A 71,537-nucleotide genomic window follows, 5' to 3' on the forward strand; every position below is an offset into this window, starting at 1 on the left:
AGAGGCTGGATTAATCCAGGGGTTAGTGTGTAGTACAGTCCCTGAGATTGTGGGACAGGCCGTTTCTATCCAGGGGTTAAGGTCTGGAATACAGTGTCTAAGAGTGTGGGACAGGCCGGATTAATGCAGGGTTAGGGTCTGGAATACAGTGTCTGAGAGTGTAGGATAGGCTGGATTAATCCAGGGGTTAGTGTGTGGCATACAGTCCCTGAGATTGTGGGACAGGCCGTTTCTATCCAGGGGTTAAGGTCTGGAATACAGCGTCTGAGAGTGTGAAATCGGCCAGATTAATCCAGGGGTTAGGGTCTGGCACAAAGTGCCTGAGAGTGTGGGATCGGCTGGATTAATACAGCGGTTAGGGTCTGGAAAAAAGTGCCTGAGAGTATGGGAGGCCGGATTAAACCAGGGGTTAGTGTCTGGGACAAAGTGTCTGACAGTGTGGGGTAGGCTGGGTCAATTCAATGGTTAGGGTCTGGAACACAGCGTCTGAGAGTGTGGGATAGGCCGGATTAATCCAGAGGCAAGGGTCTGCAAAACAGTGCCTAGGAGTGTGGGATAGGACGGATTAATCCAGGATTTAGGGTCTGGAACACAGGGCGTGAGAGCGTGGGGGAGGCTGGATTAATCCTGGGTTTAGGGTCTCGATCACAGTGTCTGAGAGTGTGTAATAGGCCGGATTAATACGTAGGTTACGGTCTGGAACAAAGTGTCTGAGAGTGTGGGGTAGGCTGGAAAAATCCAGGGGTTAGGGTCTGGAACACAGTGTCTGAGCGTGAGGGATAGGCAGTAAAAATCCAGGGGTTAGGGTCTGGAACACAGAGACTTCGAATGTGAGATAGGCCGTATTAATCCAGGGTTTAGGATCTGGAATAAAGTGGGTTTAGGGTCTCGAACACAGTGCCTGAGAATCTGGGTTAGACCGGATTGATCCAGTGATTAGGGTCTGGCACACAGTGTCTGAGAGTGTGTGATCGGTCGGATTAATTCATGGGTTAGTGTCTGGAACGCAGTGTCTGAGAGTGTGAGATAGGCCGGGTAAATCCAGGGGTTAGGGTCTGGAACACAGTGTCTGAGAGTGTGGGACATGCCGGATTAATTCAGGGGTTAGGGTCTGGAATAAAGTGCCGGAGAGTTTGGGATAGGCTGGATTAATCCAGGGGCTAGTGTCTGGAATACAGTGTCTGAGAGTATGGGATAATCCGGATTAATCTAGGGGTTTGTGTCTGGAATACAGTGTCTGAGAGTGTCGGATAGGTTGGATTAATCCAGGGGTTAGGGTCTGGAATACAGTGTCTGAGAGTATGGAATAATCCGGATTAATCTAGGGGTTTGTGTCTGGAATACAGTGTCTGAGAGTATCGGATAGGTTGGATTAATCCAGGGGTTAGTGTGTGGAATACAGTGTCTGAGAGTGTGGGATAGGCCGGATTAATCCAGGGGTTAGTGTGTGGAATACAGTGTCTGAGAGTGTGGGTAGGCTGGAAAAATCCAGGGGTTAGCGTCTGGAACACAGAGACTTCGAATGTGAGATAGACCGTATTAATCCAGGGGTTAGAATCTGGAACAAAGTGGGTTTAGGGTCTCGAACACAGTGCCTGAGAATCTGGGTTAGACCGGATTGATCCAGTGATTAGTGCCTGGGACACAGTGTCTGAGAGTGTGTGATCGGTCGGATTAATCCAGGGGTTAGGGTCTGGAATACAGGGTATGAGAGTGTGGGATAGGCCAGATTAATCTAGGGGTTAGTGCCTGGAACACAGTGTCTGAGAGATTGGGATAGGCCGGATTACTCCAGGGGTTAGGTTCTAGAACACAGTGTCTGAGAGTGTGGGATAGGCCGGATTAATCCAGGGGGTAGGGTCTTGGACACAGTGTCAGAGAATGTGGTGTATGCCAGATTAATCCAGGGGTGAGTGTCTGGAATACAGTGTCTGAGAGTGTGGGATAGGCCGGATTAATCCAGGGGTTAGGTTCTGGAAAAAAGTGCCTGAGAGTGGGAGAAAGGCCGGATTAAACCAGGGGTTAGTGTCTGGGACAAAGTGTCTGAGAGTGTGGGGTAGACCCGTTTAATCCAGGGGTTAGGGTCTCGGACAAAGTGCCTGAGAGTGTGGGATAGGCCGGATTAATCCAGGGTTTAGGGTCAGGTGCAAAGTGCCGGAAAGTGCGGGGAAGGCCGATTCAATCCCGGGGTTAGGTTCTGGCTCAAAGTGCGTGAGGGTTTGGGATAGGCCGGATTAATCCAGGGGTTAGGATCTGGAATGCAGTGTCTGAGAGTGTGGTATAGGCCGGATTAATCCAGGGGTTAGGGTCTGGAACACAGTTTCTGAGATTGTGGGAGAGGCCGGATTAATCCAGGGGTTAGGATCTGGAACAAAGTGCCTGAGAGTGTGGGGATGCCGGAATAATCCAGGATTTAGGGTCTGGAACTCAGTGTCTGAGAGTGTGGAATAGGCCGAGTCAATCCAATGGTCAGTCTCTAGAACACAGTGTCTGAGTGTGGGGAGGACGGTTCAATGCAGGGCTTAGGTTCTGGAAAAATGTGCCTGAGAGTGTGGGAAAGGTCAGATTAATCCAGGGGTTAGGTCTGGAACACAGTGTCTGTGAGTGTGGGAAAGGCTGGATTAATCCAGGGGTTAGGGTCTGGAACAAAGTGCCGGAGAGTGTGGGATAGGCCGGATAAATCCAGGGGTTAGGGTCTGGAACACAGTGCCTGAGAGTGTAGGATAGGTTGGATTAATCCAGGGGTTAGTGTGTGGAATACAGTGTCTGAGAGTGTGGGATAGGCCAGATTAATCCAGGGGTTAGTGTCTGGAAAACAGTGTCTGACAGTGTGGGGAGGCCGGATTAATCCAGGGTTTAGGGTCTGGAACACAATGTCTGAGAGTGTGGCATAGGCCGGATTAGTACGTAGGTTACGGTCTGGAACAAACTGTCTGAGAGTGTGGGGTAGGCTGGAAAAATCCAGGGGTTAGCGTCTGGAACACAGAGACTTCGAATGTGAGATAGACCGTATTAATCCAGGGGTTAGAATCTGGAACACAGCATTTGAGGGTGTGGAATAGGCTGGATTAATGCAGGAGTTCGGGTCTGGAACACAGTGTCTGAGAGTGTAGGATAGGCCAGGTCAATCCAGGGGTTAGGTTCTGGAACAAAGTGCCTGAGAGTGTGGGTTAGGCCGGATTAATCCAGGGGTTAGGGCCTGGAACACAGTGCCTGAGAGTGTGGGATGGGCCGGGTCAATCCAGGGGTTCGGGTCTGTAACACAGTGTCCGAGAGCATGGGAAAGGCCAGATTAATCCAGGGGTTAGGTCTGGAACACAGTGTCTGAGAGTGTGAGAAAGGCCGGATTAATCCAGGGGTTAGGATCTGGAACAGTGCCTGAGAGTGTAGGATTGGCTGGATTAATCCAAGGGTTAGTGTATGGAATACAGTCCCTGAGATTGTGGGACAGGCTGTTTCTATCCAGCGGTTAAGGTCTGGAATACAGTGTCTGAGAGTGTGGGAGAGGCCGGATTAATCCAGGGGTTAGGGTCTGGAACACAGTTTCTGAGATTGTGGGAGAGGCCGGATTAATCCAGGGGTTAGGTCTGGAACAAAGGGCCTGAGAGTGTGGTATAGGACGGATTAATCCGGGGGTTAGGGTCTGGCACAAAGTGTCTGAGAGTGTGGGATAGGCCGGATTAATCCGGGGGTTAGGGTCTGGCACAAAGTGTCGGTGAGTGTGGGATAGGCTGGATTAATCCAGGGGTTAGTGTCTGGAACACAGTGTCTGAGAGTGTGGGAGAGGCCGGATTAATCCAGGGGTTAGGGTCTGGAACACAGTGTCTGAGAGTGTGGGAAAGGCCGGATTAATCCAGGGGTTAGGATCTGGGACACAGTTTCTGAGAGTGTGGGAAAGGCCAGATTAATCCAGGGGTTAGGGTCTGGAACACAGTGTCTGAGAGTGTGGGAAAGGCCGGATTAATCCAGGGGTTAGGATCTGGGACACAATTTCTGAGAGTGTGGAATTGGTCGGATTAATCCAGTTGTTAAGGTCTGGGACACAGCATTTGAGAGTGTGGGATAGACTGGATTAATGCAGGGGTTAGGGCCTGGAACACAGTGTCTGAGAGTGTGGGATAGGCCGGATTAATCCAGGGGTTAAGGTCTGGGACACAGCATTTGAGAGTGTGCGATAGACTGGATTAATGCAGGAGTTAGTGTCTGGAACACAGTGTCTGAGAGTGTAGGATAGTCCGGATTAATCCAGCAGTGTGGGTCTGGAATACAGTGTCTGCAGGAGAAGGATAGGCCAGATTAATCCAGGGGTTAGGGTCTGGTACAAAGTGCCAGAAAATATGGGGAAGGCCGATTCAATCCCGGGGTTAGTGTCTGGAACAAGGTAGCTGGGAGTGTGGGATAGGCCGGATTAATGCAGGCATTAGGGCCTGGAACACATGGTGTCTGAGAGTGTGGGATAGGCCGGAATAATCCAGGGGTTAGGGTCTGAAACAAAGTGCATGAGAGTGTGGGATAGGCCGGATTAAACCAGGGGCTAGGCTCTGGAACATGTGATAGGGTTAGGGTGAGGGTTAGGCATAGCTGGGGCCCATACGTGGGCCTGTCTCTTTGTTGGCTACGTCGAGCAGTTGATCTTCCGTAATTACACCGGCACCACTCCCCACCTCTTCCTCCGCTACATTGATGACTGCATTGGCGCCACCTCGTGCTCCCGTGAGGAGGTTGAGCAATTCATCAACTTCACCAACACATTCCACCCTGACCTTAAATTTACCTGGACCATCTCTGACACCTCCCTCCCCTTCCTGGACCTCTCCATCTCCACTAATGACGACCGACTTGACACTGACATTTTTTACAAACCCACCGACTCCCATAGCTACCTGGATTACACCTCTTCCCACCCTACCTCTTGCAAAAATGCCATCCCGTATTCCCAATTCCTCCGCCTCCGCCGTATCTGCTCCCAGGAGGACCAGTTCCACCATAGGACACACCAGATGGCCTCCTTCTTTAGAGACCGCAATTTCCCTGCCCACGTGGTTAAAGATGCCCTTCAACGCATCTCATCCACATCCCGCACCTCCACCCTCAGACCACACCCCTCCAACTGTAACAAGGACAGAATGCCCCTGGTGCTCACCTTCCACCCTACAAACCTTCGCATAAACCAAATCATCCGCCGACATTTCTGCCCCTCCAAAAAGACCCCACCACCAGGGATATATTTCCCTCCCGACCCCTTTATGCCTTCCGCAAAGACCGTTCCCTCCGTGACTACCTGGTCAGGTCCACACACCCCTACGACCCACCCTCCCATTCTGGCACTTTCCCCTGCCACCGCAGGAACTGTAAAACCTGTGCCCACACCTCCTCCCTCACCTCTATCCAAGGCCCTAAAGGAGCCTTCCACATCCATCAATGTTTCACCTGCACATCCACCAATATCATTTATTGTATCCGTTGCTCCCGATGTGGTCTCCTCTACATTGGGGAGACTGGGCGCCTCCGAGCAGAGCGCTTTAGGGAACATCTCCGAGACACCCGCACCAATCAACCAAACCGCCCCGTGGCCCAACATTTCAACTCCCCCTCCCATTCTGCCGAGGACATGGAGGTCCTGGGCCTCCTTCACCGCCGCTCCCTCACCACCAGACGCCTGGAGGAAGAACGCCTCATCTTCCGCCTCGGAACACTTCAACCCCAGGGCATCAATGTGGACTTCAACAGTTTCCTCATTTCCCCTTCCCCCACCTCATCCTAGTTTCAAACTTCCAGCTCAGTAACTGTCCCCATGACTTGTCCGGACTTGTCCGACCTGCCTATCTCCTTTTCCACCTATCCACTCCACCCTCTCCTCCCTGACCTGTCACCTTCATCCCCTCCCCCACTCACCCATTGTACTCTATGCTACTTTCTGCCCACCCACACCCTCCTCTAGCTTATCTCTCCATGCTTCAGGCTCACTGCCTTTATTCCTGATGAAGGGCTTTTGCCCGAAACGTCGATTGCGAAGCAACTTGGATGCTGCCTGAACTGCTGTGCTCTTCCAGCACCAATAATTCGGAACTTGGAATTTAAATGCTATTAATGCTCAGTATAATTCTATGCTATTAAACTGCCTGTCGCTCTCTGTAGTTACAGCAGTCTAAACAAACTATCAAGGCTGGGTTGGAGACCCCCCCAAATCAACTCCATCATTCTATTAGGGCCTTGTGGAAGAGGCAGAGGATGAATCACCAGTTTTTCACAAAATAATCCCCTTTCCCCACTCAAAGGTTCGATGGTTGGACACTCACTAGTTTTGTTGTTTGTTGTACCTGTTACATCTGTCCAGCTCGGCCTGTCTTGGTTTGTTGCTTTTTCTGATGTTTAGGTGATTATTCTTTGTTTATGGAATATGGAAGGTGGCTGTTGTTCTTTCTTGATGTGTTAAAAGATAAGGCTGGCCAGCAGTAACAATCCTTCCACACTTGGTTAAGCAATGATGCCACAGCCAGGATTTATCAGACTAATCTCCCAAGCTAAAAACTGTGAGATGGTGTGTGTGTGAGAGAGAGGAAAAAGAGCTGTACAGCTGGTCGAAAGTTTAACCCTTTGTGATTCGGTTTGAATGCACACTTGGTGATTGAATGTTTGTACTTTGTTCCCTGGAGCTTGAGAACCGGGACTGTTTTGAATCTAATTTCTATTATGGAAATTTAACATGATTTCTTTTAAGGTTAAGGATTTTTCAGTGATTATGAAATAAAATATTAGCTCCTGTTCTTTTTACAGGTCATGCCTGCCTTACTGTCAGTTTCTAACTAATCTCTGTTATCCTTACATGAAAGCCAACCTTATTAGATTTCAAATCAGCTTTATACGGAGGAAAACAACATTATAACTTTTTTTGTTTCAGACTCATTTGTTTCCACTTAATGTTAAGACTGATGTGTTTCATTGGTGATTATGATGTGCCAGCCATAGATTTAGTCAGGAAGTCCACTCCCTCAATACAGTTGAAGTTTCAGTTCAACATTAGATTGCGATAAATCATCAAAAGAAAATCCCAAGGTTAATATCTGTGTCCTTGCATGTGGCCATTATGCATACATTAGAAGTTTTTTTTAATTTGATTAAACAAATGCGTTCAACGCAGCTCCAGTTATTTCACGACCTATAGCATTATAATGGAGCAATGACCAGTCAGGACTACTTAAGGAACTTAATTTTGGATTTAAATGAAGGGACTAAAACTAGGTAATTATAGTGGATTTCAAAGTTGCGAACTGTATGTATTTTACATTTTAAATATTAAATACTGAATAAATGAATTTTATATATATATAAATTAAATAAGAAAATAAAATGTTGTATAATACTTAGGTATATATATTGTAAAAATAATATTCATTTATATATTAAACAGAGGAGATCTGATCTCAAAGCTAGACAATGAGAACTAAGCTCTGGTGATCCTCCAATATCCACAAAAATAACTGAAAACTTATTTTCCATAATCTTCTTCAGCTGGATCCCCACTCAGTAATACATAAAGTCTGCTTGGTACCACTCCAATCAGTGCTCTCTTCAGAAATTCAAACTGAATTCTATCCATATCATTAGGTGTCTCGAACGGATGAAAAAGAACTACTGCCTGACTTAAACAGGTATTGCTGTCACCCAGCATTCCAACCTTTGGGAAATAGGGACAGGCAAACATATCGAGGAATAGGATGGTATACCAACTACTTTCTTTTGTAGCATCACTGCCACGTTGCCATGGAGCTGGCAAGCTCCATAATGTCACAACCATGTGATACAGTGACCAGGACAAGTGAATGAGACAAATCACCGATTTAGTTATTCTCCTCTTGCAATTTTTGATTAGCTGAAAATTCAAATCTTAAAACTAGCTTTCAGATTATGACAATTAAGATTCAAAAATGTATAGTTAGGAACAGGCTTTAAAGTTAGACAAGCATAAATTGGTAAATTGGTTAAATGAGGTTAAAATGAAAATCGAGGCAAGGAGATCAACTACAGAAGGGAAGAGAATGATGTAATAAGAAGGATAAAACAGCAGAGTACAGTTTTAAAAATTTTTAGTCACTTGTTGGGTTTCCACACTGAATTCAGATAACAATTATTTTTATTATCATAAATATTATTAATTATATATAATATTATTTATATTATTAATGTTTATAATAAATCAATTGTATTAACCTGAATCAAAATTAATTGGCAGGATCCCTTCACACATTGTCAGTAACCTGTCAGTTTGATTCATGTTTAATTTAAAACATGACTGCATTAATACTTTGTTAATTTAAAATGAAAAGCTACATTACTGGCCAGTTGAAGAAATTCTGCATATGATTGGGGGATATATAATATATATATTATACACATATATATAGAACAGATGAAACTCCCAAAAGCTGGGGAAGTGACTGTGAATGGGTGTATACATGTAAGAGAAATTCTGAATGACATTAAAAAACAATGTAAGGCCACTCAAGTTGAGGAATATATAAACAAGGTTAAAGCAACAATACTGTCAAATAAAATAAACTTACGCACGGGACTCCAAGTAGAATCCATTTCTGACATACTGACCCTTTTCGAGGATTGGGATTTGGTTGCTGTATACCTGCTGAGCCCTGTGGCTATGAGGTTGGCACTGTTGCCTCACAGTGCTAGGGTCCTGGGTTTAATGCCAGCCTTGGATGGCTGTCTGTATGGAGTCGGCACATTCTCCCCGTGTCTGCGTGGGTTTTCTCCGGGTGCTCCGGTTTCTTCCCACAGTCCAAAGATGTGCATGTCAGGTGAATTGGCCATGCTAACCTGCCCGTAGTGTTTGGTGCATTAGTCAGAGGGATATGGGTCTAGGTGGTTTATTCCTCATAGGATCGGTGTGGACTTGTTGGGCCTGTTTCCACACTGTAGGGAATTGAATTGTCACCTGATTGTCCCCAGCCTTAATTTAAAGTATCCACTTGTTGAAACTTTTCCTTCTTTTGAAAACCAAGCACCTAGTCTTAATAATCAATATCATGGGGATGAGTGACTTGTACCATCCTAAACTGGGTCCCATCTCAGGGACTACAGTAATGTTAATGAAGGAGCATGGGGCTGGAAAGGAGGGCGGGGCGGAAAGGAGAAGGGGGGTGGAGAGGAGGGGTTTGGAAAGGAGAGGGCTGGAGAGGACGGGGTGGTGGAGAGGAGAAGGGGGTGGAGAGGAGAAGGGGGTGGAGAGGAGAAGGGGGTGGAGAGGAGAAGGGGATGTGGAGAGGAGAAGGGGGTGGAGAGGAGAAGGGGGTGGAGAGGAGAAGGGGGGTGGAGAGGAGGGGGGGGGTGGAGAGGAGAAGGGGGTGGAGAGGAGAAGGGGATGTGGAGAGGAGAAGGGGATGTGGAGAGGAGAAGGGGGTGGAGAGGAGAAGGGGGTGGAGAGGAGAAGGGGGTGCAGAGGAGAAGGGGGGTGGAGAGGAGAAGGGGGTGGAGAGGAGAAGGGGATGTGGAGAGGAGAAGGGGGTGGAGAGGAGAAGGGGGTGGAGAGGAGAAGGGGGTGGAGAGGAGAAGGGGGTGGAGAGGAGAAGGGGGTGGAGAGGAGAAGGGGGTGGAGAGGAGAAGGGGGTGGAGAGGAGAAGGGGGGTGGAGAGGAGAAGGGGGGTGGAGAGGAGAAGGGGGTGGAAAGGAGAAGGGGGTGGAGAGGAGAAGGGGGTGGAGAGGAGAAGGGGGTGGAAAGGAGAAGGGGGTGGAGAGGAGAAGGGGTGGAGAGGAGAAGGGGGTGGAGAGGAGAAGGGGGTGGAGAGGAGAAGGGGGTGGAGAGGACGGGGGGTGTGGAGAGGAGAAGGGGGTGGAGAGGAGAAGGGGGTGGAGAGGAGAAGGGGGTGGAGAGGACGGGGGGTGTGGAGAGGAGAAGGGGGTGGAGAGGAGAAGGGGGGTGGAGAGGAGAAGGGGGGTGGAGAGGAGAAGGGGGGTGGAGAGGAGAAGGGGGGTGGAGAGGAGAAGGGGGTGGAGAGGAGAAGGGGGTGGAGAGGAGAAGGGGGTGGAGAGGAGAAGGGGGTGGAGAGGAGAAGGTGGTGGAGAGGAGGGGGGGTGGAGAGGAGAAGGGGGTGGAGAGGAGAAGGGGGTGGAGAGGAGAAGGTGGTGGAGAGGAGGGGGGGTGGAGAGGAGAAGGGGGTGGAGAGGAGGGGGGGGTGGAGAGGAGAAGGGGGTGGAGAGGAGAAGGGGGTGGAGAGGAGAAGGGGGTGGAGAGGAGAAGGGGGTGGAGAGGAGAAGGGGGTGGAGAGGAGAAGGGGGTGGAGAGGAGAAGGGGGGTGGAGAGGAGAAGGGGGTGGAGAGGAGAAGGGTGGAGAGGAGGAGGGGGGTGGAGAGGAGAAGGGGGTGGAGAGGAGAAGGGTGGAGAGGAGGAGGGGGGTGGAGAGGAGAAGGGGGGTGGAGAGGAGAAGGGGGTGGAGAGGAGAAGGGGGTGGAGAGGAGAAGGGGGTGGAGGGAGGGGGGGGTAGAGAGGAGAAGGGGGTGGAGAGGAGAAGGGGGTGGAGAGGAGAAGGGGGTGGAGAGGAGAAGGGGGTGGAGAGGAGAGGGGGTGGAGAGGAGGGGGGGGTGGAGAGGGGGGGGTAGAGAGGAGAGGGGGTGGAGAGGTGAAGGGGGTGGAGAGGAGAAGGGGGTGGAGAGGAGAAGGGGGTGGTGTGGAGGGGGGGGGGGGTGAGGAGAAGGGGGTGCAGAGGGAAGGGGGTGGAGGGAGAGGGGGTGGTGAGGAGAAGGGGGGTGGAGAGGAGAAGGGGGTGGTGAGGAGAAGGGGGGTGGAGTGGAGGGGGGGGTAGAGAGGAGAGGGGTTGGAGAGGAGAAGGGGGTGGAGAGGAGAAGGGGGTGGAGAGGAGAAGGGGGGTGGAGAGGAGAGGGGGGTGGAGTGGAGGGGGGGGGGGTGTGGTGAGGGGGATGGAGAGGAGAAGGGGGGTGGAGAGGAGAAGGGGGGTGGAGAGGAGAAGGGGGTGGAGAGGAGTAGGGGGTGGAGTGGAGAAGGGGGTGGAGAGGAGAGGGGGTGGAGAGGAGAGGGGGGGTGGAGAGGAGCGGGGGGTGGAGAGGGAAGGGGGTGGAGAGGAGTAGGGGGGTGGAGTGGAGAAGGGGGGGTGTGAGGAGAAGGGGGGTGGAGAGGAGAAGGGGGGTGGAGTGGAGAGGGGGTGGAGAGGTGAAGGGGGGTGGAGAGGAGAAGGGGGATGGAGAGGAGAAGGAGGTGGAGTGGGTGGGGGGATGGAATGGAGGGGGGGTGGAAAGGAGGGGGTTGGAAGGAGTGGGGGGATGGAAGGTGGGGGGGGGTTGGAAGGGGGGGGTGATGGAAAGGAGGGGGGGATGGAAAGGAGGGGGGGAAGGAGCGGGTTGTGTAAAGGAGAATGGGGCAGGAAAGGTGAATAGGGGGTGGAAAGGAGGAGGGGCAGGAAAAGGGGGGGAATGGAAAGGAGGGAGGCAGGAAAGGAGGGTGCGTGAAAAGGAGGGGGCGTGGTAAGGAGGAGGGTGGAAGGGGGAGTGGAAAGGAGGGGGAAGGGGGAAGGAGAGAGTGGGGAAGAATAGAGGGAAAAGGAGGGAGTGGAGACGGAGAGGAGGGAAGGAGGGGGAAGGAGAGAGGGAGAAGGAGGGAGGCGGAAGGAGAGGTGAAATGACAGAGGGGAGAAGGAGAGAGGAGAAGAAGAAGAAGAGAGGGGAGGAGAGAGAGGGAAGTTGGGAGGGGACAAGGAGAATGGGGAAGAGATGGGGAAGGAAAGAGGGGAAGGAGAGGGGGAAGGAATGGGGAAGGAGAGAGTGGGGAAGGAGGTGGGAACGAGTGAGGAGGGAAGGGGGAATGAGTGAGGGGAGAAGGAGAGATGGGGAAAGAAGAGAGGGGGAAGGAGAGAGTGGGGAAGGATAGAGGGGGAAGGAGGGAGGTGAGACGGAGAAGGGGAAGGAGGGGGGAAGGAGAGAGGGAGAAGGAGGAAAGGAAAGAAGAGGAGAAATGACAGAGGGGAGAAGGAGAGAAGGGAGAAGAGAGGGGAGGAGAGAAGGGAAGTAGGGAGGGGAGGAGGAGAAAGGGGAAGAAATGGGGAAGGAAAGAGAGGGGAAGGAAAGGGGAAAGGAAGGGGGTAGGAGAGAGAGGAGAAGGAGAGAGGGGGGAAGGAGGGGGGATGGAGAGAGGAGAAGGAGAGAGGGGAAGGAAGGGTGAAGGAGAGCAGAGAACGAAGGGGGAAGGGAAGGGCGGAGAAAGAGAGGGGAAGGAAGGGGGTAGGGGAGAGGGAAGGGGCAAGGAGAGAGGGGAGAAGGAGAGAGGGGAGAATGAGAGGGGCAAAGGAGCAGGGGAAGGAGAGATGGGAGAAGAAGAGGGTGGAAGGAGGGGAGAAGGAGAGAGGGACAAGGAGGGAGGGGGAAGGAGAGGAGAAAGGAGTGTGTGGAGAAGGGAGGGAAGGAGGTGGTGACAGAAGGGGAAGGAGAGAGGGGTGAAGGAGAGAGGGGAAAAGGAGAGAGGGGAAGGAGGAGGGAAGGAAGGGGGAGGAGGGAGGGGAGAAGGAGAGAGGGGAAGGAGGGAGGGGAGAAGGATGAAGGGGAGAAGGAGGGAGGGGAGAAGGACGGACGGGAGAAGGAGGGAGGGGAGAAGGAAGGGGGAAAGAGGGAGGGGAAGGAAGAGAGAAGGGGAGAGGGGAGAAAGAGAGCGGGGAAGGTAGTGGGAAGGAGAGAGGGGAGAAGGAGAGAAGGGGAAGGAGTGGGGGAAGGAGAGAGAGGAGGACGAGAGGTAGAAGGAAGGGGGAAGGAGAGGGGGATGGAGAGAGGGGAGAAACAGAGCGGGGAAGGAAGGGGTAGGAGAGAGGGGAGAAGGAAAGGGGAAGGAGAGGGGGATGAGGAGGGGAGAAAAAGGGAGGGGAAGGAGAGAGGGGAAAAGGAGAGAGGGGAGAAAGATAGGGGATCAAGAGAGGAGGGAAGGATAGGGGGACGGATAGAGGGGGAAGGAGGGTGGAAGGATAGAGGGGGAAGGAGAGAGTGGGGGAAGGAGAGGAGGGAAGGAGAGAGGGTAGACGGAGAGGGGGGAAGGAGGGGAGAAGGAGAGAGGGAGAAGGAGGGAGGGGGAAGAAGAGGTGAAATGACAGAGGGGAGAAGGAGAGAGGGGAGAAGAGTGGGGAGGAGAGAGAGGGAAGTAGGGAGGGGAGAAAGAGAAAGGGGAAGAAACGGGGAAGGAAAGAGAGGGAAGGAGAGGGGGAAGGAGAGAGGGAGAAGGAAGGGAGTAGGAGAGAGGGGAGAAGGAGAGGGGAAAAGGAGAGGGGGGAAGGAAGGCGGAAGGAGAGAGGGGAGAAGGAGTGAGGGTGGAAGGAGGGGCGAAGGAGAGAGGGGAAAGAGCGAGGGGAAGGAAGGGTGAAGGAGAGAGCAGGGAACGAAGGGGGAAGGGGAGAGGGGGAGAAAGAGAGGGGAAGGAAGGGGGTAGGATAGAGGGAAGGGGCAAGGAGAGATGGGAGAAGGAGAGGGGGATGGAGAGGGGAGGAGGAGAGAGAGGGGAAGGAGGAGGGAAGGAAGGGGGAGGGGGGAGAGGAGAAGGAGAGAGGGGAAGGAGAGAGGGGAGAAGACGCGAGGAGAGAAGGAGGTACGGGAGAAGGAGGGAGGGGAGAAGGAGGGGGGTAGGAGAGAGGGGAAGGAAGGGGGAAGGAGAGAGGGTCAAGAAAGGGGGAAGGAGAGAGGGGAGAAACAGAGCAGGGAAGGTAGGGGGAATGAGAGAGGAGAGAAAGACAGAAGAAGGGAGGAGGAGTGGGGGAAGGAGAGAGGGGAGGAGGAGGGGTAGAAGGAAGGGGGAAGGAGAGGGGGAGAAGGAGAGGGTAGAAGGAAGGGGGAAGGAGAGGGGGAGAAGGAGAGAGGGGAAATGAGAGCAGGGATAAGGAGAAAGTGGAAGGAAGGGGGAAGGAGAGAGTGGAAGGAAGGGGGAAGGAGAGGGGGGAAGGAGAGAGGGGAGAAGGAGAGCGGGGGGAAGAAATGGGGACGGAGAAAGGGGAGAGAGGGGGGAAGTAGGGAGGGGAGAAGGAGAAAGGGGAAGAAACAGGGAACGAAAGGGGGGGAAGGGGGAAGGAAGGGGGAAGGAGTGAGGGGAGAAGGAGAGAGGGGAAGGAAGGGGGAAGGAGAGAGGGGGACAAGGAGAAAGGGGGGAAGGAAAGGGGGTGAGGAGAGGGCAAGGAATGGGAAGGAGAGTGGGGTGAAGGAGAGAGGGAAAGGAAGGGGGAAGGAGAGAGATGGGAGAAGGAGAGAGGGGGGAAGGAAGGGGGAAGGAGAGAAGGGAGGAGAGCGGGGGAAGGAGGGGGGAGAAGGAGAGAGGGGAATGAAGGGGGGTAGGAGAGACTGGGGGGGAACAAGAGAGGGGGAAGGAGGAAGGAGTGAGGGGAGAAGGAGAGATGGGGAAAGGAGAGAGGGGGATGGAGGTGGGAAGGAGAGAGGGACAAGGAGGGGGGGGAAGAGAGGGGAAGGAGAGAGTGGAGAAGGATAGAGGGGGAAGGAGGGCGGGGAGACTGTGAGTGGGGAAGGATAGAGGGGGAAGGAGGGAGGGGAGACAGAGTGGGGGAAGGAGGGGGGAAGGAGAGAGGGGGAAGGAGGGCAGGGGGAAGAAGAGGCGAATGACAGAGGGGAGAATGAGAGAGGGGAGAAGAGTGGGGAGGAGAGAAAGGGAAGTTAGGAGGGGAGAAGGAGAAAGGGGAAGAAACAGGGAAGGAAAGGGGAAGGGGGGAAGGAAGGTGGAAGGAGAGAGGGGAGAAGGAGAGAGGGGAAGGAACGGGGGAAGGAGGGGGAAGAAGGAGAGGGGGGAATGAGAGAGGGGAGAAGGAGAGGGGGGAGGAAGGGTGAATGAGAGAGGGGAGAAGGAGGCGAGTGGGGAAGAAGAGAGTGTAAGGAAGGGGGAAGGAGAGAGCAGAGAAGGAGAGGGGGGAAGGTGAGAGGGGGTAGGGGGGAAGAGGAGGGGGGAGAATGAGAGAGGGGAAGGACGGGGTAGGAGAGAGGGGAGAAGGAGAGAGGGGAAGGAGAGAGGGAACAAGGAGTGGGGAAGAAGAGAGTGGAAGGAAGGGGGAAGGAGAGAGGGGAAAGAAAGCGGGAAGGGTAGAGGGGAGAAGGAGAGAAGGGAGGGGGTTAGGAGTGGGGGAAAGAGAGGGAGGAGGAAGAGGGGTAGAAGGAATGGGGGAAAGAGAGGGGGAGAAGGAGAGAGGGGAGAAGGAGAGAGGGGACAAAAAAGTGGGAAGGGGAGAGGGGGAGAATGAGAGAGGGGAAGGAAGGGGGTAGGAAAGGGAGGGGGGAAGGAACGGGGAAGGAGAGAGGGAGAAGGATTGGGGAGAAGAAGAGAGGGGAAGGAGAGAGGGGAGAAGGAGAGATGTGAAGGAAGAGGGAAGGAGAAAGGGGAGAAACAGAGCGGGGAAGGAGAGAGGGGAGAAGGAGAGAGGGGAGAAGGAGGGGTAGAAGGAAGGGGGAAGGAAAGGGGAGAAGGAGAGAGGGGGGAAGGAGAGAAGGGTGAAGGAGAGAGGGTAAGGAATGTGGAAGAAGAGAGGGGAGAAGGTGAGGGGGAGAAGGAGACAGGTGGGGATGAAGAGCAGGGATGGAAGGGAGGAGAAAGGGGAGAAGGAGAGGGGGGAAAAGAGAGGGTGGGAAGGAGTGAGGAGAAGGAAGCGGGAACGAGAGTGGAGAAGGAGAGAGGGGTGAACGAGGGGGGAAGGAAGGGTAAGGAGAGAGTGGGAAGTAGGGTGGGGAGAAGGAGAAAGGGGAAGAAACAGGGAAGGAAAGAGGAGGAATGGGGGAAGGAATGGGAAGGAGAGAGGGGAGAAGGAGAGAGGGGAAGAAAGGAGTAAGGAGAGGGGGAAGGAGAGAGGGGAGAAGGAGAGGGGGAAGGAGAGAGGATGAAAGGAGGGGAGGAGTGAGGGGAAAAGGAGATATTGGGAAAGGAGAGAGGGGGAAGGAGAGAGTGGGGAAGGATCGAGGGGGAAGGAGAGAGGGGAGAAGGGGAGAGGGTAGACAAAGACGGGGGAAGGAGGGGGTAAGGAGAGAGGGAGAAGGAGGAGGGGGAAGGAGAGGGGAAAGGAAAGAGGGGAGAAGGAGAGGGGGAAGGAGAGAGTGAGAAGTAGGGAGGGGAGAGGGAGAAAAGGGACGAAACAGGGAAGGAAAGAGGGGGAAGGGGAAGGAAGGGAGAAGGAGAGAGGGGAGAATGAGAGAGGGGAATGAAGGGGGTAGGAGAGAAGGGAGAAGGAGAGGAGGGAAGGAAGGGGAGAGAGAGAATGGAGAAGCAGAGTGGAGGGAAGGAAGGGGGAAGGAGAGAGGGGAGAAGGAGAGAGGGGACACAGAGAGGGAGAAGGAGGGGGGAAGGAAAGAATGAGAAGGAGGGAGGGGGAAGGATAGCGGAAAGGAGAGGGGCAGAAGGAGAGAGAGGAGAAAGACAGCGGGGAAGGTAGGGAGAAGGAGAGAATGAGAGAATGATGGGGGTAGGAGTAGGGGAAGAAGGGAGGGGAGGAGGAGGGGTAGAAGGAAGGGGAAAGGAGAGGGGGAGAAGGAGAGCAGGGATAAGGAGAAAGTGGAAGGAAGGGGGAAGGAGAAAGCGGGAGGAAAGGGGAAGGACAGGGAGGAGAGGGGGGAAGGAGTGAGGGGAGAAGGAGAGTGGGGGGAAGGAATGGGGACAGAGAGAGGGGAGAAGGAGAGAGGGGGGTGGAAGCGGGAAGGAGAGAGGGGGATGTCGGGAGGGGAGAAGGAGAAAGGGAATGAAACAGGGGGAAGGGGGGAAGGAAGGGGAAAGGATAGAGGGGAGAAGGAGAGAGGGGAAGGAAGGGGGAAGGAGAGAGGGGGGCAAGGAGAGAGGGGAGAAGGAAAGGGGTGAGGAGGGGGTAAGGAATGGGAGAAGGAAGAGGGGAGAAGGAGAGAGGGGAAGGAAGGGGGAAAGAGAGAGGGAGAAGGAGAGAGGTGGGAAGGAAGGGGAAAGGAGACAGGGGAGGAGAGCGGGGGGAAGGAGAGAGGGGAGAAGGAGAGAGGGGAATGAAGGGGGGCGGAGAGAGGGGTGAAGGAGAGCGGGGGGAAGGAATGGGGACAGAGAGGGGGAGAAAGAGAGAGGGGGGAGGAATGGGGAAAGATAGAGGGGGAAGTAGGGAGGGGAGAAGGAGAAAGGGGAAGAAACAGGGAAGGAAAGGGGGAAAGGGGGAAGGAGAGAGGTGAGAAGGAGAGAGGGGAAGTAAGGGGGAAGGAGAGAGGGGGGCAAGGAAAGAGGGGGAAGAAAGGGGGTGAGGAGAGGGTAAGGAATGGGGAAGGAGAGAGGGGAGAAGGAGAGAGGGGAAGGAAGGGGGAAGGAGAGAGGGAGACTGAGAGAGGGAAAGGAAAGGGCAAGGAGAGGGGGGAAGGAGAGAGGGGGGAAGTAGCGACGGGAGAAAGATAGAGGGGAAGGAGGAGGGAAGGAAGGGGGGAGGAGGGAGGGGAGAAAGAGAGATGGGAAGGAGTGAGGGGAGATGGAGAGAGGGGAATGAAGGGGGAAGGAGAGAGGGAGAAGGAGAGAGGGGATGGAAAGACGGAGAAGGAGGGAGGGGGAAGGAGAGGGGAAAGGTGAGGGGGAGAAGGTGAGGGGAAGGAGAGGGGGAGAAGGTGAGGGGGAAGGAGAGGGGGAGAAGGAGAGTGAGGATGGAGAGGGGGAGAAGGAGAGAGGGGAAGGAACGAGGGAAGGAGAGGGGAGAAGGAGAGGAGGGATGGAGAGAGGGAGAAGGAGAGAGGGGAGAAGGAGAGAGAGGACACACAGAGAGGGAGAAGGAGGGGGGAAGGAAAGACAGAGAAGGAGGGAGGGGGAAGGAGAGCGGAAAGGAGAGAGGGGAGAAAGAGAGCGGGAAAGGTAGGGAGAAGGAGAGAATGAGAGAAGGAAGGGGGGTAGGAGTAGGGGAAGGAGAGAGGGGAGGAGAAGGGGTAGAAGTAAGGGGGAAGGAGAGGAGGGAGAAGGAGAGAGAGGAGAAGGAGAGCGGGGATAAGGAGAAAGTGGAAGGAAGGGGCAAGGAGAGAGTGGAGGAACGGGGAAGGATAGGGAGGAGAGGGGGAAGGAGAGAGGGGAGAAGGAGAGTGGGGGGAAGGAATGGGGACAGAGAGAGGGGAGGAGAGAGGGGGGTGGAAGGGGGAAGGAGAGAGTGGGATGTAGGGAGGGGAGAAGCAGAAAGGGGAAGAAACAAGGGGGAAGGGGGGAAGGAAAGGGAAAGGAGAGAGGGGAGAAGGAGAGAGGCGAAGGAAGGGGAAAGGAGAGAGGGGAGTGGAGAAGGAATGGGGTTGAGGAGAGGGTAAGGAATGGGAGAAGGAGAGAGGGGAGAAGGAGAGAGGGTAAGGAAGGGGGAAAGAGAGAAGGGAGAAGGAGAGAGGGGGCAAGGAAGGGGTAAGGAGAGAGGGGAGGAGAGCGGGGGAAGGAGAGAGGGGAGAAGGAGAAAGTGGAAGGAAGGGGGAAGGAGAGAAGGGGGGTAGGAGTGGGCGAAGGAGAGGGGGGGAGGAGGGGTAGAAGGATGGGGGAAGGAGAGGGGGGAGAGTTTGAGAGGGAAAAGGAGAGCGGGGATAAGGAGAAAGTGGAAGGAAGGGGCAAGGAGAGATTGGAAGGAAGGGGGAAGGAGAGGGAGGAGTGGGGAGAAGGAGAGAGGGGAGAAGGAGAGCGGGGGAAGGAATGGGGACAGAGAGAGGGGAGAAAGAGAGCGGGGGAGGAAGAGGGAAGGATAGAGGGGGAAGTAGGGAGGGGAGAAGGAGAGAGGGGAGAAGGAGAGTGGGGGGAAGGAATGGGGACAGAGAGAGGGGAGAAAGAGAGAGGGGGAGGAATGGGGAAGGATAGAGGGGGAAGTAGGCAGCGGAGAAGGAGAAAGGGGAAGAAACAGGGGGAAGGGGGGAAGGAAGGGGGAAGGAGAGAGGGGGCAAGGAGAGAGGGGAGAAGGAAAGGGGGTGAGGAGAGGTAAGGAATGGGAGAAGGAGAGAGGGGAGAAGGAGAGAGGGGAAGGAAGGGGGAACGAGAGAGGGAGACTGAGAGAGGGAAAGGAAGGGGCAAGGAGAGGGGGGAAGGAGAGAGGGGGCAGTAGCGACGGGAGAAGGATAGAGGGGAAGGAGGAGGGAAGGAAGAGGGGAGGAGGGAGGGTAGAAGGAGAGTGGGGAAGGAGTGAGTGGAGAAGGAGAGAGGGGAATGAAGGGGGAAGGAGAGAGGAGAAGGAAGGGGCATGGAGAGAGGGGAGAAGGAGAGAGGGGATTCGGAGAGGGGGAAGGAAAGACCGAGAAGGAGGGAGGGGGAAGGAGAGGGGAAAGGAGAGGGGGAGAAGGAGAGTGAGGATGGAGAGGGGGGTGAAGGAGAGAGGGGAAGGAACGAGGAAGGAGAGGGGAGAAGGAGAGGAGGGATGGAGAGAGGGGAGAAGGAGAGAGGGGAGAAGGAGAGAGAGGACACAGAGAGGGAGAAGGAGGGGGGAAGGAAAGACAGAGAAGGAGGGAGGGGGAAGGAGAGGGGAAAGGTGAGGGGGAGAAAGTGAGGGGGAAGGAGAGGGGGAGAAGGAGAGGGAGGATGGAGAGAGGGGAGAAGGAGAGAGGGGAAGGAGAGAGGGGAGAAGGAGAGAGGGGAAGGAACGGGGAAGGAGTGGGGAGAAGGAGAGGAGGGAAGGAGAGAGGGGAGAAGGAGAGAGGGGAAGGAACAGGGGAAGTAGAGGGGGAGAAGGAGAGAGGGGAAGGAAGGGTGAAGGAGAGAGGGGAAAAGGAGACGAGTGGGGAAGAAGAGAGTGGAAGGAAGGGGGAAGGAGAGAGCAGAGAAGGAGAGAGGGGGAAGGTGAGAGGGGGTGGGGTGAAGAGATGGGGGAGAATGAGAAAGGGGAAGGAAGGGGGTAGGAGAGAGGGGAGAAGGAGGGGGGAAGGAACGGGGATGGAGAGAGGGGAGAAGGAGGGAGGGGAAGGAGAGAGGGGAGAAGGAGGGAGGAAGGAGAGAGTGGAAGGAAGGGGGAAGGAGAGAGGGGAAAGAAAGCGGGAAGGGTAGAGGGGAGAAGGAGAGATGGGAGGGGGTTAGGAGTGGGGGAAAGGGAGAGCGGAGGAGGAGGGGTAGAAGGAAGGGGGCAAGGAGAGGGGGAGAAGGAGAGAGGGGAGAAGGAGAGCGGGAATAAGAAGAAAATGGAAGGAAGGGGGAAGGAGAGAGGGGACAAGAAGTGGGAAGGGGAGAGGGGGAGAATGAGAGAGGGGAAGGAAGGGGGTAGGAGAGGGGGAGAAGGATAGGGGAGAAGGAAGGGGGTAGGAGAGGGGGAGAAGGATAGGGGAGAAGGAGAGATGGGAAGGAAGAGGGAAGGAGAGAGGGAAGAAACAGAAAGGGGAAGGAGAGAGGGGAGAAGGAGAGAGGGGAGAAGGAGAGAAGGGGGGGTGGAGTGGGAGGAGGAGAGGGGGAGAAGGAGAGAGGATAGAAAGAGTGGGGGAAGGAAGGGGAAGAGGAGAGGGGAGAAGGAGAGATGGGAGAAGGAGGGGTAGAAGGAAGGGGGAAGGAGAGGGGGAGAAGGAGAGAGGGGGAAGGAGTGAAGGGTGAAGGAGAGAGGGTAAGGAATGTGGAAGAAGAGAAGGGAGAAGGTGAGGGGGAGAAGGAGACAGGTGGGGAAGAAGAGCAGGGATGGAAGGGGAGGAGAAAGGGGAGAAGGAGAGGGGGAAAAGAGACGGTGGGAATGAGTGAGGGGAAGGAAGCAGGAAGAAGAGTGGATAAGGAGAGAGGGGGGAACGAGGGGGGAAGGAAGGGGGAAGAAGCGTGGGAGAAGGAGAGAGGGGGGTAAGGAGAGAGGGGGAAGGAGAGGGGGCAAGGAGAGAGTGGGAAGTAGGGTGGGGAGAAGGAGAAAGGGGAAGAAACAGGGAAGGAAAGAGGAGGAATGGGGGAAGGAATGGGGAAGGAGAGAGGGGAGAAGGAGAGAGGGGAAGGGAGGATGAAGGAGAGAGGGGAGAAGGAGACGGGTGGGGAAGAAGAGAGGGGAAGGAAGGGAGTAAGAGAGAGGGGAGAAGGAGAGGGGAAAGGAGAGAGGGGGAAAGGAGGGAAGGAGTGAGGGGAAAAGGAGATATTGGGAAAGGAGAGAGGGGGAAGGAGAGAGTGGGGAAGGATCGAGGGGGAAGGAGAGAGAGGAGAAGGGGAGAGGGTAGACAAAGAGGGGGAAGGAGGGGGTAAGGAGAGAGGGAGAAGGAGGGAGGGGGAAGGAGAGGGGAAAGGAGTGAGGGGAGAAGTAGAGGGGGAAGGAGAAAGGGGGAATTGGGGAGTGGAGAGTGAGAAAAGGGACGAAACAGGGAAGGAAAGAGGGGGAAGGGGGAAGGAAAGGGGAAGGAGAGAGGGGAGAAGGAGAGAGGGGAAGGCAGGTGGTTGGAGAGAGGGGAGAAGGAGAGAGAGGGAAGGAGAGGAGGAAAGGATGGGGAGAGAGAGAATGGAGAAGGAGAGTGGAGGGAAGGAAGGGGGAAGAAGGGAGGGGAGAAGGAGAGAGGGGACACAGAGAGGGAGAAGGAGGCGGGAAGCAAAGACAGAGAAGGAGGGAGGGGGAAGGAAAGCGGAAAGGAGAGGTGCAGAAGGAGAGAGGGGAGAAGGAGAGGGGGAACGAGAGAGGGGAGAAGGAGTGGGGGAAGGAGACAGGAGAGAAGGAGAGGGGGAAGGAGAGAGTGGAAGGAAGGGGGAAGGAGAGGGGGAAGGACAGAGGGGAGAAGGAGAGAGGGGATGGAAGGATGAAGGAGAGAGGGGAGAAGGAGACGGGTGGGGAAGAAGAGAGGGGAAGGAAGGGGGAAGGAGAGAGGGGAGAAGGAGAGAGGGGGAAGGAGAGGAGGGAAGGAGAGAGGGGAGAAGGAGAGGGGGCACAGAGAAGGAGAAGGGGGGAAGGAAAGACGGAGAAGGAGGGAGGGGGAAGGAGAGTGGAAAGGAGAGGGGCAGAAGGAGAGAGGGGAGGAGAGGGGGAACGTGAGAGGGGAGAAGGAGCGGGTGAAGGAGAGAGGAGAGAAGGACAGAGAGGAAGGATGGGCGAAGGAGATAGGGGAAAAGGAGAGAGGGGAAGGAAGGGGGAAGGAGAGGGGGAAGAAGAGAGGGGAGAAGGAAAGAGGGGAAGGGAGGATGAAGGAGAGAGGGGAGAAGGAGACAGGTGGGGAAGAAGAGAGGGGAAGGAAGGGTGAAGGAGAGAGGGGAGAAGGACAGGGGGAAGGAGAGAGGGGGGAAGGAGAGAAGGGATGGAAGGATGAAGGAGAGAGGGGAGAAGGAGATGGGTGGGGAAGAAGAGAGGGGAAGGAAGGGGGAAGGCGAGAGGGGAGAAGGAGAGGGGAAAAGGAGATATTGGGAAAGGAGAGGGGGGGAAGGAAAGAGTGGGGAAGGATCGAGGGGAAGGAGAGAGGGGGTAGGAGAGGGGGAAGGAGAGAGGGGGAAGTAGGGAGGGGAGCGGGAGAAAAGGGACGAAACAGGGAAGGAGAGAGGGGTGAAGGAGAGAGGGGGAAGGAGAGGAGGGAAGGAAGGGGAGAGAGAGAGAGAATGGAGAAGCAGAGTGGAGGGAAGGAAGGGGGAAGGAGAGAGGGGAGAAGGAGAGAGCGGACACAGAGAGGGAGAAGGAGGGGGGAAGGAAAGACAGAGAAGGAGGGAGGGGGAAGGAGAGCGGAAAGGAGAGGTGCAGAAGGAGAGAGGGGAGAAGGAGAGGGGGAACGAGAGAGGGGAGAAGGAGTGGGGGATGGAAGGATGAAGGTGAGAGGGGAGAAGGAGACTGGTGGGGAAAAGGAGAGGGGAAGGAAGGGGGAAGGAGAGAGGGGAGAAGGAGAGAGGGGGGAAGGAGAGGAGGGAAGGAAGGGGAGAGAGAGAATGGAGAAGGAGAGTGGAGGGAAGGAAGGGGGAAGAAGGGGGGGAGAAGGAGAGAGGGGCACAGAGAAGGAGATGGAGGGGGGAAGGAAAGACAGAGAAGGAGGGAGGGGGAAGGAGAGCGGAAAGGAGAGGGGCAGAAGGTGAGAAGGGAGAAGGAGAGAGGGGAAGGAAGGGGGAAGGAGAGAGGGGAGAAGGAGAGAGGGGGAAGGAGACAGTGGAAGGAAGGGGGAAGGAGAGGGGGAAGGACAGAAGGGAGAAGTAGAGAGGGGATGGAAGGATGAAGGAGAGAGAGGAGAAGGAGACGGGTTGGGGAAGGAGAGAGGGGAGAAGGAGAGAGGGGGAAGGAGAGGAGGGAAGGAAGGGGAGAGAGAGAATGGAGAAGGAGAGTGGAGGGAAGGAAAGGGGAAGGAGAGAGGGGAGAAGGAGAGAGGGGACACAGAGAGGGAGAAGGAGGGGGAAGGAAATACGGAGAAGGAGGGAGGGGGAAGGAGAGTGGAAAGGAGAGGGGCAGAAGGAGAGGGTGAACGAGAGAGGAGAGAAGGACAGAGGGGAAGGAACGGGGAAGGAGAAAGGGGAGAGGGAGTGAGGGGGAAGGAGAGAGTGGAAGGGAGGGGGAAGGACAGATGGGAAAAGGAGAGAGGGGATGGAAGGATGAAGGAGAGAGGGGAGAAGGAGACGGGTGGGGAAGAAGAGAGGGGAAAGAAGGGGGAAGCAGAGAGGGGAGAAGGAGAGTGGGAACGAGAGAGGGGGGAAGTAAGGGGGAACGAGAGAGTGGAAAAGGAGAGAGGGGGAAAGGAGAGAGGGGAAGAACGGAGTAAGGAGAGAGGGGAGGAGAGAGGGGAAGGAAGGGGGAAGGAAGGGGGAAGGAGAGAGGGGAGAACGAGAGAGGTGAAGGGAGGATGAAGGAGAGAGGGGAGAAGGAGACTGGTGGGGAAGAAGAGAGGGGAAGGAAGGGGGAAGGAGAGAGGGGAGAAGGAGAGGGGGAAGGAGAGAGGGGGAAAGGAGGGAAGGGGAGAGGGGAAAAGGAGAGATTGGGAAAGGAGAGAGAAGGAAGGAGTGAGTGGGGAAGGATCGAGGGGGAAGGAGAGAGGGGGAGGAGAGAGGGTAGACAAAGAGGGGGGAAGGAGGGGGTAAGGAGAGAGGGAGAAGTAGGGAGGGGGAAGGAGAGGGCAAAGGAAAGAGGGGAGAAGGAGAGGGGGAAGGAGAGAGCGAGAAGTAGGGAGGGGAGAGGGAGAAAAGGGACGAAACAGGGAAGGAAAGAGGGGGAAGGGGGAAGGAAGCGGGAAGGAGAGAGGGGAGAAGGAGAGAGGGGAAGAAAGGGGGTAGGAGAGAGGCGAGAAGGAGAGAGGGTGGAAGGAGGGGAGGGAAGGAAGGGGAGAGAGAGAGAATGGAGAAGGAGAGTGGGGGTAGGAAGGGGGAAGGAGAGAGGGGACACAGAGAGGGAGAAGGAGAGGGGAAGGAAAGACGGAGAAGGAGGGAGGGGGAAGGAGAGCGGAAAGGAGAGGGGCAGAAGGAGAGAGGGGAGAAAGGAGAGGGGGAACGAGAGAGGGGAGAAGGAGTGGGGGAAGGACAGAGGAGAGAAGGAGAGAGGGGAAGGAAGGGGGAAGGAGATAGGGGAGAAGGAGAGAGGGGATGGAATGATGGAGGAGAGAGGGGAGAAGGAGATGGGTGGGGAAGAAGAGAGGGGAAGGAAGGGGGAAGGAGAGTGGGGAGAAGGAGAGAGGGGGGGAAGGAGAGGAGGGAAGGAAGGGGAGAGAGAGAATGGAGAAGGAGAGTGGAGGGAAGGGGGAAGGAGAGAGGGGAGAAGGAGAGAGGGGACACAGAGAGGGAGAAGGAAGGGGGGAAGGAAAGACCGAGAAGGAGGGAGGGAGAAGGAGAGTGGAAAGGAGAGGGGCAGAAGGAGAGAGGGGAGAAGGAGAGGGGAAATGAGAGAGGGGAGAAGGAGAGGGTGAAGGAGAGAGGAGAGAAGGACAGAGAGGAAGGAAGGGGGAAGGAGATATGGGAAAAGGAGAGAGGGGAAGGAGAGGGTGAAGGAGAGAGGAGAGAAGGACAGAGAGGAAGGAAGGGGGAAGGAGATATGGGAAAAGGAGAGAGGGGAAGGAAGGGGGAAGGAGAGAGGGGGAAGGAGAGAGTGGAAGAAAGGGGGAAGGAGAGGGGGAAGGTGAGAGGGGAGTAGGAGAGAGGGGAAGGGAGGATGGAGGCGAGAGGGGAGAAGGAGACGGGTAGGGAAGAAGAGAGGGGAAGGAAGGGTAAAGGAGAGAGGGGAGAAGGAGAGGGGGAAGGAGAGAGGGGGAAAGGAGGGAAGGGGAGAGGGGAAAAGGAGAGATTGGGAAAGGAGAGGGCGGGAAGGAACGAGTGGGGAAGGATCGAGGGGGAAGGAGAGGGTGGGAAGGAGAGAGGGTAGACAAAGAGGGGGGAAGGAGGTAGTAAAGAGAGAGGGAGAAGGAGGGAGGAGGAAGGAGAGGGGAAAGGAGAGAGGGGAGAAGGAAGAGGGGGGAAGGAGAGGAGGGAAGGAAGGGGAGAGCGAGAGAATGGAGAAGGAGAGTGGAGGGAAGGAAGGGGAAGGAGAGAAGGGAGAAGGAGAGAGGGGACACAGAGAGGGAGAAGGAGGGGGGAAGGAAAGACGGAGAAGGAGGGAGGGGGAAGGATAGCGGAAAGGAGAGGGGCAGAAGGAGAGAGGGGAGAAGGAGAGGGGGAACGTGAGAGGGGAGAAGGAGTGGGGGTAGGAGAGAGGGGAGAAGGAGAGAGGGGGAAGGAGAGAGGGGGAAAGGAGGGAAGGGGAGAGGGGAAAAGGAGAGATTGGGAAAGGAGAGAGGGGGAAGGAGTGAGTGGGGAATGATCGAGACGGAAGGAGAGAGGGGGAGGAGAGAGGGTAGACAAAAAGGGGGGATGGAGATGGTAAGGAGAGAGGGAGAAGTAGAGAGGGGGAAGGAGAGGGGAAAGGAGAGAGGGGAGAAGGACAGGGGGAAGGAGAGAGGGAGAAGTAGGGTGGGGAGAGGGAGAAAAGGGACGAAACAGGGAAGGAAAGAGGGGGAAGGGGGAAGGAAGGGGGAAGGAGAGGGGGGAAGGAAGGGGAGAGAGAGAGAATGGAGAAGTAGAGTGGAGGGTAGGAAGTGGGAAGGAGAGAGGGGACACAGAGAGGGAGAAGGAGGGGGGAAGGAAAGACAGAGAAGGAGGGAGGGGGAAGGAGAACGGAAAGCAGAGGGGCAGAAGGAGAGAGGGGAGAAGGAGAGTGGGAACGAGAGAGGGGAGAAGGAGTGGGGGAAGGACAGAGGAGAGAAGGACAGAGGGGAAGGAAGGGGGAAGGAGATAGGGGAGAAGGAGAGAGGGGATGGAAGGGGGAAGGAGAGAGGGGAGAAGGAGACGGGTGGGGAAGAAGAGAGCGGAAGGAAGGGGGAAGGAGAGAGGGGAGAAGGAGAGAGGGGGAAGGAGAGGAGGGAAGGAAGGGGAGAGAGAGAATGGAGAAGGAGAGTGGAGGGAAGGAAGGGGGATGGAGAGAGGGGAGAAGGAGACGGGTGGGGAAGAAGAGAGGGGAAGGAAGGGGGAAGGAGAGAGGGGAGAAGGAGAGGGGGGAAGGAGAGGAGGGAAGGAAGGGGAGAGAGAGAATGAAGAAGGAGAGTGGAGGGAAGGAAGGGGGAAGGAGAGAGGGGAGAAGGAGAGAGGGGACACAGAGAGGGAGAAGGAGGGGGGAAAGAAAGTCGGAGAAGGAGTGAGGGGGAAGGAGAGCGGAAAGGAGAGGGGCAGAAGGAGAGAGGGGAGAAGGAGAGGGGGAACGTGAGAGGGGAGAAGGAGGGGGAAAGGAGATAGGGGAGAAGGAGAGCGGGGAAGGAAGAGGGAAGGAGAGAGTGGAGAAGGAGAGAGGGGGAAGGAGAGAGTGGAAGGAAGGGGGAAGGAGAGGGGGAAGGATAGAGGGGTGAAGGAGAGAGGGAATGGAAGGATGAAGGAAAGAGGGGAGTACGAGACGGGTGGGGAAGAAGAGAGGGGAAGGAGAGGGGGAAGGAGAGAGGGGGGAAGGAAGGGGGAACGAGAGAGTGGAGAAGGAGAGAGAGGGGAAGAAGAGAGGGGAAGGATGGGGGAAGGAGAGAGGGGAGAAGGAGAGAGGGCAAGGAACGGGGAAGGAGAGAGGGGAGAAGGAAGGGGAAAGTAGAGAGCCGAGAAGGACAGAGAGGAGAAGGAGAGGGACGAAGGAGCGGGGGAAGGAGCGAGGGAAGAAGGAGAAAGGGGAGGTCAGAGAGAGGACAAAGAGAGTGGGGAAGGAGAGAGATGAAAAGAGGGGGAAAGGAGTGAGTGGGAATAAGGGTGGAAGGAGAGAGGGGGGTAGGAGAGAGTGGGGGGAACAAGAGAGGGGGAAGGGAGAAGGAGTGAGGGGAAAAGGAGAGGGGAATGGGGAGTGGGAAGTACAGAGGGGAAGAGGAGAGAGAGGAGAAGGAGAGATTGGAGAAGGAGAGGGAGGAAGGAGAGAGGGGGAAGGAGAGACGGGAGAAGGATAGAGGGGAATGAGGAGGGAAGGAAGGGGGGAGGAGGGAGGGGAGAAGGAGAGAGGGGAAGGAGGGCGGGGAGAAGGAAGGAGGCGAGAATGAGGGACGGGAGAAGGAGGGAGGGGAGAAGGAGGTTGAAGGAGAGAGGGGGCAAGAAAGGGGAGAGGGGGAGAATGTGAGAGGGGAAGGAAGGGGAAAGGAGAGAGGGGAGAAAGAGAGCGGGGAAGGTAGGGGGAAGGAGAGAAGGAGAGAAGGGTGGGGGAGTAGGAGTGGGGGTAGGAGTGAGGGAAGGAGGAGGGGTAGAAGGAAGGGGGAAGGAGAGGGGGAGAAGGAGAGAGGGGAGAAGGAGAGCGGGGATAAGGAGAAAGTGGAAGGAAGGGGGAAGGAGAGAGTGGAAGGAAGGGGGAAGGGGAGAGAGGAGAGGGAGGAAGGAGAGAGGGAGAAGGAGAGCGGGGGGAAGGAATGGGGAAGGAGAGAGGGGAGAAAGAGAGAGGGGAAGGAAGGGTGTAGGAGAGGGGGAGAAGGAGAGCGGGGGGAAGGAGAGAGGGGACATGGAGAGGGGGACGGAGGGGGTGGAAGGAAAGACAGAGAAGGAGAGAGGGGGAAGGAGAGGGGAAAGGAGAGAGTGCGAGGGAGGGTGGAAGGAGAGTGGGGGGAAGGAGAGAGTGGGGAAGGAGGGAAGGAGTGAGGGGAGAAGGAGAGATGGTGAAAGGAGACGTGGAGGAGAGAGGTGGAAGGAGAGAGTGGGGATGGATAGAGGGGGAAGGAGAGAGGGGGGAAGGGGAGAGGGGGTAAGTAGAGAGGAAAGGAAGGGGGAAGGAGAGGGTGGAAGGAAGGGAGAAGGAGAGAGGGGAGAAGGAGAGCGGGGAAGGTAGGGGGAAGGAGAGAAGGAGAGAAGGGTGGGGGAGTAGGAGTGGGGGTAGGAGTGAGGGAAGGAGGAGGGGTAGAAGGAAGGGGGAAGGAGAAGGGGAGAAGGAGAGAGGGGAGAAGGAGAGCGGGGATAAGGAGAATGTGGAAGGAAGGGGGAAGGAGAGAGTGGAAGGAAGGGGGAAGGGGAGAGAGGAGAGGGAGGAAGGAGAGAGGGAGAAGGAGAGCGGGGGGAAGGAATGGGGAAGGAGAGAGGGGAGAAAGAGAGAGGGGAAGGAAGGGTGTAGGAGAGGGGGAGAAGGAGAGCGGGGGGAAGGAGAGAGGGGACATGGAGAGGGGGACGGAGGGGGTGGAAGGAAAGACAGAGAAGGAGAGGGGGGAAGGAGAGGGGAAAGGAGAGAGTGCGAGGGAGGGTGGAAGGAGAGTGGGGGGAAGGAGAGAATGGGGAAGGAGGGAAGGAGTGAGGGGAGAAGGAGAGATGGTGAAAGGAGACGTGGAGGAGAGAGGTGGAAGGAGAGAGTGGGGATGGATAGAGGGGGAAGGAGAGAGGGGGGAAGGGGAGAGGGGGCAAGTAGAGAGGAAAGGAAGGGGGAAGGAGAGGGTGGAAGGAAGGGAGAAGGAGAGAGGGGAGAAGGAGAGCGGGGAAAGGAAGGGGGGAGGGGAGAAACAGCGGGGAAGGAAGGGGTACGAGAGAGGGGAGAATGAAGGGGGAAGGAGAGAGGGGGGAAAGAGAGGGGATAAAGAGAGGGGGGAAGGAAAGGGGGACGGATAGGGGGGAAGGAGAGAGTGGGAAGGTGGGTGGAAGGATAGAGGGGAAGGAGAGAGTGGAGAAGGAGGGGGAAAACAAGAGAGGGGGAAGGAGGGAAGGAGTGAGGGGAGGAGAGATGGGGAAAGGAGAGAGGGTAGAAGGAGAGGGAGGAAGGAGGGGGGAAGGAGAGAGGGAGAAGGAGGGAGGGGGAAGGAGAGGGGAAAGGAGAGAGTGGAGAAGGAGAGGGGGAAAGAGAGAGGGGGAAGTAGGGAGGGGAAAAGGAGAATGGGGAAGAAACAGGGAAGGAAAGAGGGAGAAGGGGAAGGAAAGGGGAAGGAGAGAGGGGAGAAGGAGAGAAGGGAAGGAAGGGGGAAGGAGAGAGGGTAGAAGGAGAGAGGGGAAGGAAGGGGGAAGGAGAGAGGGGAGAATCAGCTGGGAAGGAACGGGGAAGGAGAGCGCGGAGAAGGAAGGGGGAAGAAGAGAGGCGAGAAGGAGAGAGGGGAGAAGGAGAGAGGGGAGAAGGAGAGAGGGGAAGGAAGGGGGAAGTAGAGAGGGGGAAGGAAGGGGGAAAGAGAGAGGGGAGAAGGAGAGAGGGGAAGGAAATGGGGAGGAGCGAGGGGAGAAGGAGAGAGGGGAAGGAAGGGGGAAGGAGAGAGGGGAGAAGGAGAGAGGGTAAGGAATGGGGAAGGAGAGAGGGGTGAAGGAGAGAGTGAAAGGAAGGGGGAAGGAGAGAGGGGACACAGAGAGGGGGGAAGGAGAGATGGGGGAAGGAGCGAGGGGAAGGAAGGGAGAACGAGAGAGTGGAGAAGGAGAGAGGGGGAAGGAAGGGGGAAGGAGAGGGAGAGAAGGAGAGATGGGAAAGAAGGGGGAAGGAGAGAAGGGGAAGGAGAGAAGGGGGAAGGAGAGAGGGGAGAAGGAGAGATGGGAAGGAAGGGGGAAGTAGAGAGGGGGAAGGAAGGGGGAAGGAGAGAGGGGAGAAGGAGAGAGGGGGAGGAGACGGGTTGAAGGAGAGATGGTAAGGAATGGGGAAGGAGAGAGGGGAGAAGGAGAGAGTGGAAGGAAGGGGGAAGGAGAGGGGGAGAAGGAGAGGGGGGAAGGAAGGGGGAAGGAGAGAGGGGAGAAGGAGAGAGGGGGAAGAAGAGAGGGGAGAAGAATAGAGGACCTGAATTTTCTCGAAGTGGTTACTGATTTACACTAACCCAGCATTTTCTCAGAGTCAAGGTTGTACCGACCTGAAAATTTTCCAACTGTCAGTGGTTACTGATTTGTGCTCACATGAAATTTTTCCAACTGTCAGTGGTTAGTGATTTATACTGACCCCAAATTATTCCAAGTGTCGGTGGTTACTGATTTGCACTGCCCTGAGGTTTGTCAATGTGTCAGTATTTCCTGATTTGCACCGACCAGAATTATTTTTCCATGTATCAGTGGTTACTGATTTGTACTGATCACAAATTAGTTTCAGTTTTGGTGGTCGCGGACTTCTACTGACCTGGACCTTTTCTAAGTGTGGATGGTGACTGATTTGCACTGACCCAAATCTTTTAAAATGTCAGTGCTCACTGATTTGTACTGGCCCGTAATTTCTCTAAATGTTGGTGGTTACTGATTTGTACTCACCCAATATTTTTCGAAGTGTCAGTGCTCACTGATTTGAACTGACCCTAAATTTTTTCCAACTGTCTGCGGTTACTGATTTGTAACTGACCCTCAGTTTTTCGAAGTGTGGATGGTGACTGATTTGTACTGACCCGATTTTTTTAAAATCTCAGAGCTTATCGATTTGTACTGACCCACAATTTTTTCAACCGTCTGTGGTTACTGATTCGTACTGATCCTAAATTTTTCCAACTGTCAGTGGTTATTGATTTCTACTGACCTGAAATTATTCTAAGTGTCAGTGATTACTGATTTGCACTGCCCTGAAGTTTGTCGAAGTGTCAGTGTTTCCTAATTTGCACCGACCAGAATTTTTTCCGTATCAGTAGTTACTGATTTGTACTGACCCCAATTTAGTCTCAGTTTTGGTGGTTATTGATTTCTACTGACCCGAACCTTTTCTAAATGTGGATGGTTACTGATTTGCACTGACCCAAATTCTTTTGAAATGTCAGTGCTCACCACTTTTGGGTGATTACTGAATTGTACTCACCCAATATTTTTCGAAGTGTCAGTGTTTACTGATTTGAACTGACCCAAAGTTTTTGAAGTGTTAGTGCTTACTGATTTGTAACTGACCTCAGTTTTTCAAATTGTGAATGGTGACTGATTTGTACTGAACTGATTTTTTTTTAAACCTCAGCGCTTACCGATTTGTACTGACCTGCAATCTTTCCAACTGTCTGTGGTTACTGATTTTCACTGACCCTAAATTTTAGCAACTGTCAGTGGTTATTGATTTCTAATGACTAGAAATTATTCTCTGTGTCGGTGATTACTGATTTGCACTGCCCTGAGGTGTCAAAGTGTCAGTGTTTCCTGATTTGCACCGACCAGAATTTTCTTTCCATGTATCAGTGTTTACTGATTTGCACTGACCCCAAATTATTCTGTTTTGGTGGTTACTGATTTGTACTGACCCAAACTTTTTCTAAACGTGGATGGTTACTGATTTGTACTGACCCGTAATTTCTCTAAATGTTGGTGGTTACTGATTTGTACTCACCTAATATTTTTTGAAGTGTCAGTGCTTACTGATTTGAACTGACCATAAATTTTTCCACCTGTCGGTGGTCACTGATTTTCACTGACTAGAAATGTTTTGAAGTGTTAGTGCTTACTGATTTGAACTGAACCAAATTTTGCCAACTGTCGATGGTTATTGATTTCTACTGACCTGAAATTATTTGAAGTGTCAGTGGTTACTGACTTGCACTGCCCTGAAGTTTGTCGAAGTGTCAGTGTTTACGGATTTGCATCGACCAGAATTTTCTTCCACGTATCAGTGTTTACTGATTTGTACTGACCCCAAATTATTGTCAGTTTTGGTGGTTACTGATTTCTACTGACCCCAACCTTTTCTAAGTGTGGATGGTTACTAATTTGCACTGACCCAAAGTCTTTTGAAATGTCAGTGCTCACCACTTTTTGGTGGTTACTGATTTGTACTCACCCAATATTTTTCGAAGTGTTAGTGCTTACTGATTTGAACTGACCCTAAATTTTTCCAAATGTCAGTGGTTACTGATTTCTACTGACAAGAAATTATTCCAAGTGTAAGTGGTTACTGAGTTGAACTGCCCTGAAGTGTGTCGAAGTGTCATTGTTTCCTGATTTGCACCGACCAGAATGTGTAGGGGGTAGTGTAATTTTTAAACGGTTAGCTGCCTTTTAGTCTTTTCTACCTCATAGTAAACACAAGCAGACACTCGAAACTGTTGCCGGACCTCCCCCACATTTATATGAATGAAACAGTTGTAACAGCTTTCCTCGATAGTTGAGAGGCCGCCCTTAACCACAGTTGTACAACATCATCCATATAAGGGAAGAACGGGAAGCTCAAACACTGATTGGCCAAGTGAATGATAAAAGAATCCCAGGCACCAGAACCCAAAAAAGGAAAACAGTGCGGAATCCGAGCACTCATTGGTCAAGGCAGCAGTAGTAAACCCAGCCCACATATACATGTATATAATGTGTGGAGATTACTATGCTTGTGTGTGTGTACCTTTGGGAACAGCACCCGACTTTGCAAAGTTGAATGAAAAGTTTTGGACTGACTCCTCCGTGTCTTTGTTCCTGGGAAGGGAAATGAAAAGTGCCGTAGATGGGGCTGGATAGCTACCTATCTCGCACAATTGGGGGCTCGTCCGGGATGAAATAATTATTGCCGGGGGGGGCAGTCTCTTCGGCTCACGGATCAAGCCTGATTACAACAAAGACGCGTCTAGTATATATTTATACTTCTCACTGATCGGCTTGGTCCGTTGGCCGTCGGCCAAGGGACGATGTGACCCGGCTCATTTAAAAATAATTTTGAATCCTGGAAAAGGAACACACGGACGAGTGCTGGGACGACCGGTTAGTGACTATACACGGGGGTACACACATTTAAAAAGGCCAGACAACTCCATGCACGGATCAAGGTAAGAGATTCTTTTGTTCTTCCTTGTTGGCCGCGTGGTTTTGACGGTCATCTGTGAAAATGCTTTGGGCGTTTAAGACCAGGACTGAAGATAAACCACGGGAAATTGTGGTTTTGACGGTCATCTGTGAAAACGCTTTGGGCGTTTAAGACCAGGACTGAAGATAAACCACGGGAAATTGTGGTTTTGACGGTCATCTGTGAAAACGCTTTGGGCGTTTAAGACCAGGACCGAAGATAAACCATGGGAAATCAGACTTCTAGATTTACTAAGGAAAAGTCAGGGAAGACTGCAAATGGGAAAGAAATACCCCCCGATAGTCCATTAGGTCGGAAGTTAAGTCTATGGACGGACAGTAGTAGAACGAAGGACTTAAAGAAAGAGACCATGATAAAATATTGTTGTTTTATATGGACCAAAGAACCTATCCGCGCCCCCTCGGTAGTTTGGCCCGAGTATGGGTCTGATGAAGACTGGGTGTGTCAAATCCTAAATGTATATGTTAACAGAAAACAACCGTTTGACCCAGAGGAGAGCAAATATGCCGCCGCCTGGTTGGCGGGAGACGGCGAGAGTCCCACGCGTCTCTATCCTCTGACTCCCCAAACAGACCCGAGGAAGCCCCAGAAGTCTTGGGACATCCTCACCGACGGTTTGCCACCGTCTTCCCCGCCCCCATATATACCACCCGCGCACGACCAGGCGTCCAGCGCGGACCTCCCTCCTGCGATGGATAATTCCGAGTCCCAGCAGGCTACGACCAGTGAGGAAGGGACTGCTGGGGGGTGTACAGGAGGGGGCACAGAACTCACCCCAGGCACTAGGAAATCAGTCCGACTCGAGATGCGGAGAGGTCGAGAAGAGGGATTGAGAGCTGGGAGGAGTGATAATATTGAACAGCTGAACCCCTTACGAGAGGTGCCGTTTGGGAACGAACGGACCGGGTTTGTAGTACAACCTTTAAATTCTGGGGATATCCGGCATCTCCGTAATGAACTACCCCGTCTACTGGACGACCCCGTCAGTGTGGGAATACAACTGGACCAATTTCTGGGGCCCAGTATATACACATGGGCTGAACTGCAGGCCATGATGAGAATACTATTTAATTACGATGAAATTGTTATGATCCGGAATAGTGCAATGGCCATTTGGGATAGGGAGCATCAGGACGGCCCTCAGCGTGGAGAGCAGAAGTACCCCTTAGAGGACCCCCGGTGGGATCATAACGACGCGGGGGGAAGGGCCAATATGACAGACCTCAGAAGCCTTATAATCAGGGGGATCCAAACCTGCGTGCCCAAACAGCGGAATTTAGCAAAAGCATTTGAAGTTGGACAGAAAAAGGATGAATCCCCGAGTGAGTTTTTAGACCGTTTGCGGGAGTCCATGCGAAAGTATTCAGGTTTAGACCCCGATGGGGAAATAGGCAAGAGCATGCTTAAGGTGCACTTTGTGACTAAGTCATGGCCTGACATTCAGAAGAAATTACAGAAAGTGGAGGATTGGGCTGAAAAGGATGTTGCAGAATTATTACGGGAAGCACAGAAGGTGTACGTTCAGAGGGATGTAATAAGGGAGAAACATAAGACAAAAATGATGGTGGCAGCCGTACGGGAAGCTTGTAAGTCCACCGGAATGGGGGAGGGAGATTCTGGGGTGGAAAGAGGAACGTCGAAGAAAAGTTGGAGAGGGAGAGAAGCGAGACGGGGCAGAAGTGAGAGAGGAGGATCTTATGGAATTGAGCGCCCTCAGAAGGCCGGATGTTACCATTGCGGGAAACTGGGACACTTCAAAAGGGATTGTCCCGAGTTTAAAAGGGAAAGAGAAGGGATGTATGAAATGGAGTGTGAACAAATGGATTAGGGAAGTCAGGGGAGGATCGGAACACGGGCCTACCAAGAACCCCTGGTAAATTTACGGGTGGGCCCATTTAGACAAGATGTTACCTTCTTAGTTGACACAGGCGCTGGCAGGTCCTCAATTCCCCTCCATCCGAGGGGGGTTGGCTTCCAAGCTAAAACATTAAACATTTCAGGAGTTAAGGGTGGGGTTTTTAGTGCGAGAATATTCGAACCACAACCCTTGCGGCTGGAGGAGGAGGAACTCCAGGTTGAACTCCTTCACCTCCCCCATCTTCCCTATGGGTTGTTGGGACGGGATTTGATAGTCCGTTTCGGATTGCGAATAGAAGTGGGAGAAGAGGAAGAATTAGCCGTTACCATGTCATACCTTAGTGAGTCCCGATTGACAGAGATAGACCCTAGGGTTTGGGTCGCCAAAGGGAACCGGGGGGGACTCGCAATTCGACCTGTGGAGGTAAAATTAAAGCCCCAGAGCCCCGACGTCAGAGTGCGCCAATACCCCATCTCTTGGGAAGGGAGGCAGGGCCTGAAGACAGTTATGGAAGACCTAATAAAAGATGGATTGGTAGAGCCCTGTATGTCACGATACAATTCCCCAATCCTGCCGGTCCGGAAGTCGGATGGGAGCTACCGAATGGTCCAAGACCTAAGGGAGGTAAATAAAATTGTCCAAGTACGGCACCCTGTGGTACCGAACCCATACACTATTCTGGGGCGAATTCCCCCGGACCACGGCTGGTTTAGTGTTATAGACTTAAAGGATGCCTTCTGGGCGTGTCCCCTGGACAAGGACAGTAGGGATCTTTTTGCTTTTGAATGGGAGGATCCTGATACTGGCAGAAAACAACAGTACAGGTGGACCGTACTCCCCCAAGGATTCACTGAGTCCCCGACTCTGTTCGGGCAGATTCTGGAACAATTATTGGAGGGACTAACCTTGTCCCCGTCCCTTAAGCTTATACAATATGTGGACGATCTCCTTTTATCCGGACCGGCGGAGGAGGACGTCCTACTTGGGACTAATGCCCTGTTAAATTACCTAGCTGAGAAGGGGTTAAGAGTGAGTCAGAAGAAGCTCCAATATGTTGAGAAAGAGGTTAAGTACCTGGGACACTTGATAAGCCAGGGACAGAAACGAATAAGTCCGGAAAGAGTGCGGGCAATACTCGAACTAGGCCTCCCAACGACCAAGAGGGAGTTGCGGAAGTTCTTGGGACTCTTAGGCTATTGTCGGTTATGGATAGACGACTATGCCCCCCTTACTAAAGACTTGTACCTAAAACTCATTGAGGAGGCACCCAACAGAATAAAATGGGAGGAGGAGGAGAAAAAGTTAATTGAAATCCTAAAAGGAAAATTGATGGCCGCACCTGTTTTAAGCTTGCCGGATTTTAGTAAGACATTTCGCCTCTTTGTGAACTCCAGAAAGGGAACCGCTCTTGGAGTATTGACCCAGGACTGGGGGGGTAAAAGGAAGCCCGTGGCTTTCCTGTCAAAAATTCTGGATCCAGTCTCCCGAGGGTGGCCGGAGTGTGTCCAAGCGGTGGCAGCCACGGCAAAGCTGGTAGAGGAAAGCAGGAAGTTGACTTTCGGGGCCCCCTTGACAGTCACTACTCCCCACCAGGTTAGAACTATCCTGAATCAGAAGGCCGGGAGGTGGCTGACTGACTCGAGAATTCTGAAATATGAAGCCATATTGTTAGACCGAGAAGACCTCCGAATAGAAGTCGGGGGCTGCCAGAACCCGGCGGACTTCCTTTGGAAAGGGGAGGGCGAGGAGGAACTGGAACACTGCTGTTCAGACATAATAGAGTACCAGAGTAAAGTGAGGGAAGATCTGAGGGATACCCCCTTACATGCAGGAAGGCGGTGGTACATTGATGGGTCCTCTCGAGTGATAGATGGGAAGAGACACAACGGTTATGCAGTCATTAGTGAGACTGGTTGGGAATTAGTGGAAAGTGGACGGCTACCGAATGCCTGGTCCGCACAAACATGCGAATTGTACGCCTTGCACCGAGCTCTGAGGAATTTAAAGGGAATAGCCGGGACAATCTACACTGACTCTAAGTATGCCTTTGGGGTAGTACACACCTTTGGGAAGATCTGGAAAGAAAGGGGAATGATAAATAGTAGAGGAAAGGAGTTGGTCCACGAGGAACTAGTAGCCATGATCTTGGAGGATTTGTTGCTGCCACAAGAGATTGCTGTAGTACATGTGAAAGGACACCAGAAAGACGATAAAATAGAGACCCTGGGGAATCAATTGGCAGATGAACAGGCAAAATTGGCTGGGATGGGGAAGGAAGTAATAAACTGCCTGGTAAGGATTCCACAGATATCCGAAATTACCGAAGTGCCCACGTTTACTGACAAAGAAGAAACTCTTCTCGCGTCTCTGGGGGGTACAAAGGATAGGGAAGGCAAGTGGACCTTACCCGATGGCCGCCAGCTACTAAATCGACCGTTGACGCGGGACATTATTGCCCGTTTACACCAAGGGGGTCACTGGGGCGCCCAGGCACTGTGTGATGCCTTCCTGCGCCGATATGCTCACCCTGGTCTGTACACGGTAGCCAAGCAGGTCACAGGAGATTGCATAACGTGTCGAAAGATTAACAAAAGGGGGCTGCGGCAGCATGCAAGACAAGGGGGTAGGAGTCCGGCCTATAGGCCGTTTGAGTATATCCAGGTAGATTACACTGAGCTCCCCCCCATAGGTCGACTGAAGTATCTATTAGTAGTGGTAGATCACCTGACAGGATGGGTGGAAGCTTTCCCCACTACCACGGCAACGGCAACTCAGGTTAGCAAGATTCTACTCGAGCAAATCATCCCACGATTTGGGCTACCCCGCGCTATTGACTCTGACCAGGGGAGCCACTTCACCTCGACCATCCTCCAGAATGTAGTGCAAGCAATGGGGATTGACTGGGATTTGCACACCCCCTGGCATCCCTCCTCCTCGGGCAAGGTCGAAAGAATGAACCAGACCATCAAAAAGCAGCTAACCAAGCTCACTAGTGAAATCGGCCTGCCTTGGACCAAATGCCTACCCCTTGCCCTGTTGCAAATTCGCACCCAGCCAAGGCGGGATTTGGGCGTCTCCCCTTTCGAAATGTTATTTGGCCTCCCGTTCCATGGGCCGAAGGGGGAACCTCCTGTATTTGAGTCTCGGGATATGTTTGTGCAAAAATATGTGGTGGCTCTGGGGTCTGCTCTATCTCGTTTACGCCAACAGGGACTTTTGGCACAGACGCCGCCCCTCGAGTTTGCGGTGCACACCGTCAAGCCGGGTCAGTGGGTCCTGATTAAAAGCTGGAAGCAACGTACCCTCGAACCAACTTGGGATGGTCCCTTCCTGGTACTTTTGACGACCGAAACGGCTGTCCGTACGGCCGAAAAGGGCTGGACACATTACACTCGAGTCAAGGGACCAGTGCCACAACCGACGGAGGACGAACGAACCTCTCTGACAAAGGCATCTAAGGAACAGAGACCCTGAGAACGAACTAATCGGACTTTGGCGAGTCTAAAGGAACTGTGCCCTCGGGCTACGGGTGTCGCGACAAAATGCGGTCAATCGTATTGTTAACTTGCTATGCCATTATCCTTGGGCTGGGTCTTTGTGTGCGTGTTACCCAATTTGGCCTCTGGTTAAAACAAGCAGAGGACCGTCAGTGGTTCACCATCTCCGTGCTTGCCAACCAATCAACACAGACACTTAGCTTAGACCTATGTGAGTTGGTGCCCTGTAGGACTAAAAGTCAACTGAATCAAACTAAGCAGAATCTAGAGAGAGAAAGGGGATTCCAGGGTCAGACGTTAGTATTACAATTGCATGGTAGGGAAGGCCTAAGTAGGCCTCCAGCCCCCGGGGTCCAGGCTATGGTGTCAGTTGTCCGTGATCCCATCACCCCTGGACGGGATTGTGGGCAGAATCAGTGCAATCCGCTCTATCTGACCATAAAGAACTTGGAAAAGAACGAGGCGAGCCTTAATAGAACAATACTGGGTATTAGAGTTGGGGGCCAGGCAGGATGGGGGGGGGGGGGAATGCAGCTGTGCTGCACGTATATCACGGTCATTGAAGCTGAGTCTGGGGGCTCATCCACCACTGGTAAGCAGGAAAAGATTAGAATAATTGAGACGACGGATTTGGAAAAGACCTTTGAAATAGAAACGGGATACGGGGAGGCGAATGCCTGGATGGAATGGGTCAAATATACTGTGAGGAGCATGAAAAAGAGTGATTGCTACGCATGCACGAGTGCCAGCCCTAACCCTCAGGTGGTCCCATTCCCGCTGGGATGGGAGAAACACCCACGAGCCTTGGACTGCATGATAAGGCTGTACCAGGACCGAGAGGCCTGGAACGACCCCACTTGTCGACCCTTGAGTTTGAAGTTTCCCCCCGTCAGGTCTGAGGGGGCGCCCCGCCCGCCATCATTCTCAGGGGTAACGGGTACGCACCAGGCCTGCGTCTCTCGGACGGGACTACAGTGGGACGACGATGTGGGGACATTGACAAGTGCAGCGGATCAATCCGGCTGGTCAATCAAACTACCGGGGGCGGGAATTACTCCCACATTCATGTACCTAGGGCAGACCTCTGGTGGTACTGTGGTGGGAGGGTTCTGCGACCGACCCTGCCCCAAAAATGGACGGGCACTTGTGCGATCGTTCAATTGGCCATCCCATTCACCCTGGTATTCGAAAAACAAGAGCGACCCCGTTCTAGTGGAAGAACGGAGAGAGCTTTGGAGACCTCTTTCGATGATAACATATATTTAGATGCCATAGGGGTCCCCAGGGGTGTTCCTGACGAATACAAGGCGAGGAACCAGATAGCGGCGGGTTTTGAGTCGTCACTGTTCTGGTGGGTGACCATCAATAAGAATGTGGATTGGATTAATTATATTTACTACAATCAGCAGAGGTTCATTAATTATACCCGGGATGCAGTGAAAGGAATAGCAGAACAACTGGACGCCACTAGTAGGATGGCGTGGGAAAATAGGTTGGCCTTAGACATGATGTTGGCAGAGAAGGGGGGTGTTTGCGTCATGATAGGCACTCAGTGCTGCACTTTCATCCCCAACAACACAGCCCCTGATGGGTCCATCACCCGCGCCCTGGATGGACTCACCACATTGGCGGACGAACTGGCCGAAAACTCGGGCATTGACTCTGGCCTCACGGACTGGTTGGAAGCTTGGTTCGGTAAATGGACGGGGGTGGTCGTTCCCTTTCTTGTCTCATGTATAGTGGTGGCAGGGGTACTCACTGCCCTTGGGTGTTGCGTTATTCCCTGTGTCCGGGGATTAACTCAACGACTGATCGAAACCGCCCTTACTAAGAAAGATGTTCCCTATGGGCAGGTTGAACGAATAAATCTCGAGATGGAACAACGTGAATCCCTCTTGGGCGGGGGTAGTATTAGAGAAGGGCAGTTTGATGAACAAGCTCGGGAGTTATTAAATGCCCTGGAGAAGAAACTTACGGTTGAAAAATTACAGGCCGTAAGAAAAGACACGGGGGATTTGTAGGGGGTAGTGTAATTTTTAAACGGTTAGCTGCCTTTTAGTCTTTTCTACCTCATAGTAAACACAAGCAGACACTCGAAACTGTTGCCGGACCTCCCCCACATTTATATGAATGAAACAGTTGTAACAGCTTTCCTCGATAGTTGAGAGGCCGCCCTTAACCACAGTTGTACAACATCATCCATATAAGGGAAGAACGGGAAGCTCAAACACTGATTGGCCAAGTGAATGATAAAAGAATCCCAGGCACCAGAACCCAAAAAAGGAAAACAGTGCGGAATCCGAGCACTCGTTGGTCAAGGCAGCAGTAGTAAACCCAGCCCACATATACATGTATATAATGTGTGGAGATTACTATGCTTGTGTGTGTGTACCTTTGGGAACAGCACCCGACTTTGCAAAGTTGAATGAAAAGTTTTGGACTGACTCCTCCGTGTCTTTGTTCCTGGGAAGGGAAATGAAAAGTGCCGTAGATGGGGCTGGATAGCTACCTATCTCGCACAAATGTTTTCCACGTATCAGTGTTTACTGATTTGTACTGACCCCAAATTATTCTCAGTTTTGGTGTGGATGGTGATGGATTTGCACTGACCCAAATTCCTTTTAAGTGTCAGTGCTCATCAATTTGTACTGACCCGAAATTATTCTAAGTGTCGGTGGTTACTGATTTGCACTGTCCTAAAGTGTGTCGAAGTGTCAGAGTTTCCTGATTTGCACCGACCAGAATTTTATTTTCATGTATCAGTAGTTACTGATTTGTACTGACTTGAAATATTTCAAACTGTCAGTGGTTACTGATTTGCATGGCCCCAAAGTTTGTCAAAGTGTCGGTGTTTCCTGATTTGTATCAACCAGAATTTTTTTTCCATGTATCAGTGCTTACTGATTTGAATAGGCCATAAACTTTTCAAACTGTCAGTAGTTACTGATTTTCACTGACTAGAAATTTTTTGAAGTGTTCGTGCTTGTTGATTTGAAATGACCCTACATTTTTCTAACTGTCAGTGGGTACTGATTTGTAACTTACCCTCAGTTTTTCTAAGTGTGGATAGTGACTGATTTTTATTGACCAGAATTTTTTTGAAATCTCAGTGCTTTCCGATTTGTACTAACCCACAATTTTTCCAACCGTCTGTGATTACTGAGTTGCACTGACCCAAATTCTTTTGAAGTGCCAGTGCTCACCGATTTGTACTGACCAAAATGTTTCTTACTGTCACTGGTTCCTGATTCGTACTGACTTGAAATTTTTCAAATAGTCGGTGATTACTGATTTGCACTGCCCTGAAGGTTGTCGAATTGTCAGTGTTTCCAGATTTGCACCGACCAGAATTTTTTTCCATGTACCAGTGGTTACTGATTTGTACTGACCCCAAATTATTCTCTGTGTCGGTGGTTACTGATTTTCACTGAACCTAAATTTTTCCAACTGTCAGTGGTTACTGATTTTCACTGACCAGAAATTGTTTGAACTGTTGGTCATTACTGATTTTCACTGACCAGAAATTGTTTGAACTGTTGGTCATTACTGATTTTCACTGACCAGAAATTGTTTGAACTGTTGGTCATTACTGATTTGAACTGACCAACTAGAATTTTTTTCCATGTATCATTACTTACTAATTTGAACTGAGCCTAAATTTTTCCAACGGTCAGTGTTTGCTGATTTGCACCGACCAGAATTTTTATTCTATGTATCAGTGGTTACTGATTTGCACTGTCCTAAAGTGTGTCGAAGTGTCAGAGTTTCCTGATTTGCACCGACCAGGATTTTTATTCCATGCATCAGTGGTTACTGATTTGTACTGACCACAAATTAATCTCTGTGTCAGTGGTTATTGATTTCTACTGATCCGAACATTTTCTAAGTGTAGATGGTGACTGATTTGCATTGTCCCAAATTCTTTTAAAATGTCAGTGCTCACCGATTTGTACTGACCCCTAAATTCTCTAAATGTTGGTGATTACTGATTTGTACACACCCAAAATTTTTCAAACTGTCAGTGCTTACTGATTTGAACTGACCCTAAATTATTCCAACTGTCGGTGGTTACTGATCTGTAACTGACCCTCAGTTTTTCTAAGTATGGATAGTGACTGATTTGTACTGACCTGAATTATTTTGAAATCTCAGTGCTTATCGATTTGTACTGACTCACAATTTTTCCAACCATCTGTGGTTACTGATTTGCACTGACCTAAATTTTTCCAACTGTCGGTGATTATTGATTTCTACTGACCTGAAATTATTCTCTGTGTCAGTGATTACTGATTTGCACTGCCCTGAAGTGTGTCGAAGTGTCATTGTTTCTTGATTTACACCGACCAGAATGTTTTCCACGTATCAGTGTTTACTGATTTGTACTGACCCCAAATTATTCTCAGTTTTGGTGGTTACTGATTTCTACTGACCCAAACCTTTTTCTAAGTGTGGATGGTTACTGATTTACAGTGACCCAATGCTCACTGATTTGTACTGACCTGAAATGTTTCTTACTTTCACTGGTCCCTGATTCGTACTGACTTGAAATTTTTCAAACTGTCAGTGGTTACTGATTTGTACTGCCCCAAAGTTTGTCGAAGTGTCAGTGTTTCCTGATTTGCACCAACCAGAATTTTTTTCCATGTATCAGTGCTTACTGATTTGAGCTGACCCTAAATTTTTCCAACTGTCAGTGGTTACTGATTTGCACCGACCAGAATTTTTATTCCACATATCACTGGTTACTGATTTGTACTGACCCCAAATTATTCTCAGTTTTGGTGGTTATTGATTTCTACTGACCCGAACCTTTTCTAAGTGTGGATGGTGACTGATCTGCACTGCCCCAAATTCTTTTGAAATGTCAGTGCTCACTGATTTGTACTGACTGTAATTTCTCTAACTGTTGGTGATTACTGATTTGTGCTTACCCAATATTTTTCAAAGTGTCAGTGCTTACTGATTTGAACTGACCCTAAGTCTTTCTACCTTCAGTGGTTACTGATTTTTACTGACTTGAAATTTGTTTAACTGTCAATGGTTATTGATTTGAAATGAACCAAATTTTTCCAACTGTCGGTGGTTATTGATTTCTACTGACCTGAAATTATTCCATGTGTCGGTGGTTACTGATTTGCACTGCCCTGAAGTTTGTCGAAGTGTCAGTGTTTACGGATTTGCACCGACCAGAATTTGCTTTCCATGTATCAGTGGTTACTGATTTCTACTGACCCGAAACATTTTTTGAGTGTGGATGGTCACTGATTTGCACTGTCCCAAGTTCTTTTGAAATGTCAGTGCTCACCAATTTGAACTGACCCATAATTATTCCAAATGTCAGTGGTTACTGATTTGTAATGACCCAAAATGTTTCTTACTGTCACTGGTTCCTGGTTTGTACTGACTTGAAATTTTTCAAACTGCCAGTGGTTACTGATTTGCACTGCCCCAAAGTTTGTCGAAGGGTCAGTGTTTCGACCAGAATGTTTTTCCATGTACCAGTGTTTACTGCTTTGCACTGACCTGAACATTTTCTCAGTGTCGGTAGTGACTGATTTTTCCTGAGCACAAATGTTCCTAAGCGTGGATGGTGACTGATTTGCACTGTCACAAAGATTTTCCAAGAGTCAATGTTTTGACCAGAATTTTTTTCCATGAATCACTAGTTACTGATTTTTACTGACCACAAATTTTTCTAATGGTTACTAATTTAAACTGTCCCAAAATGTTTTGAAATGTCAGTGCTCACCGATTTGTACAGACTCGAAATTCATCCAAATGTCGGTGGTGACTGATTTAGAGTCGTAGAGTCATAGAGGTGTACAGGATGGAAACAGACCCTTCGGTCCAACGTGTCCATGCTGACCAGATATCCCAACCCAATCTAGTCCCACCTGCCAGTACCTGGCCCATATCCCCCCAAACCCTTCCTATTCATATACCCATCCAATTGCCTCTTAAATGTTGCAATTGTACCAGCCTCCACCACATCCTCTGGCAGCTCATTCCATACACTACCAAGTGTGTGAAAACTTTGTCCCTTAGGTCTCGTTTATATCTTTCCCCTCTCAACCTAAACCTTTGCCCTCTAGTTCTGGACTCCCCGACCGCAGGGAAAATACTTTGTCTATTTATCCTATCCATGCCCCTCATGATTTTGAAAACCTCTATCAGGTCACCCCTCAGCCTCTGACGCTCTAGGGAAAACAGCCCCAGCCTGTTCAGCCTCTCCCTATAGCTCAAAACTTCTAAGCCTGGCAACATCCTTGTGAATCTTTTCTGAACCCTATCAAATTTCACAACATCGTTGCGATAGGAAGGAGACCAGAAATGCATGCAATATTCCAACAGTGGCCTAACCAATGTCCTGTATAGCCAAAACATGACCTCCCAACTCTGTACCCAATACTCTGACCAATAAAGGAAAGCAGACCAAACGCCTTCTTCACTATCCTATCTACCTGCGGCTCTACTTTCAAGGAGGTATGAACCTGCACTCCAAGGTCTCTTTGTTCAGCAACACTCCCCAGGACCTTACCATTAAGTGTATAAGTCCTGCTAAGATTTGCTTTCCCAAAATTCAGCAACTCGCATTTATCTGAGTTAAACGCCATCTGCCACTTCTCAGCCCATTGGCCCTTCTGGTCCAGATCCTGTTGTAATCTGAGGTAACCCGCTACACCTCCAATTTTGGTGTCATCCGAAAACGTACTAACTGTACCTGTTATGCTCGCATCGAAATCATTTATGTAAATGAAAAAAAGTAGAGGACCCAACTCTGATCCTTGTGGCACTCCACTGGTCACAGGCCTCCAGTCTGAAAAACAACCCTCCACCACCACCCTCTGTCTTCTACCTTTGAGCCAGTTCTGTATCCAAATGGCTAGTTCTCCCTGTATTCCATGAGATCTAACCTTACTCACCAGTATCCCATGGGGAACCCTGTCGAAGGCCTTACTGAAATCGATTTAGATCACATTTACTACTCTGCCCTCATCAATCTTCTTTTTTACTTCTTCAAAAAACTCAATCAAGTTTGTGAGACATGATTTCCCACGCACAAAACCATGTTCACTATCCCGCATCAGTCCTTGCCTTTCCAAATACATGTACATCCTGTCCCTCAGGATTCCCTCCAACAACTTGCCCACCACCGAGGTCAGGCTCACCGGTCTATAGTTCATTGGCTTGTCCTTCCCACCCTTCTTAAACAGTGGCACCATGTTTGCCAACCTCCAGTCTTCCAGCACCTCACCTGTGACTATCGATGATACAAATATCTCAGCAAAATGCCCAGCAATCACTTCTCTAGCAGAGTTCTCAGGTACACCTGATCAGGTCCTGGGGATTTATCCACCTTTATGCGTTTCAAGACATCCAGCACTTCCTCCTCTGTAATATGGACATTTTTCAAGATGTCACCATCTATTACCCTACAGTCTATATCTTCCATATCCTTTTCCACAGTAAATACTGATGCAAAATACACGTGTAGTATCTCCCCCATTTTCTGTGGCTCCACAAAAAGGCCGCCTTGCTGATGTTAGAGGGGCCCTATTATCTCCCTAGTTACCCTTTGTCCTTAATGTATTTGTAAAAACCTTTTGGATTCTCCTTAATTCTATTTGCCAAAGCTATCTCATGTCCCCTTTTTGCCCTCCTGATTTCCCCCTTAAGTTATACTCCTACTGCCTTTATAGTCTTCTAAGGATTCACTTGACCTATCCTGTCTATACCTGACATATGCTTCCTCCTTTTTCTTAACCAAACCTTCAATCTCTTTAGTCATCCAGCATTCCCTATATCTACCAGCCTTCCCTTTCACTCTGACAGGAATATACTTTCTCTGGATTCTTGTTATCTCATTTCTGAAGGCTTCCCATTTTCCACCCATCCCTTTACCTGCGAACATCTGCCTCCAATCAGCTTTCGAAAGTTCCTGCCTAATACCGTCAAAATTGGCCTTTTTCCAATTTAGAACTTCAACTTTTAGATCTGCTCTACTCTTTTCCATCACTATTTTAAATCTAATAGAATTATGGTCGCAGGCCCCAAAGTGCTCCCCCACTGACACCTCAGTCACCTGCCCTGCCTATTTCCCAAGAGTAGGTCAAGTTTTGCACATTCTCTGGGAAGTACATCCACATACTGAATCAGAAAATTTTCTTGTACACACTTAAATTCCTCTCCATCTAAACTCTTAACACTATAGCAGTCCCAGTCTATGTTTGGAAAGTTAAAATCCCTGACCATAACCACCCTATTATTCTTACAGATAACTGAGATCCCCGAATAAATTTGTTTCTCAATTTCCCTCTGACTATTAGGGGGTCTATAATATAATCCCAATCAGGTGATCATCCCTTTCTTATTTCTCAATTCCACCCAACTAATGTCCCTGGATGTATTTCCAGGAATATCCTCCCTCAGCACGGCTGTAATGCTATCCCTTATCAGAAACATCACTCCCCCTCCTCTATTGCCTCCCTTTCTATCCTTCCTGTAGCACTTGTATCCTGGAACATTCAGCTGCCAGTCCTGCCCATCTCTGAGCCATGTTTCCATAATTTCTATGATATCTCACAAATGTGAGGTGATGCATTTAGGCAAGACTAATTCAAGAGCAAATTATACAATGAACAGAGGACCCTTGGGAACAGTTGATGGGCAATGAGATCTGGGAGTGCAGGTCCATTGTACCCTGAAGGTTGCTGCACAGGTGGATAGAGTGGTCAAGAAGGCATATAGTCTGCTTGGCTTCATTGGACGGGGTATTGAGTGTAAGAGCTGGCAGGTTATGCTAAAATTGTACAAGACATTGGTTCGGCCGTATTTAGAATACTGTTACAGTTCTGGTCGCCACATTACTAAAAGGATGTGGATGCTTGGAGAGGGTGCAGAGAAGGTTTATGAGGATGTTGCCTGGTATGGAAGATGGTAGTTATGAAGAGAGGTTGAGTAGTTTAGGTTTATTTTCATTAGAAAAAGGGAGATTGAGGGGGGCCGTGATTGAGGTTTATGAAATCATGAAGGGTATAGACAGGGTGGATGGAGATAAGCTTTTTCCCAGGGTGAAGGATTCAATAACGAGAGGTCACGCTTTGAAGGTGAGAGGTGGAAAGTTTAAAGGGGATACACACGGCAAGTACTTCACACAGAGTGTGGTGGGTGTTTGGAACGTGTTGCCAGCAGAGGTGGGAGGGGCAGGGACGGTAGGTACATTTAAGATGTGTCTGGACAGAGGCATGAGCAGGTGGGGAACAGAGGGATACAGATACTCAGGAATTGGGCGACAGGTTTAGACAGGACATTTGGATCAGCTCGGGCTTGGAGGGCAGAAGGACCTGTTCTTTAACTGTACATTGTCGTTCTTTAACGCAGTCCCGTGTTCCTAACCGTGCCCTGAGTTCATCTGCCTTCCATGTTCGGCCCCTTGCATTGAAATAAATGTAGTTTTATTTATTAGTCCTACCTTGTCCCTGCCTGCCCTGACTGTTTGACTCACTTCTGTACGTAACATTCCCAGTCTCAGAATGATCTCTTTCCTCACTATCTCCCTGGGTCCCACCCCCCCCCCCCCACCTTACTAGTTTAAATCCTCCCGAGCGGCTCTAGCAAATCTCCCCGCCAGTACATTCGACCCCTTCCAATTTAGGTGCAATCCATCCTTCTCGTACAGGTCACTTCTACCCCGAAACAGATCCCAATGATCCAAAACAGTGAATACTTCTCCCATACACCAGTCCCACAACAGGAGAGGGGAGGAAAGGAGGGTGAGGAGAAGGGGGGGGGGGTGTTAAGGGGGAATGGAGGGGGGGAAGGAGGGGACAGGAAGGAGATGTGGAAGGGAAGGGAGGGGAGGGAGAGGAGTGGAAGGAGAAGGTGTAGGAGGGGGGAAGGAGGGGTGGAGGAGTGGGGGAAGGAGACATGGGGGAGGGAAGGGCAAAGGAGAAGGCGGGGGGAGGAGAGGGGTGAAGGAGAGGGGGTGGAGTAGGGTGAATGAGCGGGGGAATGAGGGGGAGATGAGGAGGAGGAGAGGAAAGGGGAGAGGAAAGGGAGGAAAGGAGAGGGGGGAAAGAGAGGGGGGAAAGAGAGGGGGGAAAGAGAGGGGGGAAAGAGAGGGGGGAAAGGGAGGGGGAAAGAGAGGGGGGAAAGAGAGGGGGAAAGAGAGGGGGGAAAGAGAGGGGGGAAGGTGAGGTGGGGAAGGGGAGGAACGGGAAGGAGATGTGGGAAGGTAGGGGAGGGGAAGGAGAGGAGTGGAAAAAGAAGGTGGTAGAAGGGGGGAAGGAGGGAGGAGTAGGGGTGGAGGAGAGGGGGAAATGAGGGAGGGGAGGAAGGAGAGGAGGGGGGTATGCGGGGGGGAAGGAGAGTTGGGGGAAGGAGAGAGGAAAGGAGAGGGGGAATGTTGAGGTGAAAGGAGAGGGGCAATGTAGAGGGGGAAAGGGAAGAAGAGGGTGAAGGGGAAGGCGAAGTGGGGGAGAGAGAGTTGGGGAGGAAAGGATGGGTGGAAGGAGACGTGCAAAGGGGGAATGTTGAGGGGAAAGGAGAGGGGCAATGCAGAGGGGGAAAGGGAAGAAGAGGGTGAAGGGGAAGGCGAAGTGGGGGAAAGAGAGTTGGGGAGGAAAGGATGGGTGGAAGGAGACGTGCAAAGGGGGAATGAGAGGGGGAGGGGGAAGGGGAAGGGGTGAAGGAGAGGTGGGTAAGGAGAGGGGACAAGGAGCGGGGAGGAGAGTGGTGGCAAGAGGGGAATAGGGTTGGAAAGAGAGTGGGGGGGGAAGGAAGGGAAAGGGGAAGGGGTTGAAGGAAAGGGGATGGAGAGAGGGAGGAAGGAGAGGGGGTGAAAGGGGAGGGAAGGGAGGATGGGGAGGAGGGGAAGCAGTGCGGGAAGGGGGGGAAGAATTGGGGTGGAAGGAGAAAGGGGGTGAAGAAGAGGGGGTTTGAGAGGGTGGGAGGAGAGGGTGAGAGGAGAGGGCAGAGTTGGGGGGGGAAGCGATTGGCATGGAAGGAGAGGGGGAAAGTAAGGGGGATGGAGGGGAGAAGCAGAGAGAGAGAGAGAAGAGTGGGGGGATGGAGGGTGGGGAGGAGAGGAGAGGGATGTAAGGGGGTGACAGAGAGGCTTGAATGAGGGGAGAGGAATGAAGTGGGGAAGGAGAGGGTGGAGGGGGCAGAGGTGGGGAGGAGAGGGCAGAGGTGGGGAGGAGAGGGAAATGGGGAAGGAGGGGTGGATGGGGGAAGGAGAGGGGGGAGGGAGAGGGGGGAGGCGGGTAGAGGGGAAGGCGAGTGCTCGGGAACGAGGGGAGAAGGTAAGGGTGATGGAGGGGAAAACAGAGAGAAGAGCGGGAGGAAGGAGTGGGGAAGAGAGGGGGAGGAGGAGGAGGAGGGGCAGGTGAGAAAGAAGAGAGGGAGAGAGGGAGAGAAGGGGGGGGTAGAAAAGAGTGAGAGAGAGAGACATAGAAATGTCCCTCAGTCCCCCCTGTCCCCTCTGCCCTCTCCCCTCTGACATGTGTTAGTGACATGTGCAGTCCCACCACATGGTACTGAGCCCAAATCTCCCTCAGGGACAGGAGGACAGGGAGGGAGGGGGGGTGTGGTCTTCCCCAGTTTCCTCATTCCCCCCTCCCCCCAAACCCCAGCTCCAACCTTCCAGCTCAGCCCCGCCCCGCCCCCAGCTCCAACCTTCCAGCTCAGCCCCGCCCCGCCCCCAGCTCCAACCTTCCAGCTCAGCCCCGCCCCCAGCTCCAACCTTCCAGCTCAGCCCCGCCCCCAGCTCCAACCTTCCAGCTCAGCCCCGCCCCCAGCTCCAACCTTCCAGCTCAGCCCCGCCCCCATGACCTGTCCCACCTGTCAATCTTCCTTCCCACCAATCCGCTCCACCTTCCTGTTGCTGCTGATTCCTCCACCCGGCCGCCAGAGGGAGCCGCTCTGCCTCTCCTCACGGCCCTGGTCTGAGTCACTTCTTGCCTCCTCCCCCTTCCTCCTTGTCAATCCTTCCCCTGTGGGGGCGGGCGGTCACCCTGGGGTGACGTCACCGCGCAGCCCCTTGCGCCTTTGCGTCACCCAGGTGATTGAGACGCTGTGAATGAGTGAGAGTCCCCCCTGAGTGTAACCATCTGTAACACAGTCTGGGTCCCATCAGCTGATTCCCAGCTTTTACAGATGGAATGTCCAGGAGAAAGTGTCACAGTCACGGGATGGCCCTCACACCATTGTCAGGGAAGAGGGGAATCTGGTTACAATCTCATGGTCATTTGGACAATTCACAGATCCGTGTAATCACTGGGTGTCCGTCTGGGAAATGGATTGATGATGATGGAGAGGAGTTGGGTTCTCCAGAATTAGGTGGAATAAACTTGCAGTGCAGCTTGTTCAGCCCCACAGCTCCAAACATCCCCTGTCTCCACCACCGACACTCAGTAACAGCAGTGTGGACCATAGACAAGATGGACTGGAGAAATTCCCCAAGGTTCCTTCCAGAGCAGCTTCCAGACCCACGGCACTATCATGTGGAATGCTGAACACAGCAGATACACGGGAACACCACCAGGTGACAATTCCACATCAAGCCACTCCCCACCCTGGCTTGGAAAAACATCTCAGTCCCACAAGTGCCATTGGTTGGAAATCCTGGAACTCCCTCCCTTACATCATTGTGGGTTTATCTGCCCCAAATAAATGGCAGCAGTTCAAGGTAATAACTCACCGTCACCTTCACCAGAGCAATTATATCTGAGCAATCCGTGGGGACCCAGCGGCAATGACCCAAACACATTAATGAATCACAAAATAAAGCTCAGTATTTGGGACCCGTGTGCTCCAGTGCTGAGTATCTGAATATTCTATATTCTAGAAAATTGAGTGGACAGGAAACCGAATTTGAAATCTCAAACCAGCTCTGGTTGGATTGACTGCCAGAACAGACTGAACAAGTTAAACAGGCTGTATAGTCTCCTCCTGCTCACATTTCCTGAGCTCTTAGATGTTTAATGAACCAACCCTCAATCCCTTTGGATTTGGTTCCATGAAACCGTTTATCATTAAATCTCTGCAGCCTCCACCCTATTACAAACCATCTCATTCGTTCTTCAGCGTTACCCCCATTCCAATTGCTCAGAAATCATTACTTTTCTAACTTCCTTCTGCTCTGCTGAATCCCCTCACCCTCATAACACACGGGTTAACCTTTCCCTTCTCCCTATAGATGCTGCCTGACCTTTTCAGATTTCTCAGCATGGCCTGTGTTTATTTCAGATTGAATGACATCTCCCTGTTCCTGTTTCAGTGAGAGGATACATTCCCCAATCCGACTCCTTGATATTCTGTTTGTTCACAGAGAAAAGAGGGATCGTTCTGTCAAAATTCATAACATGCACAGAAGAGCATCAATATTTTGTGGTGGTATTAAGAATAAAACATCTTAAACCAAATGAAATCCATGAGGAAATGGCATGTTGCAATGGGATCTGTAAGGGGCAGGAAATCAATCCACCCTCCCCCTGTTGTTATTGGGTATGATGCTCCTGACCCACCAATACACAGATCTGACGGAATGCACAAACAACCCCTCTCCATCCATTTCATCCAGAATAAGATCAATAACAGGACGGATTAAAGCACAACACAAACTGTGATGAATGCTGCATGTAGGGAGGCATGTTACTATAGGGTTTTTACAGCACTGAGATCAGGCTGTTTGGCCCATCATTCACACACCAGTCTAACCGCCTGAACTCCCTCTCTAAACCTCTCTAATTCCCCAGATCCCTGTCTGATTGAAGACTGTCTGTGTGGAGTTTGCACATTCTCCCCGGGTCTGTGTGGGTTCCCTCTGGGTGCTCCGGTTTCCTCCCACAGTCCAGACACGTGCAGGTTAGGGTGGATTGGCCATGGTAAGTTGTCCATAGTGACCAGGGATGTGTAGGTGAGGTGGATTACCCATGGAAAATCCGGGGTTACAGGGATAGGGTGGAGGGATGAGTCTTGGTGGGATGCATGATGGTCCGAATGGCCAGTTTCCACACTGTAGGGATTCTATGATTCCATGCTCCTTCCCATCTGCCTCTATGGATGAGGGAGACAATCACCTGACCCAATATCCCCTTCGGTGGCTCAACGTTTGCTTTGTTTCCAACAAAGAACTGCAGATGCTGCAGATCTGAGAGACAGCACAGAAATTGCTGGGGAAACTCAGCAAGTCTGGCAGCATCTGTGGGGAGGGAACCTTTCAGATCCAGGGATTGGTCTTCAGAACTGAAGGCTTCTGATTCTGGTGCTGTCAGACCTGCTGAGCTTCCCAGCAATTTCTTGTTTGGATTTCAGCCCCAATCCAGTTGGTGATGATCACGGCCTTGTTAAGTGTGTTTGGGAATGGGGAGGGAGCTGGGAGCAGGGTGATGGTGGGATAGTGGGGAGCATAGCACCCTTCCAACCAGTTGACCTGGGTTCGATCCCCGGCCATCGCAGTGTTGCAGTTTGTAAACAGCCTTTTAAAGGTAAGGCACTGGGATAAATCGAGGAAATAAATCTTTCATTCTGTGGGAAAACGGATCCATCAGATTGCTCCTTGCTTTTCCTGGCGATGGTTCCTGTGAATTGCAGTGTGGAACCGGGCAGCACTGCTCGGCATCTCGGAAGCATTCCCCTCTGCTGCTTCCCATTTCTTATTGAAATATTGGGTACAGCACAAAGATGGGTTTGTTTTGTTCGAAGAGTGAGAGACTGTTCCCGTCAGGAACCTGAAATTCTTACAGAAGCTGCTGGAAACACTGAACAGTTCCAACAGCTTCTGCAGTGGCGGGGTGGGGGGATTAATGTGTCAAATCTACACAAGGATAAAATAAACTACAGCCTCAAAACAGTCAGAAATCCTGACTCTGCAAACATCCTTCTAAATAATTTCTGAATCTTTACAAGTTTCGCCCCATTCTCCCGAGAGCAGAAAGGCCAGAATTGTGTGGTTTATGGAATGTTACTATATCCGAACAGTTGCTGTTTATAGTGAAATAATGTTCAGTTAGTTCAGGTTTCCAATCGAGTTCGGTTTGTCCAATCTTTCTTCCTTATGTTTGTGTTACAGCGATAGTGTGGAGTAAAGTATGTTTTGATTCAAGCCTGGCAGTTTGACCAATCACATTGTAACGCCTTACACTTGTCTTCAGGAAATCAGGAAAAAGGGGTCTAGACCATTTTCTTAAGGCAGAGGAGTTTGGTCTGGTTCATAACATCCTCAATGTCATCAATCCATGTCCCTCCAGCCCTGAGCAATGATGTTTACAGAATAATGGAGGATACACAGACACATTCATCGGGATTATCTTGGACAGGAGTCATTTGGGAATGATATTCCTCAGACCATCAACTCTCAGCTCGGCCAAGGATAAAGGCCAGGAATCCGGCACAATTGGGAAACAGACCATTTCCCGGGAGACTGAGAGGTCACTAACTGAGTGGGAGCTGGAGAGTCAGGAACAGAATAACAGGGACAGTTTACTCTGTTCACATAGCCTTCACCCCTCAGTGAATCCAGTGTCAGGAATGACTGCTATTAGTCAGACTGACAGAATGTGATCAGATACACACACTGTCCTTCCACATCATCAATATCTCCCAGCTCCCACCCTGTCTCAGCTCATCTGTCCCTCTGCCATCTTCAATATTTGAATCGGGGCAGCATTAAGTGCTATGCTTTGAGCTGAGCTGTCTTACCTTCTGTACTCTCTCTCTAAACGGCTCCAATTCCGCCTAATCCCTCTCCAGTTTAAGATGCTCCTTGACATCTTATCAATGAATAAGGTAGACCGTCACCAGACCCACTCAGGAAGAGCAGACTGAAACCACACTGTCAATGTAACACATCCAAGGAAGAGCAGACTGACCCCACTCTGTCAATGTAACACACCCAGGAAAGAGCAGACTGACCTCTCTGACAAATCAACTCACACAGGCAAAAGCAGATTGGCCCCACTCCGTCAGTGTATCCCACCCAGGAATGAGCAGACTGACCCCACTCTGTCAATGTAACACACCCAGGGAAGAGCAGACTGACCCAACTCTGTCAATGTAACCCACCCAGGGAAGAGCAGACTGACCCCACTCTGTGAATGTAACACACCCAGGGAAGAGCAGACTGACCCTACTCTGTCAATGTAACACACCCATCGAAGAACAGACCGACCCGACTCTGTAACGTAACACACTCAGGGAAGAGCAGACTGACCCCACTCTGTCAATGTAACCCACCCAGGGAAGAGCACACTGACCCCACACTGTCAATCTAACCTACCGAGGGAAGAGCAGACTGACACCACTCTATCAATATAACGCACTCAGGGAAGAGCAGACTGATCCCACTCTGTCAATGTAAGACACCCAGGGAAGAGCAGACTGACCTTCAATCTGTAAATGCAACACACCCAGGGAAGAGCAGACTGACCCCATTCTGTCAATGTAACACACCCAGGGAAGAGCAGACTGACCACACTCTGTCAATGTAACCCACCCAGGGAAGAGCAGACTGACCCCACTCTGTAAATGTAACCCACCTAGGGAAGTGCAGACTGACCCCACTCTGTCAATGTATCACACCCAGGGAAGAGCAGACTGACCTCTGTGAATGTAACACACCCAGGGAAGAGCAGATTGACCCCACTCTGTCAATGTAACTCTCCCAGGGAAGAGCAGACTGACCTCTGTGAATGTAACACACCCAGGGAAGAGCAGATTGACCCCACTCTGTCAATGTAACTCTCCCAGGGAAGAGCAGACTGACCCCAATCTGTCAATGTAACACACCCAGGGAAGAGCAGACTGACCCTCACTCTGTCAATGTTACACAACCAGTCAAGAGCAGACTGACCCCACTCTGTCAATGTAACACACCGGGGGAAGATCAGACTGACCCCACTCTGTCAATGTAACACACCCAGGGAAGAGCAGACTGACCCTCACTCTGTCAATGTTACACAACCAGGCAAGATCAGACTGACCCCACTCTGTCAATGTAAAACACCCAGGGAAGAGCAGACTGACCCCACTCTGTCAATGTAACACACCGGGGGAAGATCAGACTGACCCCACTCTGTCAATGTAACACACCCAGGGAAGAGCAGACTGACCCTCACTCTGTCAATGTTACACAACCAGGCAAGATCAGACTGACGCCACTCTGTCAATGTAAAACAACCAGGCAAGATCAGACTGACCACACTCTGTGAATGTACACACCCAGGGAAGAGCAGACTGACCCCACTCTGTCAATCTAAAACCCCAAGGGAAGAGCAGACTGACCCCACTCTGTCAATGTAACACACCCAGGGAAGAGCAGACTGACCTCACTCTGTCAATGTAACCCTCCCAGGGAAGAGCAGACTGACCCCACTCTGTTAATGTAACACACACAGGGAAGAGCAGACTGACCTCACTCTGCAAAATAACTCAAACAGTCAAGCGCAGATTAACCACAAGTCTGACAATGTCGTTCATAGGGGCAAAAGCAGACTGACCCCACTCTGTCAATGTAACCAAACCAGGGAAGAGCAGACTGCCCCCATTCTGTCAATGTAACACACCCAGGGAAGAGCAAACTCACCCCACTCTGTCAATGTAAACCACCCAGGGTAGAGCAGACTGACCTCTCTCTGTCAATGTAACACACCCAGGGAAGATCAGACTGACCCCACTCTGTGAATGTAACACACCCAGGGAAGAGCAGACTGACCCTCACTCTGTCAATGTAAACACCCAGGGAAGAGCAGACTGACCCCACTCTGTCAATCTAACACCCCAAGGGAAGAGCAGACTGACCCCACTCTGTCAATGTAACACACCCAGGGAAGAGCAGACTGACCCCAATCTGTCAATGTAACCCACCCAGGGAAGAGCAGACTGTCCCCACTCTGTTAATGTAACACACCCAGGGAAGAGCAGACTGACCTCACTCTGCAAAATAACTCAAACAGTCAAGCGCAGATTAACCCCAAGTCTGTCAATGTCGTTCATAGGGGCAAAAGCAGACTGACCCCACTCTGTCAATGTAACCAAACCAGGGAAGAGCAGACTGCCCCCATTCTGTCCATGTAACCAAACCAGGGAAGAGCAGACTGCCACCATTCTGTCAATGTAACCCACCCAGGGAACAGCAGACTGACCCCACCCTGTCAATGTAACACACCCAGGGAAGAGCAGACTGACCCCACTCTGTCAATGTAACACACCCAGGGAAGAGCAGACTGACCCCACTCTGTCAATGTAACAAGCCCAGGGAAGAGCAGACTGACCCCACTCTGTCTGTGTAAACCACCCAGGGAAGAGCACACTGACCCATCACTGTCAATGTAACACACCCAGGGAAGAGCAGACTGACCCCACTCTGTCAATGTAACACACCGGGGGAAGATCAGACTGACCCCACTCTGTCAATGTAACACACCCAGGGAAGAGCAGACTGACCCTCACTCTGTCAATGTTACACAACCAGGCAAGATCAGACTGACGCCACTCTGTCAATGTAAAACAACCAGGCAAGATCAGACTGACCACACTCTGTGAATGTACACACCCAGGGAAGAGCAGACTGACCCCACTCTGTCAATCTAAAACCCCAAGGGAAGAGCAGACTGACCCCACTCTGTCAATGTAACACACCCAGGGAAGAGCAGACTGACCTCACTCTGTCAATGTAACCCTCCCAGGGAAGAGCAGACTGACCCCACTCTGTTAATGTAACACACACAGGGAAGAGCAGACTGACCTTACTCTGCAAAATAACTCAAACAGTCAAGCGCAGATTAACCACAAGTCTGACAATGTCGTTCATAGGGGCAAAAGCAGAATGACCCCACTCTGTCAATGTAACCAAACCAGGGAAGAGCAGACTGCCCCCATTCTGTCAATGTAACACACCCAGGGAAGAGCAAACTCACCCCACTCTGTCAATGTAAACCACCCAGGGTAGAGCAGACTGACCTCTCTCTGTCAATGTAACACACCCAGGGAAGATCAGACTGACCCCACTCTGTGAATGTAACACACCCAGGGAAGAGCAGACTGACCCTCACTCTGTCAATGTAAACACCCAGGGAAGAGCAGACTGACCCCACTCTGTCAATCTAACACCCCAAGGGAAGAGCAGACTGACCCCACTCTGTCAATGTAACACACCCAGGGAAGAGCAGACTGACCCCAATCTGTCAATGTAACCCACCCAGGGAAGAGCAGACTGTCCCCACTCTGTTAATGTAACACACCCAGGGAAGAGCAGACTGACCTCACTCTGCAAAATAACTCAAACAGTCAAGCGCAGATTAACCCCAAGTCTGTCAATGTCGTTCATAGGGGCAAAAGCAGACTGACCCCACTCTGTCAATGTAACCAAACCAGGGAAGAGCAGACTGCCCCCATTCTGTCCATGTAACCAAACCAGGGAAGAGCAGACTGCCACCATTCTGTCAATGTAACCCACCCAGGGAACAGCAGACTGACCCCACCCTGTCAATGTAACACACCCAGGGAAGAGCAGACTGACCCCACTCTGTCAATGTAACACACCCAGGGAAGAGCAGACTGACCCCACTCTGTCAATGTAACAAGCCCAGGGAAGAGCAGACTGACCCCACTCTGTCTGTGTAAACCACCCAGGGAAGAGCACACTGACCCATCACTGTCAATGTAACACACCCAGGGAAGAGCAGACTGACCCCACTCTGTCAATGTAACACACCGGGGGAAGATCAGACTGACCCCACTCTGTCAATGTAACACACCCAGGGAAGAGCAGACTGACCCTCACTCTGTCAATGTTACACAACCAGGCAAGATCAGACTGACGCCACTCTGTCAATGTAAAACAACCAGGCAAGATCAGACTGACCACACTCTGTGAATGTACACACCCAGGGAAGAGCAGACTGACCCCACTCTGTCAATCTAAAACCCCAAGGGAAGAGCAGACTGACCCCACTCTGTCAATGTAACACACCCAGGGAAGAGCAGACTGACCTCACTCTGTCAATGTAACCCTCCCAGGGAAGAGCAGACTGACCCCACTCTGTTAATGTAACACACACAGGGAAGAGCAGACTGACCTCACTCTGCAAAATAACTCAAACAGTCAAGCGCAGATTAACCACAAGTCTGACAATGTCGTTCATAGGGGCAAAAGCAGACTGACCCCACTCTGTCAATGTAACCAAACCAGGGAAGAGCAGACTGCCCCCATTCTGTCAATGTAACACACCCAGGGAAGAGCAAACTCACCCCACTCTGTCAATGTAAACCACCCAGGGTAGAGCAGACTGACCTCTCTCTGTCAATGTAACACACCCAGGGAAGATCAGACTGACCCCACTCTGTGAATGTAACACACCCAGGGAAGAGCAGACTGACCCTCACTCTGTCAATGTAAACACCCAGGGAAGAGCAGACTGACCCCACTCTGTCAATCTAACACCCCAAGGGAAGAGCAGACTGACCCCACTCTGTCAATGTAACACACCCAGGGAAGAGCAGACTGACCCCAATCTGTCAATGTAACCCACCCAGGGAAGAGCAGACTGTCCCCACTCTGTTAATGTAACACACCCAGGGAAGAGCAGACTGACCTCACTCTGCAAAATAACTCAAACAGTCAAGCGCAGATTAACCCCAAGTCTGTCAATGTCGTTCATAGGGGCAAAAGCAGACTGACCCCACTCTGTCAATGTAACCAAACCAGGGAAGAGCAGACTGCCCCCATTCTGTCCATGTAACCAAACCAGGGAAGAGCAGACTGCCACCATTCTGTCAATGTAACCCACCCAGGGAACAGCAGACTGACCCCACCCTGTCAATGTAACACACCCAGGGAAGAGCAGACTGACCCCACTCTGTCAATGTAACACACCCAGGGAAGAGCAGACTGACCCCACTCTGTCAATGTAACAAGCCCAGGGAAGAGCAGACTGACCCCACTCTGTCTGTGTAAACCACCCAGGGAAGAGCACACTGACCCATCACTGTCAATGTAACAGACCCAGGGAAGAGCAGACTGACCTTCAATCTGTCCAAGTAACACACCCAGGGAAGAACAGACTGACTCCACTCTGTTAATGTAACACACCCAGGGAAGAGCAGACTGACCCCACTCTGTCAATGTAACACACCCAGGGAAGATCAGACTGACCCCACTCTGTCAATGTTACACAACCAGGCAAGAGCAGACTGACCCCACTCTGACAATATTACACAACCAGGCAAGAGCAGACTGACACCACTCTATCAATGTAACACACCCAGGGAAGAGCAGACTGCCCCCATTCTGTCAATGTAAACCACCCAGGGAAGAGCAGACTGACCCCACTCTGTCAATGTAACACACCCAGGGAAGAGCAGACTGACCCTACTCTGTCGAAGAAATACACCCTGGGAAGAGCAGACTGACCCCACTCTGTCAATGTAACACACCCAGGGAAGAGCAGACTGACCCTACTCTGTCAATGTAACACACCCAGGGAAGAGCAGACTGACCCCACTCTGTCAATGTAACACACCCAGGGAAGAGCAGACTGATCCCACTCTGTCAATGTAACACACCCAGGGAAGAGCAGACTGACCCCACTCTGTCAATGTAAACCACCCAGGGAAGAGCAGACAGACCCCACTCTGTCAATGTAACACACCCAGGGAATAGCAGACTGACCCCACTGTGTGAATGTAACACACCCAGGGAAGAGCAGACTGACCCCACTCTGTCAATGTAACACACCCAGGGAAGAACAGACTGACACGACTCTGTCAATGTAACACACTCAGGGAAGAGCAGACCGAGCCCACTCTGTCAATGTAACACACCCAGGGAAGAGCAGACAGACCCCACTCTGACAATGTTACACACCCAGGGAAGAGCAGACTGACCCACACTCTGTCAATGTTATACAACCAGGCAAGAGCAGACTGACCCCACTCTGTCAATGTAACACACCCAGGGAAGAGCAGACTGACCCCACTCTGTCAATGTACACACCCAGGGAAGAGCAGACAGACCCCACTCTGTCAATCTAACACCCCAAGGGAAGAGCAGACTGACCCCACTCTGTCAATGTAACACACCCAGGGAAGAGCAGACTGACCCCACTCTGTCAATGTAACACACCCAGGGAAGATCAGACTGACCCCACTCTGTCAATGTTACACAACCAGGCAAGAGCAGACTGACCCCACTCTGACAATATTACACAACCAGGCAAGAGCAGACTGACACCACTCTATCAATGTAACACACCCAGGGAAGAGCATACTGCCCCCATTCTGTCAATGTAAACCACCCAGGGAAGAGCAGACTGACCCCGCTCTGTCAATGTAACCAAACAAGGGAAGAGGAGACTGACCCCACTCTGTCAATGTAACATACCCAGGGAAGAGCAGACTGACCCCACTCTGTCAATGTAACACACCCAGGGAAGAGCAGACTGACCCTACTCTGTCGAAGAAATACACCCTGGGAAGAGCAGACTGACCCCACTCTGTCAATGTAACACACCCAGGGAAGAGCAGACTGACCCTACTCTGTCAATGTAACACACCCAGGGAAGAGCAGACTGACCCCACTCTGTCAATGTAACACACCCAGGGAAGAGCAGACTGATCCCACTCTGTCAATGTAAACCACCCAGGGAAGAGCAGACTAACCCCACTCTGTCAATGTAAACCACCCAGGGAAGAGCAGACAGACCCCACTCTGTCAATGTAACACACCCAGGGAATAGCAGACTGACCCCACTGTGTGAATGTAACACACCCAGGGAAGAGCAGACTGACCCCACTCTGTCAATGTAACACACCCAGGGAAGAACAGACTGACACGACTCTGTCAATGTAACACACTCAGGGAAGAGCAGACCGAGCCCACTCTGTCAATGTAACACACCCAGGGAAGAGCAGACAGACCCCACTCTGACAATGTTACACACCCAGGGAAGAGCAGACTGACCCTCACTCTGTCAATGTTACACAACCAGGCAAGAGCAGACTGACCCCACTCTGTCAATGTAACACACCCAGGGAAGAGCAGACTGACCCCACTCTGTCAATGTACACACCCAGGGAAGAGCAGACAGACCCCACTCTGTCAATCTAACACCCCAAGGGAAGAGCAGACTGACCCCACTCTGTCAATGTAACACACCCAGGGAAGAGCAGACTGACCCCACTCTGTCAATGTAACACACCCAGGGAAGAGCAGACTGACCCCACTGTGTGAATGTAACACACCCAGGGAAGAGCAGACTGACCCCACTCTGTCAATGTAACACACCCAAGGAAGAGCAGACATTTCCCACTGTGTGAATGTAACACACCCAGGGAAGAGCAGACTGACCCCACTCTGTCAATGTAACACACCCAGGGAAGAAAAGACTGACCCGACTCTGTCAATGTAACACACTCAGTGTAGAGCAGACTGACCTCACTCTGTCAATGTAACACACCCAGGAAAGATCAGACTGACCCCACTCTGTCAATGTAACCAAACCAGGGAAGAACAGACTGAACCCACTCTGTCAATGTAACACACCCAGGGTAGAGCAGACTGACCTCACTCTGTCAATGTAAACCACTCAGGGTAGAGCAGACTGACCTCACTGTGTCAATGTATCACACCCAGGGAAGAGCAGACTGACCCCACTCTCTCAATGTAACACACCCAGGGAAGAGCAGACTGACCCTCACTCTGTCAATGTTACACAACCAGTCAAGAGCAGACTGACCCCACTCTGTCAATGTAACACACCCGGGGAAGATCAGACTGACCCCACTCTGTCAATGTAACACACCCAGGGAAGAGCAGACTGACCCTCACTCTGTAAATGTTACACAACCAGACAAGATCAGACTGACCCCACTCTGTCAATGTAACACACCCAGGAAGAGCAGACTGACCCCACTCTGTCAATGTACACACCCAGGGAAGAGCAGACTGACCCCACTCTGTCAATCTAACACCCCAAGGGAAGAGCAGACTGACCCCACTCTGTCAATGTAACACACCCAGGGAAGAGCAGACTGACCCCACTCTGTCAATGTAACCCACCCAGGGAAGAGCAGACTGACCCCACTCTGTTAATGTAACACACCCAGGGAAGAGCAGACTGACCTCACTCTGCAAAATAACTCAAACAGTCAAGCGCAAATTAACCACAAGTCTGTCAATATCGTTCATAGGGGCGAAAGCAGACTGACCCCACTCTGTCAATGTAACCAAACCAGGGAAGAGCAGACTGCCCCCATTCTGTCAATATAACCAAACCAGGGAAGAGCAGACTGCCACCATTCTGTCAATGTAACCCACCCAGGGAACAGCAGACTGACCCCACTCTGTCAATGTAACACACCCAGGGAAGAGCAGACTGACCCCACTCTGTCAATGTAACAAGCCCAGGGAAGAGCAGACTGACCCCACTCTGTCAGTGTAAACCACCCAGGGAAGAGCACACTGACCCAACACTCTCAATGTAACAGACCCAGGTAAGAGCAGACTGACCTTCAATCTGTCAATGTAACACACCCAGGGTCGAGCAGACTGACCTCACTCTGTCAATGTAACACACCCAGGTTAGACCAGGCTGACCCCACCCTGTCAATGTAACACACCCAGGGAAGAGCAGACTGACCCCACTCTGTCAATGTAAACCACCCAGGGTAGAGCAGACTGACCTCACTGTGTCAATGTATCACACCCAGGGAAGAGCAGACTGACCCCACTCTGTCAATGTAACACACCCAGGGAAGAGCAGACTGACCCTCACTCTGTCAATGTTACACAACCAGTCAGGAGCAGACTGACCCCACTCTGTCAATGTAACACACCCGGGGAAGATTAGACTGACCCCACTCTGTCAATGTAACACACCCAGGGAAGAGCAGACTGACCCTCACTCAGTCAATGTTACACAACCAGGCAAGATCAGACTGACCCCACTCTGTCAATGTAACACATCCAGGGAAGAACAGACTGACCCGACTCTGTCAATGTAACACACTCAGGGTTGAGCAGACTGACCTCACTCTGTCAATGTAACACACCCAGGGAATAGCAGACTGACCCCACTCTGTCAATGTAAAACACCCAGGGTAGAGCAGACTGACCTCACTCTGTCAATGTATCACACCCAGGGAAGAGCAGACTGACCTCACTCTGTCAATGTAACACACCCACAGAAGAGCAGACTGACCCCACTCTGTCAATGTAACACACCCAGGGAAGAGCAGACTGACCCCACTCTGTCAATGTAACACACCCAGGGTAGAGCAGACTGACCTCACTCTGTCAATGTAACACACCCAGGGAAGAGCAGACTGACCCCACTCTGTCAATGTAACACACGCAGGGAAGAACAGACTGACCCCACTCTGTCAATGTAACACACCCAGGACAGACAAGGCTGACCCCACCCTGTCAATGTAACACACCCAGTGAAGAGCAGACTGACCCCACTCTGTCAATGTGAACAACCCAGGGTAGAGCAGACTGACCTCACTGTGTCAAAGTATCGCACCCAGGGAAGAGCAGACTGACCCCACTCTGTCAATTTAACACACCCACGGAAGAGCAGACTGACCCCACTCTGTCAATGTAACACACCCAGGGAAGAGCAGACTGACCCCACTCTGTCAATGTAACACACGCAGGGAAGAGCAGACTGAACCCACTCTGTCAATGTAACCCACCCAGGGAAGAGCACACTGACCCCACACTGTCAATCTAACCTACCGAGGGAAGAGCAGACTGACACCACACTATCAATATAACGCACTCAGGGAAGAGCAGACTGATCCCACTCTGTCAATGTAAGACACCCAGGGAAGAGCAGACTGACCTTCAATCTGTCAATGCAACACACCCAGGCAAGAGCAGACTGACCCCATTCTGTCAATGTAACACACCCAGGGAAGAGCAGACTGACCCCACTCTGTCAATGTAACCCACCCAGGGAAGAGCAGACTGACCCCACTCTGTAAATGTAACCCACCTAGGGAAGTGCAGACTGACCCCACTCAGTCAATGTATCACACCCAGGGAAGAGCAGACTGACCTCTGTGAATGTAACACACCCAGGGAAGAGCAGATTGACCCCACTCTGTCAAAGTAACTCTCCCAGGGAAGAGCAGACTGACCTCTGTGAATGTAACACAACCAGGGAAGAGCAGATTGACCCCACTCTGTCAATGTAACTCTCCCAGGGAAGAGCAGACTGACCCCAATCTGTCAATGTAACACACCCAGGGAAGAGCAGACTGACCCTCACTCTGTCAATGTTACACAACCAGTCAAGAGCAGACTGACCCCACTCTGTAAATGTAACACACCGGGGGAAGATCAGACTGACCCCACTCTGTCAATATAACACACCCAGGGAAGAGCAGACTGACCCTCACTCTGTCAATGTTACACAACCAGGCAAGATCACACTGACCCCACTCTGTCAATGTAAAACACCCAGGGAAGAGCAGACTGACCACACTCTGTCAATGTACACACCCACAGAAGAGCAGACTGACCCCACTCTGTCAATCTAAAACCCCAAGGGAAGAGCAGACTGACCCCACTCTGTCAATGTAACACACCCAGGGAAGAGCAGACTGACCCCACTCTATCAATGTAACCCTCCCAGGGAAGAGCAGTCTGACCCCACTCTGTTAATGTAACACACCCAGGGAAGAGCAGACTGATCTCACTCTGCAAAATAACTCAAACAGTCAAGCACAGATTAACCCCAAGTCTGTCAATGTCGTTCAGAGGGGCAAAAGCAGACTGACCCCACTCTGTCAATGTAACCAAACCAGGGAAGAGCAGACTGCCCCCATTCTGTCCATGTAACCAAACCAGGGAAGAGCAGACTGACCCCACTCTGTCAATGTAACACACCCAGGGAAGAGCAGACTGACCCCACTCTATCAATGTAACCCTCCCAGGGAAGAGCAGTCTGACCCCACTCTGTTAATGTAACACACCCAGGGAAGAGCAGACTGATCTCACTCTGCAAAATAACTCAAACAGTCAAGCACAGATTAACCACAAGTCTGACAATGTCGTTCATAGGGGCAAAAGCAGACTGACCCCACTCTGTCAATGTAACCAAACCAGGGAAGAGCAGACTGCCCCCATTCTGTCAATGTAACACACGCAGGGAAGAGCAAACTGACCCCACTCTGTCAATGTAAACCACCCAGGGTAGAGCACACTGACCTCTCTCTGTCAATGTAACACACCCAGGGAAGAGCAGACTGACCCTCACTCTGTCAATGTAACACACCCAGGGAAGAGCAGACTGACCCCACTCTGTCAATGTAAACACCCAGGGAAGAGCAGACTGACCCCACTCTGTCAATCTAACACCCCAAGGGAAGAGCAGACTGACCCCACTCTGTCAATGTAACACACCCAGGGAAGAGCAGACTGACCCCAATCTGTCAATGTAACCCACCCAGGGAAGAGCAGACTGTCCCCACTCTGTTAATGTAACACACCCAGGGAAGAGCAGACTGACCTCACTCTGCAAAATAACTCAAACAGTCAAGCACAGATTAACCCCAAGTCTGTCAATGTCGTTCAGAGGGGCAAAAGCAGACTGACCCCACTCTGTCAATGTAACCAAACCAGGGAAGAGCAGACTGCCCCCATTCTGTCCATGTAACCAAACCAGGGAAGAGCAGACTGCCACCATTCTGTCAATGTAAACCACCCAGGAAACAGCAGACTGACCCCACCCTGTCAATGTAACACACCCAGGGAAGAGCAGACTGACCCCACTCTGTCAATGTAACAAGCCCAGGGAAGAGCAGACTGACCCCACTCTGTCAGTGTAAACCACCCAGGGAAGAGCACACTGACCCATCACTGTCAATGTAACAGACCCAGGGAAGAGCAGACTGACCTTCAATCTGTCCAAGTAACACACCCAAGGAAGAGCAGACTGACCCCACTCTGTTAATGTAACACACCCAGGAAGAGCAGACTGACCCCACTCTGTCAATATAACACACCCAGGGAAGATCAGACTGACCCCACTCTGTCAATGTTACACAACCAGGCAAGAGCAGACTGACCCCACTCTGACAATATTACACAACCAGGCAAGAGCAGACTGACACCACTCTATCAATGTAACACACCCAGGGAAGAGCAGACTGCCCCCATTCTGTCAATGTAACCCACCCAGGGAAGAGCAGACTCACCCCGCTCTGTCAACGTAACCAAACAAGGGAAGAGCAGACTGCCCCCATTCTGTCAATGTAACCCACCTTGGGAAGAGCAGACTGACCCCACTCTGTCAATGTAACACACCCAGGGAAGAGCAGACTGACCCCACTCTGTCAATGTAACACACCCAGGGAAGAGCAGACTGACCCCACTCTGTCAATGTAACACACCCAGGGAAGAGCAGACTGACCCCACTCTGTCAATGTAACACACCCAGGGAAGAGCAGACTGATCCCACTCTGTCATTGTAAACCACCCAGGGAAGAGCAGACTGACCTTCAATCTGTCAATGTAACACACCCAGGGAAGAGCAGACAGACCCCACTCTGTCAATGTAACACACCCAGGGAAGAGCAGACTGACCCCACTCTGTCAATGTAACACACCCAGGGAAGAGCTGACTGACCCCACTCTGTCAATGTAACACACCCAGGGAAGAACAGACTGACCCGACTCTGTCAATGTAACACACCCAGGGAAGAGCAGACTGACCCCACTCTGTCAATGTAACACAACCAGGGAAGAGCAGACAGACCCCACTCTGACAATGTAACACACCCAGGGATGAGCAGACTGACCCTCACTCTGTCAATGTTACACAACCAGGCAAGAGCAGACTGACCCCACTCTGTCAATGTAACACACCCAGGGAAGAGTAGACTGACCCCACTCTGTCAATGTAACACACCCAGGGAAGAGCAGACTGACCCCACTGTGTGAATGTAACACACCCAGGGAAGAGCAGACTGACCCCACTCTGTCAATGTAACACACCCAGGGAAGAGCAGACTGATCCCACTGTGTGAATGTAACACACCCAGGGAAGAGCAGACTGACCCCACTCTGTCAATGTAACACACCCAGGGAAGAACAGACGGGCCCGACTCTGTCAATGTAACACACTCAGGGTAGAGCAGACTGACCTCACTCTGTCAATGTAACACACCCACGGAAGAGCAGACTGACCCCACTCTGTCAATGTAACACACCCAGGGAAGAGCAGACTGACCCCACTCTGTCAATGTAACACACCCAGGGTAGAGCAGACTGACCTCACTCTGTCAATGTAACACACCCAGGGAAGAGCAGACTGACCCCACTCTGTCAATGTAACACACGCAGGGAAGAACAGACTGACCCCACTCTGTCAATGTAACACACCCAGGACAGACAAGGCTGACCCCACCCTGTCAATGTAACACACCCAGTGAAGAGCAGACTGACCCCACTCTGTCAATGTGAACAACCCAGGGTAGAGCAGACTGACCTCACTGTGTCAAAGTATCGCACCCAGGGAAGAGCAGACTGACCCCACTCTGTCAATTTAACACACCCACGGAAGAGCAGACTGACCCCACTCTGTCAATGTAACACACCCAGGGAAGAGCAGACTGACCCCACTCTGTCAATGTAACACACGCAGGGAAGAGCAGACTGAACCCACTCTGTCAATGTAACCCACCCAGGGAAGAGCACACTGACCCCACACTGTCAATCTAACCTACCGAGGGAAGAGCAGACTGACACCACACTATCAATATAACGCACTCAGGGAAGAGCAGACTGATCCCACTCTGTCAATGTAAGACACCCAGGGAAGAGCAGACTGACCTTCAATCTGTCAATGCAACACACCCAGGCAAGAGCAGACTGACCCCATTCTGTCAATGTAACACACCCAGGGAAGAGCAGACTGACCCCACTCTGTCAATGTAACCCACCCAGGGAAGAGCAGACTGACCCCACTCTGTAAATGTAACCCACCTAGGGAAGTGCAGACTGACCCCACTCAGTCAATGTATCACACCCAGGGAAGAGCAGACTGACCTCTGTGAATGTAACACACCCAGGGAAGAGCAGATTGACCCCACTCTGTCAAAGTAACTCTCCCAGGGAAGAGCAGACTGACCTCTGTGAATGTAACACAACCAGGGAAGAGCAGATTGACCCCACTCTGTCAATGTAACTCTCCCAGGGAAGAGCAGACTGACCCCAATCTGTCAATGTAACACACCCAGGGAAGAGCAGACTGACCCTCACTCTGTCAATGTTACACAACCAGTCAAGAGCAGACTGACCCCACTCTGTAAATGTAACACACTGGGGGAAGATCAGACTGACCCCACTCTGTCAATATAACACACCCAGGGAAGAGCAGACTGACCCTCACTCTGTCAATGTTACACAACCAGTCAAGAGCAGACTGACCCCACTCTGTAAATGTAACACACCGGGGGAAGATCAGACTGACCCCACTCTGTCAATGTAACACACCCAGGGAAGAGCAGACTGACCCCACTCTGTCAATGTAACACACCCAGGGAAGAGCAGACTGACCCCACTCTGTCAATGTAACACACCCAGGGAAGAGCAGACTGATCCCACTCTGTCATTGTAAACCACCCAGGGAAGAGCAGACTGACCTTCAATCTGTCAATGTAACACACCCAGGGAAGAGCAGACAGACCCCACTCTGTCAATGTAACACACCCAGGGAAGAGCAGACTGACCCCACTCTGTCAATGTAACACACCCAGGGAAGAGCTGACTGACCCCACTCTGTCAATGTAACACACCCAGGGAAGAACAGACTGACCCGACTCTGTCAATGTAACACACCCAGGGAAGAGCAGACTGACCCCACTCTGTCAATGTAACACAACCAGGGAAGAGCAGACAGACCCCACTCTGACAATGTAACACACCCAGGGATGAGCAGACTGACCCTCACTCTGTCAATGTTACACAACCAGGCAAGAGCAGACTGACCCCACTCTGTCAATGTAACACACCCAGGGAAGAGCAGACTGACCCCACTTTGTCAATGTACACACCCAGGGAAGAGCAGACTGACCCCACTCTGTCAATCTAACACCCCAAGGGAAGAGCAGACTGACCCCACTCTCTCAATGTAACACACCCAGGGAAGAGTAGACTGACCCCACTCTGTCAATGTAACACACCCAGGGAAGAGCAGACTGACCCCACTGTGTGAATGTAACACACCCAGGGAAGAGCAGACTGACCCCACTCTGTCAATGTAACACACCCAGGGAAGAGCAGACTGATCCCACTGTGTGAATGTAACACACCCAGGGAAGAGCAGACTGACCCCACTCTGTCAATGTAACACACCCAGGGAAGAACAGACGGGCCCGACTCTGTCAATGTAACACACTCAGGGTAGAGCAGACTGACCTCACTCTGTCAATGTAACACACCCACGGAAGAGCAGACTGACCCCACTCTGTCAATGTAACACACCCAGGGAAGAGCAGACTGACCCCACTCTGTCAATGTAACACACCCAGGGTAGAGCAGACTGACCTCACTCTGTCAATGTAACACACCCAGGGAAGAGCAGACTGACCCCACTCTGTCAATGTAACACACGCAGGGAAGAACAGACTGACCCCACTCTGTCAATGTAACACACCCAGGACAGACAAGGCTGACCCCACCCTGTCAATGTAACACACCCAGTGAAGAGCAGACTGACCCCACTCTGTCAATGTGAACAACCCAGGGTAGAGCAGACTGACCTCACTGTGTCAAAGTATCGCACCCAGGGAAGAGCAGACTGACCCCACTCTGTCAATTTAACACACCCACGGAAGAGCAGACTGACCCCACTCTGTCAATGTAACACACCCAGGGAAGAGCAGACTGACCCCACTCTGTCAATGTAACACACGCAGGGAAGAGCAGACTGAACCCACTCTGTCAATGTAACCCACCCAGGGAAGAGCACACTGACCCCACACTGTCAATCTAACCTACCGAGGGAAGAGCAGACTGACACCACACTATCAATATAACGCACTCAGGGAAGAGCAGACTGATCCCACTCTGTCAATGTAAGACACCCAGGGAAGAGCAGACTGACCTTCAATCTGTCAATGCAACACACCCAGGCAAGAGCAGACTGACCCCATTCTGTCAATGTAACACACCCAGGGAAGAGCAGACTGACCCCACTCTGTCAATGTAACCCACCCAGGGAAGAGCAGACTGACCCCACTCTGTAAATGTAACCCACCTAGGGAAGTGCAGACTGACCCCACTCAGTCAATGTATCACACCCAGGGAAGAGCAGACTGACCTCTGTGAATGTAACACACCCAGGGAAGAGCAGATTGACCCCACTCTGTCAAAGTAACTCTCCCAGGGAAGAGCAGACTGACCTCTGTGAATGTAACACAACCAGGGAAGAGCAGATTGACCCCACTCTGTCAATGTAACTCTCCCAGGGAAGAGCAGACTGACCCCAATCTGTCAATGTAACACACCCAGGGAAGAGCAGACTGACCCTCACTCTGTCAATGTTACACAACCAGTCAAGAGCAGACTGACCCCACTCTGTAAATGTAACACACCGGGGGAAGATCAGACTGACCCCACTCTGTCAATATAACACACCCAGGGAAGAGCAGACTGACCCTCACTCTGTCAATGTTACACAACCAGGCAAGATCACACTGACCCCACTCTGTCAATGTAAAACACCCAGGGAAGAGCAGACTGACCACACTCTGTCAATGTACACACCCACGGAAGAGCAGACTGACCCCACTCTGTCAATCTAAAACCCCAAGGGAAGAGCAGACTGACCCCACTCTGTCAATGTAACACACCCAGGGAAGAGCAGACTGACCCCACTCTATCAATGTAACCCTCCCAGGGAAGAGCAGTCTGACCCCACTCTGTTAATGTAACACACCCAGGGAAGAGCAGACTGATCTCACTCTGCAAAATAACTCAAACAGTCAAGCACAGATTAACCCCAAGTCTGTCAATGTCGTTCAGAGGGGCAAAAGCAGACTGACCCCACTCTGTCAATGTAACCAAACCAGGGAAGAGCAGACTGCCCCCATTCTGTCCATGTAACCAAACCAGGGAAGAGCAGACTGACCCCACTCTGTCAATGTAACACACCCAGGGAAGAGCAGACTGACCCCACTCTATCA

The sequence above is a fragment of the Chiloscyllium punctatum genome, chromosome 38 (genome assembly GCF_047496795.1).
Source record: "Chiloscyllium punctatum isolate Juve2018m chromosome 38, sChiPun1.3, whole genome shotgun sequence".
Classification (NCBI taxonomy): domain Eukaryota; kingdom Metazoa; phylum Chordata; class Chondrichthyes; order Orectolobiformes; family Hemiscylliidae; genus Chiloscyllium; species Chiloscyllium punctatum.